Source organism: Xenopus laevis, chromosome 3S (genome assembly GCF_017654675.1).
Source record: "Xenopus laevis strain J_2021 chromosome 3S, Xenopus_laevis_v10.1, whole genome shotgun sequence".
In the NCBI taxonomy this organism is placed as follows: Eukaryota; Metazoa; Chordata; class Amphibia; order Anura; family Pipidae; genus Xenopus; species Xenopus laevis.
The window spans coordinates 26,550,488-26,622,576 of record NC_054376.1 but is presented as its reverse complement, the minus strand read 5'-3'; the positions used below and the strand labels follow the sequence as shown (position 1 = coordinate 26,622,576).

Below are 72,089 nucleotides of genomic sequence, written 5' to 3'. Positions count from 1 at the left end.
TCAGCAGTCTGGTTTCTAGGGTCCAAATCACCCTAGTAACCATGAACTTGTTTGAATAAGAGACTGGAATTTGAATAGGAGAGGCCTGAGTAATAAAAAGTAGCAGTAACAATAAGTGTGCAGCCTTATGATGGTGATCTCTCCCCATTATGCCCACATTGAAGTGGGCGATATCGGGCTGGTCCGATCGTGGGCCCTAGGGCCCAACAATTGGATCATAATGCATCCGATACGGGTGGTTGAATCGCGGGACCGCACAAACGCACAGATACGGCCTTGATCTGACAGGATTTTTTTACCCTGCCTGATCAGCATCTTCCCGACTTTCGGACAGATATCGATCAGGGACGCTAGTCGGATGGACCCACACACAGGCCAATAAGCTGCCGATTCGGTCTGTCGGCATCTTTTATCGGCCCGTGTATGGGGGCCTTTACACACAATTGTTTTTTTAGATGGGGTCAGTGGCCCCCATTTAAAAGCTGGAAAGAGAAGAAAGCAAATAATTCAAAAACTAAAGAAAAAATGAAGGCCAGTTAAAAAGTTGCTCCGGATTAGCTATTCTATAACAAACTAAAAGTTAATTTAAAAGTGAACCACAATATATATATATAATAGATGGTTAAGTCAGTTTGCAAGTCTGCTGCAATAACTGCAACTCTGCACATATATAAATATATAAATATATGTATATATACACACTACAAAAGCTGGGGGGAGATAAGAGTTTGCAGAGTCCAGCTTACTCACATGATAGTCTTTGTACCAGTCATCCAGTTTATCCTGCAGGACCCTGCACTTCTCACTGTTGGCCAGTCTCCTCAGGGTGCCTGCCATGGTGGTGCCTGGGAACAGTTGCAGAGATGTCCTTTGTCTACTGTTCTCTGCTGCCAATCACTGTTTATATACAGGGGGAGGACTCTATTCATTACTGTGCTGTTGCCCTGCATGGGAGCCAGGGAAGCCACAACCAAGTCACACATTTTTGTGTTAGTTGTAGCAACGGCTTTATTCCAGCCCCTCCCCTATGGGCCTACCCCTTGACTATTGTCCCCATCACCCTGTAGTTATTCAGCCTGGCTGTGTAACAAAAATGTGCTGTCATGTGATTAGCCATGTTCAAATAAGTCCAATACTACTACTAATGTTTTGTGCAACATATGGATCACTTGAGGTACTTTTGTGCTATCCAATGGGCCTCTGGTCTGGAATACCCTCTTGCTAAATTAGGGTTGCTGTCTATATATATATATATATATATATATATATATATATATATATATATATATATATATATATTGTACCTGCAGAAGTAAAGAGTAGAACAATACATCAATAGAACAATGGTCAATACAATAATAAAATAAAAATAAATAACGCTCATGTAATTCAGTAAGTGGTTCCCAATATATACAGTTTATTTTACTCTATAATAATCAGTTCATACAAATAGTTCCATTCATTAATGTGCGTATAAGTCAGTCAATGCAGTGGGATCAGTGGAATTTACTTTAATTTATTGGGGGGGTCAGTGGAGTTTGCCCTGCCTTAATTGACTACTGCCTTATTGTAAGGTCCACAAGGACCGCTCACCCTGGGGGTCAAGTGGCCGGCAGGGACGCCCGCCGCGTGGTTCCTTGCTCCTCAAGCGCCAGTTCTCCTATGTCGCGTGGCCACGCTCTTCCAGGTTTATGTGCCGGCATGATGACGTCACGTCGCTTTAGAGCTAAATTCAAACGTATTTAAAGGGACTTCTGTAATAATCAAATTGCCCGTTGTCAATGTTAATCGGTTCCTGGCTGTGTATTCCTAGTGAATCCTTTCTGATAACCCTGGTATTGACCCTTGCCTGCCTGTTTTGACCAATCTGAACTCTCCAATCTGACCCATGCCTGTCTGCTGACTATTCTACACTCTCCAATCCAGATCCTAGCCTGTCTTACCATTCATTGTACTCTGCCTGTACCGACCCAGCCTGTCTGACTATTCTTGAAATCTGCTTGTGCTGGCCCGGTCTGCCTGTCCACACTTTTCTGTCTGGCCAGTCTTCTGAGCTGTGTTGCCTTCTGTCCAGTACCCTTGTTAAAATGATCGTGCCCCTTTGCTCGTCCAGAACCCTTTGCTTGGCTCCTCTCTTATTAAGACCTGGTGGCATCCAATTAGAGGAGGGCTCCTCCCGAAGTGAAAGGCAGCTGTTCAGGGGCGATCCTGGTAATTTTGCCGCCTAAGGCGAGCTTCCTTTTGCTGCCCCCACCCCTCTCCACGGCACTCACCTCTTCAGTGCCCAAGGAGGTCAGGGGCAGTCCACGTTGCACCGGAGGGGTCGGGGGTGGTCTACGTCGCTAGTGCAGAGAACACGATTGCGCTCTCTGCACTAGAAGAGCCAAATTTCCTGGTTGAAAAGCAGAAATGTGGATCTTAGTTACCAGGAGAGCCATTTTTGCTGCCCCTGGCAAACAGGGGGGCGCTGCCGCCTGAGTCGAGTGCCTCAACTCGCCTCATTGGTGGAGTGCCCCTGCGGCTGTTAAAGACAAAGGCAAGAGCCAAGACCAGGGAGCCTAGCACTGGTTCTGGATTTTGGGTTGCCGAACGTGAAACTGATAATAACTATGCTTCACCAAGTCAACAGTCTGTAAGCTAAAACTATGGTCTCCTCAGTCTGTATATGAGTAGGTTCAACCAAATATTGATCCAAAAGGTTTTAAAATCTTGGTGGTGATGATTGCATCAGGCTTTGAATACAGTGCTCTTTGGATTTGACTGCACTGGCTCCCGATATGATCCAATCATCAGTCCAAGGAGGAGGTTTGTTGGATTAGCCCAGTTTAGTTCACCACTTAAGTACCAAATCATTAAAATTTCTGCTTATTTGGTGAACTTCCTATGCAAGAGAATTATGTTTGAAGGTGCAGGATGCAGATCTGTGAGCTTAGGGCGAGGGCGCACAGAGTGTTGGCTCCTCTGCTTTCAGCCTGCAGATCTGATCAGTTCCACATTTCTGTGTATCTGCACTGAAAATCACAATGGACCAGCGATTGGCCTGGAAATGCCTGCTTTTGCATTTTGTGGCCAATTTCTGCTCCACATATCTACACTCAGGCAGAAGCTCTACTTTTCAGCACAGATATGCAGAAGAGAGCGAATCCTTTTCTTTCTACCTGCAGTCTGGGGAGCCAATGCTCAGCTTGCCTTTGCCCTTAGTTGTGGCAAGGTATGTGGCGCAAATGGGCAGGTACTTCATGTAAGAACTTTCTAAGTGATAGAATGTTTATTAAGCGCTTGCAGTAGGCGGTTCATGCCTTTGTTCCACTATAAATTTTGCAATGCATAATGAGTTTTGTGTAAATATTTAATAGATGATTTGTGTTTTCCACATAGGTGATGTTATAACTGTGCAGAAGCTGAGTGAGCTGCAGGGGGGAGAGAAGAGTTATGTGGCAGGAACCTTATTTAAATCCATGGAACTCCAACCTTCAATCCTTCGGTCGATAAGTGAAGAGGTGAGTGTTAAAGCTGTGCTAATAATTAAGTATATGTTCTAAAGATTACTACCGGTACTTTGCCACACTAAACAGCAGAGGGCAGCATTGCGGAAGTATTCGATCTTGAAGTATAACTTCAAATTGATGTACGGCTTCAGCGAGAAGAGGTCTTTTTGCCAAAAGAAAACATTTGTATCGGACACATACTCATATAGCCAAGACCAATTATTTTACTATTCTACATTTCTATTTTGAAAGGTTTTTACTTTATTACGCTTCCCACTCTGCTTCTTCATAGCCTGCAACTAAAATAATGCTTAAAGGGCATGTAAAGGCAAAAAAAATAAATCCCATTTTTACTTTCGTTAATGAAACAAAAACCTATCTCCAATATACCTTGATTAAAAAAATGTGTACCGTTTTTATAAGAAACCTGACTGTATGCAGTGAAATTCTCCCTTCATTTACTGCTGTGGATAGGAATTGTCAGATGGTCCCTAACTGCTGAGCAGGGAAACAATCATACTTATGAACAGCAGGGGGAGCCCCCGCATTACTTCCCAGCCATGCAGAACTCAAGCAGCTTTGTTTATGATGATCCCTAAGCAGCCCAGACCACACGGAGCATGTGCACAGTCTTGGTCTTGCAAAGATGTTTAACAAAGTTACAAGATAGTGACCCAAGATAGTGTAGCCAAATTTGAAAACATAAATCATTTGTTTGATTAGGCTTGTGGTGCAGTAAGTTCATGTTTATATTTAGTATACAAAATACAGCATTTCTAGCCTTATTCTATTTTAGACTTTAGATGCCCTTTAATGGGGTAATGTCAACAAAAACAGACCTTTTAAGGCTATAATTTTATTGCAATTCTTATTTTAACTGCTTATCATTCTATTCAAGCCATCTGCTACTCCTCTACCATTCTGATTTTCAGGCTGCTGATTTGGTTACTAGCAGGTTAAGCCCTAACAACCAGAAAACCATCTAAATTCCAATAGCTTAAGCATAACAAATATATGAATTCAAACTAAAATTCAGAGTTAATTGAAAAAATAAAAATAAAACCTTATTGCACACGGTTAAAATGTATTATTTTATTATTACAGACAGCAGTATTCGAAGCTGAAATAATCGTTGAATGCATGTTATGATAGGAAAGTGTCAGTAGTCAGGGTGTCCATACACTGTGCAAGTGCAGAGCATCAGACCAATTTGATAAATTCCAGGACATAACTAGCAATCTGAATAAGCTGACAAAAGGTCTGCCATAAAAAATGTCATAGGGGCAGATTTACTAAAGAGTGAAACACTAGCGTCAATTCACTTGCATTGCCACCTGCAGGGACATCGCCAATTCACTAACAGGTGCAATCGCTAATTCGCTAGTGAACCAGACCATCACTAGTGCAGTTTTGGACCCTATCGCCAGACGTATTTTTGCTCTGGAGAACGGGTGCTACTCCTCAAATACTCTAAAGTGCAGATTTTGATGAACGTTACCTCTTTCACCAGAGCTGACTTCACCACCTAAGACCAGGCGAAGTGCTAAAAGAAGTTAGATCTTCCTCAATCTTTTGTCACTTACATCATATCCTGTGTACCGAAAACAGTGTCGGACTTGGATAAACCCCGTGGGCCCCGACCCTTAATGGGCCCCTGCCGGGCTAGTCCCCTCTCCCAATCAGATTTTTTTTAGGCGCTGCGCAGCGCCATCTGTGCATGCGCGCGCACCTTTTCACTTACGCGCATCGCCTTCATGCATGCGCACTCAGCACGTCATAGTAGGGGGCACGTCAGAGTAGGGGGGGTCGGTGGGGGCATTCGGCACCCAGGAGGCAACTTCGCATATTAGTGAATTGGCCATTTAGTAAATCTGCCCCATAGATGGGAACTTTTCAATGAGGCTGCTGGGGCTCTAGTATACCTGAAAGCCACAGTGTATTTTGGATATCTGCACACGAATGTTCCTATGAATGATCATTTAACCAAACTGAATGCAACAAATTAATGATAATGGCAGTGGGGCTGAAATAATCATGCATTAGAAATAAGACTGATTACGGTCTCCCATGCATTTTCATCCTTATAAATGTTTCCAGCCCAACCTTCTGCCCAAGCCTGCAAGGCACAAATATATCAGTGACTCAGACGAGTTAATATTGGAAGATGAGCTGCAGAGAATCACAGCTTGAGGGGGCGACAGATGTGTAACAGCTTGTGAGTGTGTACAGCATTACTGTGAGTGTGCTAACAAACACACATGGGGAAGCTCAGTGTACCTTGCTTGTATGTTTAAAAACTGTCCTCTTCCTGCATGATTTATTAGCCTAACCTGACTCTGATGTTGGATATCAAGCAAGGAATGTTAGTTCAAATCCCTGTGCCAGCTATATACTGTAAATCTCTCAGTCCCTTGGTATCCGCATACTTAAGGGCAGATTTATCAAGGGTCCAATTTCGAGGTGATCAACTTGAAATTTGAATAAAAAAAGACCATTCGAAATGTATTTAAAAAATGTACATTTTTAACTTCGGGTGAATAGGCTGTATTTGAATCGTTCGAATCAAAGTTTTACCGCATTCAATCAAATTTGAATCGAAATATTTGCCCCAAAAAAGTTTCATTTTGTTTAAAGCCCACCAAATGATTCTAAATAGGTTCTAGGAGGTCCCCCACAGGCTAAAACAGCAATTCGGCAGGTTTTAGATGGCGAATGGTCTAAGTTGAAGTTTTATAGAGATTCGAATAGTCAAATATTTTTCAAATTCTAATTGAATTTTGGACAATTCGACAGTCGAAGTACACTAAAATTAGCTTGAAAATCTAATTTTTTAATTTGAATTTTCACTTAGACCCTTGATGAATCTGCCCCTTAATGTGCTTACCATAGCGTCCTTGAATGCTGCCCTTTAAAGGAACAGCAACACCAAAAAATTAAAGTGTTTTAAAGTAATGAAAATATCATGTAGTGTTGCCCTGCACTGGTACAACTGGTGTGTTTGCTTCAGAAACACTACTATAGTTCATAGAAACAAGCTGCTGTGTAGCAAGAAATTAGAAAAAAGTCTATATGGCACAGGTTAAATAGTGGATAACAGATAACATTATGTTCTACAGAGCTTATCTGCTGTGTAACCTGAGCCTTTACTTCTTTGAATGGCTGCCCCCATTGCTACACAGCAGCTTATTTATATAAACTATAGCAGTGTTTCTGAAGCAAACACACCAGTTTTACCAGTGCAGGGCAACACTACATTATATTTTCATTACTTTGAAACACTTTTATTTTTTGATGTTTCTGTTCCTTTAAAACCCTGCAAAACTGTTGAGTCTCATGGGGAAAATGTGATATAAATATAACAAATATAATATAAATATTTCTGTAGCAGACACTGGAGGAGTTGTGGCTTGCCTTTAACTGTGTGTATGGCTTACTTGGGTGCAATGGTTTTCAGACTTTTTGGGTTCAAGTTCCCCTTTGTGTTTCAGGACTGTTCCTATTTCTCTTTAAGCCCTTAACAGGCATATGTGCACATAAGATATCATGTCACTGCAACAAATCTAGAAGTCCTTGAGTCCTCTTTTTGGGTCGAAGTGCAATCAGGTTGGGGTTAATTCAGAGAGGAGCATTGTTGAACTGCATTGTCTCGGATGTATTGACCACATTCAAGTGAAAAGACCTGTGTTTGCTTAATAAAGTCAGCATGGGACTTGGGAGCATGATGTGGTGATGTGGTGATATGATGAATATAGGTATGAATTTAACTTGTTGGGAGGATGTTTTAATTAATCACGGAAATTACAGCGAGGACACCATAACATTATGTTGCCTCTAGAAGGGAACTATAGCTATCTATTAATTTATAACCAGCACCCACCATTTGGTGATTGATTTTTGAGTGCACCGGCATACAGTTAGGTTTATATATAGTCCAATAGTAGAAAGCACTCAAGGCACAAGATCTGGATGACGGTCCAGTGTGGATCGAAACGAGTTGATATGGAGATGGAATAAACGCTTTTAATCAAATCATGTGCCGTGAGTGCTTGCTACTATTGGACTACATAACATTTGGTGAGCACCCGGCCTTTGCTATTGGGATTGGTAAGTGCTGTGGTGAAAAAAAAATTAAAACCATTAGGCGGGGGTGCAATGAGGCTGTGACCACAAAATACATATAGACAAATACAAGAGTCCTCTGCACTCAACCCATTATCAATATATTTAAGACAGAGACATTTTGTGCATACTGCTACTGAAAAATGCCTTACCCTTTAAACAAAACAGGGATTGTTTGTCCATATATTGCAATATATTTAAGCTGGCCAACTATGTCAAAGTCATCCCATATCTGGCCAGTCCTATGCTTAATTTTCATCTGATTCATTAAGAATTCTATTGCTTCATTATACATTTTACAAAGGGACTAGGTTTTACCTGCAACTTACTTGCTGCTTTCAAAGTAAACCTCCCAAACTTGGCTGCCCTTTTATTAGACACCAGTGGGATCACCTGACTATAGCTGGGAAGGGTGGGGGCTACAACATGGAGCTGGTCACCGCTCCTGTACAGTGTCGGACTGGCCAGTCCTACGCTTAATTTTCATCTGATTCATTAAAAATTCTATTGCTTCATTTTACATATATATATATATATATATATATATATAAATTTTCCTACGTACTGGTGGGGATGTGACACCAGAGCATGCATAAGATGTAGCCAGTTCTAAGTTTCTGTACATTTAGCTTGTATGAATGGTATGAATGGTGTGGGGTGACTGTGGAAATTGTCCTGATTATAAATGCACTATTTTGTTCATGACATTCTAAGTATTTTTTCACAATCACTTTTCTCTGTTTCCCATGCTCTATATTGCCCTTTATACCCTTTCATGGTTCTCTCCTGTGGTCCTGCTTTCTGATGTCTCCTTTCCTTGCACTCCCAAGCCATTTTTATTTCTTTATCTCTGCTGTACTACTCCCCTAGTTGCAGTTCTGGCAGTTCTTGGTGGAGAGGGGGGATGCTGGAAAGCTCATGGTGGAAGATTTTTGTCTGGCTTCTCTTCCTACACAATCTCAACTCCCCAGGCTAAGGGAGGACAGATGAGCCCCTGATTAAACAAGTCTGTGTTGCGTTTTAGGGTGACCAAAACAAGTGCTGCGCACAATAATCCTATATATTTTCTGCTCCATATTGCTTTGCCATGATCACATGATGCAGTCTGCTGGAAACCACATGTTCTCTTTACTGGAAAGTGCTTAGAACTGTACACAACATGTGTTTCTCTATCTAGCCTGCTCACTTGCTTAGCCCATTGCCTTCTGGCTACTCCTTTGTACTGTATCTGTTTCTTTTGTGTTACGGCTTTCTCCATCCTTCTGTTCATCAGAATTCCTTCTGGTTAGAATAGAAGAAAGAAACAGTCGCTTCCATAAATTAAGAGTAATGGAAGGTTTTAGAAGTGTTCTCTTTCACTGCAGAAAATGTATGATGTGCCACTTACCCTTAAGGTGTAGTTACAGAAAAAAGTGCCCTGGATCCATGCCCCACAGTAAACTGCAAGGAAATACCATTTATTGGTCTAGAACAAATGACATAACAAACACATACAGTACAAGGCTCAAAATCCTTATAATAGCTTTTATTTCCATACATGCAAATGAATTGGGAACACTAAACATTTTATTCCAAATCAAAACATGAAGAAAAATGTATCAAGTTTGTCTTATTACTTTACAGAAAGTGAAGAAAGGGGAATATTAAGCTGTTCCAAAAAATAGCAGTGTCTGTATTCTTCTTTACAGACTCAAACATTCACTGTATTAACTGAAAAATGTTCAAGATTTTGCTTTCCTTTGAATGACTGAATTAATATTTAGTTGTATAATCAGTGTTTCTGAGAACTGCTGCACATCTGAGTTGCATGGAGTCCACCAACTTCCAACAACCTGTTAAATTCCACAATTCTTCTGCATCTCTTGCTTTTGCCTCAGAAACACCATTTTTGATGTTACCCACAAGTTTTCTATTGGATTATGGTCTGGCGATTTGGCTGGTCACTTCATGAAGTCAATCTTGTTGGTCTGGAACCAAGATGTTGCTCATTTATTGGTGTGTTTGTGGTCGATGTCTTGGTTAAACTCCCATTTTCCTCTATGGCATAAGACAACATGTCCTCTTCAAGCATTTTGATGTAGTGAAACTGATCCATGATCCCTGGTATGTGATAAATAGACTCAACACCAGAGTATGAGAAACATCCCCATATCATGATGCTTGTGCCACCGGCTTCACTGTCTTCACTCTGTACCGTGACTTGAATTCAGTGTTTTGGGGTCGCCTGTGGCCCCTAGACCCCAAAAGAACAATCTTGTTTCATCAGTCCACAAAATGTTGCTCCATTTCTCTTTAGGCCAGTCAATGTGTTCTTTAGCAAATTGTAAGCTCTTCAGCACGTCTTTTTTCAACAACTTTGCGGGAGCTTCTTGCGGATAGCTTGGCTTCACATAGTCGTCTTCTAATTGTAACAGTATCACAGGTAACTTCACACCTTCTTTCATCTTCCTGGAGCTGATCATTGGCTGAGTGCCATTTTAAAGCATTTGAGATCATTTTAGCTGAGCAGCCAGTCATTTTCTGCACTTCTTTATGTTTTCCCCTCTCCAATCAACTTTTTAATAAAATTACGCTTTTCTGAACAATGAGAGAGAAATACACTATAACCAGCATGCACAACATTTTCTCCTTCCTTCCCTAAATAAGGGCCGGAATGCGACGGAAACAAGGTAAGTAATGGCAGTGTCGGAACGTGTCGCATTGTTGATGTGACGCAACACGGCTGTCGGATGCAGACGCAGCGTGCAGCGTCTGCATCCGACAGTCGTGTCGCGTGGCATCAATGCAACGACACGATGCGACAATTGAATTACTTACATTATTTCCGTCAGATCTGACGTGACGCCTGTGATTTTGCACAGCGCGTCGGATCGCCGTGTAGTCCTGCCCTTACTCTACTACACCTACTAGTAAATTATTTCTACTATTTTCTACTGAAAACAGTGATTGATCAGTTTAGTGATGTCAGACTCTCTGTTATTATAAACACAACTGTATACTTATATGTATACTGTATCCTTGTTTGCTATGATTTGTTAGATGGGGCAGACTGATTTTTTTTCTGCTGTTGTATGTCCATCACTCCCAAAAAAGAGGGAGAGAGATATGAGGATAACAAATATACAACTAATGTAATTTATGCCATGTAGCCTGTCAAATGGTATGGCTCCATGTGGGGTTATTGTTGTATATATAAAAAAATAGCATGCCCACTGACTAATAGTGCAATTACAGAAGGTTAATGTGATTATACAAACCTCAGCATGAACCAATTCCTTGTCTGTCTCAGCCCAGCCTGTGCCCACCAGTAATTTGTTCCACACAGGGGTAATGGTGTGGGTCTGTGGAATGGGTACAGATAGACACTTGGTTTCTAAAACTCTCTGATTCCACTCTTGTGACTGGACTGAAGATTCCCCTTGAACTTCAGTCTGTTGCAGAAATACAAAATATCAGGTTGCAGGCACCACATATACCTTGATTATATTCTGGCCACCAGAAAAATCGAAATGCTAACGCACTAAAATTGATTAGGTGTCTACTTATCCCTTTAGTAGCTACTGATAATAACAGGCACAAAATCTGATGTAGTGAAGAGTAAGAAGATCATTAGTGGCACGAGTAACCATTCTGGCTGATCTGTATATGTTTGTATAAAAACAGTATAAAAAACAGGTACATTATATTGTAATTCCTTTAAAACACTTTAATTTTTTTTAGTATTACTGTTTCTTTAAAATAGTGTATTGTATCAGGTTATAGGAAACATACCATTGTCTTCAGAAGTGTGTCCATTCCTGAACAAAAACCCCGTGTGGGAGTCATCTTACTGAATGTTTCGCAAGGAATAAACACATGGCTTGGAAGCCTCTTCAAAGTGTTGAATTTCTGCCTAATTTCATGGAACAATAAACGGAGGGGACTGCGGAGCACACATCTGGGTTTAGGTTTAGGGAAACGGCACAGAGAAAGAATATATTTGTAGGAGCACTTGGATATGCTTGTCTCTGGGCTTTTTTTTCTTTCTCTAGGCTATTTACCTGCCGTTGACCATGAAGCAGTAGCTGTATTTGTCAAGTACAGGTATGGGACTTGTTATCCAGATTTCTCGGGACCTAGGGTTTTCTGGATAACCATTCTTTCCGTAATTTGGTGTCTGTGAGAGATGGCCTTTCTCTAATTCAGAGCTTTCTGGGTAACGGGTTTCCGCATATCCTTTCCCTTACCCGTACTAGGCATCATTGGCTACCAGAACTGACTGCAAAGCTAGATTTTGATTAGTTTAATGTATGTCTTACTATCCAGGCCCATTGCCATGTCATCATTCCTTCTGGCAAATGCCTTGTTGCTAGTGTCATCAAACTTGGCAAAACTTTAGAGCTGCATAAATATTAAAGGGGAACTATCTTGAAAATGAAAATGTAATATGAGCTTCAGCATACTGAAATAAGAAACTTTCTAAATACAATCAATTATATATTCTGCATCGTTTCTGAAATAATCAAGGGACTATCCCTCTCTCAGCATCTGTTTCTCTTCATTCTGTCTTCATGCAGCAGTTGGGTGTCAGTTTTACCAGTGCAGCACAACAGTACTTTATATTTTTTCATTACTTTAAAACATTTAAATGTTTTGGTGTTACTGTTCCTTTAAAGAAAGATTTACATTGATTTTAAATTAGGGATGCACCGAATCCACTAGTTTGGATTCGGGCGAATACCAAACCGAATCCTAATTTGCATATGCAAATTAGGGGTGGGAACGGGAAAACATATTTTACTTCGATGTTTTGTGACAAAAAGTCACGCGATTTTCCTCTCCGCCCCTAATTTGCATATGTAAATTAGGATTCGGATTGGCCAGACAGAAGGATTTGGCAGAATCTGAATCCTGCTGAAAAAGGCCGAATCCTGGCCGAATCCTGGATTCGGTGCATCCCTATTTTAAATATACAGATTTCTGCATAATATTTAACTTGCTCGTTTCAGTGAATAGGTGCTGCAATGGTGCTTGCCTTGGCAGAGGCACCTTCTATAGATGGACAGAAGAAATCCCAGTTGGAATAACCATTTAATTATAAATATTAACTGAAAGCTGTATAAGCCAGAAATTGGATATGTAAGTGCACAGACTGGTTCTCATTGGCCACAGAAACAAACTATTCTATCACTTTGCCATACAGTACTTATTTTGTCTATAGTTGCCCGAGTTTTCCCTCCAACTGGATGATGACCATGGGCTGAATGGCTGGAGAGCATACAAGGGGCAACACACTATATGATTTTCAATCCTTTGCCCCCTTCTTCACTTGCTCATCTACTAATGTACAATGAACTGGTCTACCTGCCCAATTCTCAAACTAACTGATATCCATAGTATAGGTATGGGACCTGTTATCCAGAATGCTTGGGACCTGGGGCTTTCCGGATAACGTGTCTTTCTGAAATTTGAATTTTCATACCTTAAGTCTACTAGAAAATCATGTAAACAATAAATAAACCCAATAGGCTGGTTTTGCCTCCAATAAGGATTAATTATATCCCAGTTAGGATCGAGTACAAACTACTGTTTTATTATTACAGAGAAAAAGGAAATCAGTTAAAAAATGTAGTTTATTTGCTTATAATGGAGTCCATGGGAGACAACCTTTCTGTAATTCTGAGCTTTTTGAATAACGGGTTTCCGGATAACCTGTATATGGATATTGGTACATACTGTATCTGCAGCCCACCATACACATAATAATTGTACAATTTTGGTATATGTTTGGCCAACCTTTAAACTTTGACCCTTTTGATGTTTGAGAATAGACTGCCCAATACAGAATCTGATACAAAAGTTCTGAGCTTTATTAATGGTAAAATGTGAGTTTCTTCTCCTGTAAGCATGGGACAGTATTTGAGCAAATACCTTCTGAAGTTTGAGAAATTGGATACATTTCTCCTTGCTGTTTAAGCTCTGGTTGTGCTTTGGCCAAATATAATGAACCCTGGAGAACACACAGATGATATAAATAATAAGTATCCTAATATACATGAGGGCTAAAGTATTGCTTGTGGAATCTAACCCTTATTGTGCTCTCCAGGCAAAGTATCTCTGCAAGAAAACTCAGGCTGCCAGTATGGATGCTGTAAAGACTTTGGATGAGATCCTCCTTCAGATGAGCGTAAGTAGAAACCAGTCTTGGAGTGTCTTTGCCATTTCCGTATTTTAATTGTGTTCTAGTTCAGAAGGGTGGGAATCTATTAGAGACGGCCTTTCCGTAATTCTGAGTTTTCCCGGATAATGGGTTTCCGGATAACGGATACCATACCTGTATTATCTAAAGATGGGTTTGTATGGACCGTTTAAGAAATTGTAATTAAAAACACCACTTTTGCACCTTGTTATGGACTGTATATGTAAAAACACTGTAATCAAAACACAAAGGCATTGTATCATGAGTACCCACCTATTCTTTTATGTATTTTATTTTATTGTATCATGAGTACCCACCTATTCTTTTATGTATTTTATTTTATTGTATCATGAGTACCCACCTATTCTTTTATGTATTTTATTGTAATGTTATGGGTTTTTTTTTCTTTTTGTTTTATGTTAAAAGTAATAAAAAAAGATTATGTAACCAAAAAAAACAACTTTTAGATCAGGTACAAGAAGACCCAGTGAACTTGGGATGGCCCCTCTAGTCTGGCTTTTCCATCAATTAAAAGGGTTGTTCACCTTCCAACTAGTGATGTGCGTGCCGGCCTGATACCCACGAGTTCTTCTTCCTGCTCTCCCTGCCTGCCACCTTACACTGCCGGCTTCCGGGTTCTGGTTTTATAGCCGTGCGCCTGCTCCTCCCGCCCATTTTGTGACATCATCAACGGGGCAGTTCGGCATCCGGTCTATAAAAGGAACCCGGAAGTCAGGCTCGGGCCCGGCTGGTGGCAAGGCAGATATCGGGCGGGTGCGGGTTGGGGTAAACCCGACCCGCAACATCACTACTTCCAACCACTTTTTCAGTTCAGTTGTTTTCAGATTGTTCACCAGAAATTCACTTTTTTCAGTTGTTTAACATTTTTTTTATTTTTACCATTTTTCCCAAAATCTAACTTTAAGGTTTAATGTCCCTGTCTCTGGTGTTAGTCTGGCAGCTCAGTAATTCAGGCGCAGACTCTGAATTACTTGAAGTCCTGGATCATTGCTGCTATTGACAAGCTGAAACTTTAGGCTGGTGTAATAAGGTCAGTATTTAAAAGAAGCCATTTTTAGCCATATTCACTTTTAGCATTTAGTTCTCCTTTAAGTGCTGTTTTTAGCATGACTTCTCTGCATAATTCTCTCTGTCTCTCTGTTTTTGAATTCTACTTGAATCCTGTTAGACTGTTAAAGCTTCACTCTGCCCTCCCTTTTCACCTCTCATGGCCACCTCTTTTACAACTTACTGGCCACATTCTCTAACATTTGTCATTGTGGGCTGATTATATTCTCCAGGTGCTGAGGGGCAGCGGGTTCTGCTGCTCACAGTCCCAGAATTCTGCCTGTCTGGTGAATTTGCGTACCCTGCAGTGCCAGCCAATCAGCTTCTCTGGCTTCAATGCAGATGACGAATTGTGTGATTGATCCGCCAGCACCATGCTCACCATCTATGTTTAAGTTACGAAAAGCCAATAAGTGGAGCAATGTACGTTTCTGAGCACTAAGGTTCATTGTCTTACACCCTAGATATCCATTTTTTTGTTTACTAAGAAATCAATGTGAAATGCCCTAATATGATGTTTCTTTATACATATATTTTTTAATGAAATGACCCTATGAGGGAATAAAATGTTCTCTTTCTGCTCTTGTGGGTCTAATTATTGTAATTTCTGGTTTCTTACAGTGGGCATAATTGGGTGTTTATAGACATTTTTATTAGTGATTGATGATGCTGTATCAGGATACAGATGGATTCGGTTTGGCTCTAAGTGGACCTATATAGGACATAAGAGGAAAGGATTTTTCTTTTATACATGTTACATGTAATCACCCATTGTGTGTACAGTATTTCCATGCCCTGCTGCTATTGCTTTTTTGAATGTGGACTCAAATGGAAACTATATAAGCTTCATCATAATGAAATAAGAAACTTTCTAAATACAATCAATTCAAAATTATGTACCAAAGTTTATCAAGTTTATCTTCACTGTCCCTCTCTCAGCATCTGTTTGTCTTCATTCTGTCTTCATGCAGCAGTTGGGTGTCAGTTGAATGATCCAATATATCTTATAGGGGCTCCTTTTGCCTAGCACTAGAAGATGTATTAGAGCTCACTCTATTAAAATCACCAGAAATCCTGTCTCTCTACATGCAGGATTTGTGCAAAAGGCAGTTATTTTGTTAGATTTTGTTTGTACTGGAATCAGTTATTTGAGTGAGTTTTAATTCATCTGCTAGGAAAGGGAGCCCCCCTATAAGATATATTGAATCATTCATCTGACACCCAACTGCTGCATGAAGACAGATTAAAGAGAAACAGATGCTGAGAGAGGAATGGTGAATATAAACTTGATTTTCAGAAATGGTACAGAATTTTGAACTGATTTATTTTTTTTACTGTATTTATAAAGTTTCTTACTTCAGTATGAGGAAGATAATATTCAATTTTAATTTTCGTGATAGTTCCCCTTTAAAAATAAGGCTCCACAAATAAGAAAATGAATATCCCTTATTTTAATTCACAGGAATTCCTTATATACCTTTATGTTCTAGACACCTCTTTTGCCATCCACAATAGTTTTACATTTACCTGCGTCCCATAAAAATAGATGCAAGAATTTGGATATTCCGACTTTTAGACAGTGTGCTGTTAAAGATTACCTGTTCTATATCTGACAGCTTCATTCGGAATCAGATTTTACTGTAGCTATAATGCTGGCAGCCAGATGGCAGTTTCTAATGAGTTTTGCGATTTAGAATTCAGCGTTGATTCTTCAAATTAAACTGTTTGTTGTAGCTCCAGTTGGAGAGCATTACATGGGTGTTATTAATGTGCCTCTGCAATCTAGCTCTACACAGCACAGTGCATAAGTGTGAAGTGGACCCCATTATGGTAATGATTTTTGTATTTGTCCTTACATTTCTCCCAAGCATGTTGGTCTGGACACTCAGAATTCCCCAAAGTTTACGGTGTAAGTCTCTGCTGTGGTAAATGGGGCTGCAGGTGTGCTGACCTCCTCCTCCCAAATCTCTGTCTCCACCTCTGTAAAGATTTCTGTGTAAGTCTCAGTCTCTGTATCCCAAAGTGGCTCTGTAGGGGTTGGGGGCTCCAGTCTGCGTGGGGGCATTGTGGTTGGGGGCATTGTGGTTGGGGGCATTGTGGTTGGGGGCATTGTGGTTGGGGTCTCAGTGGGAGGTAAGGTGGTTGAAGGGATAAAAGGGGTGGTGGTAGGAGGCAGAGAAGTAGTGAGATTTCTTGGTCTGTTCTGCCACAGGCGCCGGCGTTGTTGCAACCGCTGACGTGCCGCAGGTGATAGACGGCGCCCCCCTGGTGGTGCCAACTGTAAACGTCCATTTCCTTTCATTGCAATGATCTCTTTGATTCTCTTCCAATTGGAACGTGCCAAGACAAAGTTGCAGTGGGTTGCCCCGATATCATAGCCGACACTGCATGTCTTGGTGCTCTGGGTGTAGCCTTCAGCACGGGCTGTGACTCTGTATTCTCCAGGGTTCAGGATTCGCCAGTAATCACCGTTGCTGGCTGCCAAGAGAATCAATAAGCAAATTGGTTGTTTACAAGAAGTCATTAAGCTGCCACAAATATATATAAACTCCTTCAGTGACTGCATGAGCACAGTTCCCTTGTTATCGCTCTACAGCTGTGGCACACGTGAAGATTAGGGGGAGATTAGTCGCCCAGCGACTAATCTTTGAATTTATAAAAACATCTTTTGCAAAAAATGTGCACAATTCTCAATGTTAGTTTTACGTAAAATTAGGGATGCAATCCAGGATTAGGTTTGGTATCTGGGCCAGGATTCGGCCCAGAATCCTTAAAATCATGTAACTTTTCAAAACAAGGAATTATGCAAATTAGGGTTTGTTATTTGTCCAATTCTTTGATGATGGATTCAGGGGGGTGTTGGACAATTTCCAAAATAGAATATTTGGTGCATTCCTATCTAAAATGCAACATTCCAGTGTAATAGCAAGTACTGCAAGATTTCCCCCCAGTGCTACCTACACTTGCACCCATTTCTTAAAGTTTCATTGCACTGAACCTGGGTGGAGCAGGGATAACCTCAAACCATATGCATGGGATTTATCTTGTAGAACTATAGACTTAACACACAGATTCTGCTTTTGTTTACCACCTCTTCATTTGCTGGGGTTCAGGGCTCCTTCACATCACAGCTCCCATCAAACAAGTAGAAACTGCAAATCCGAGTACAGTGCAATTCTAGAGGTGTCTGTAGGCACAATTAGTAGATGGCAAATGATAGGCACAACTCTGCGCCCACTTTAGCATCCATTGCTGCTTCTAGTAATTGTAAATGAACCCATTCATGTAAAAGATCATTTGTCGTGTGATAAATACAAGTTCAGGTGCCAGTACCAATGCTAATGTCTGCACTGCATTCCTTTCCCAAACATGCCCACCCCCCAGCCATTACCTGTTTTTATATCATGGTTGATCTCTCCTATGGAGATGGTGGCATTTGCTATAGGCTCCCCTTCTCTGTCTGTCACAATCCCTTTAACACCACGGTGTACCTGTAAGTGTGAGAATATGGGTGAATTAAACTAAATTAACGGTCATACATTCTTCATTTGCACTTTGTATTTATTCTGCTTTTATAAGCTTATAGATCCATCAGTGCATTACAACTGCAGACTAGACCTCTTGCAAGGACTGCTGACCCCCTATGTCTTTTAATACAGTGTGAAAGGAACAAGTGTATCTGCTTCAGTATGAAGTTAATACTGTTAAATCTGACTGTATCCCCTTTCTGTGTAAAGCTCTATGGGAATCTATGGTGCTATATCATTAAAGGAGACATTTTGTGTTAAAAATAAGAATGACCAGTGCATTATACTCATTTAGATATAGAAGAATTGTTTTTTCGGGCTGATTTATTGAATATTTCTGCAAAAACCCTAATAATCCTTGCTTCTCTTCCACTTCCTGCTCCCTGAATTCCCTGGCTGTGCAGGGGAGCCGGCGGCACTCCACTCATGGCACTGTAGGACAGGAACCAATCAGCAGCTAGCAGGACCTGATAGGAAACTGAAGCCTTTCTTTGCTTGTATAATTGCAGGGCTGTGATTGGTTGCCCCCCTCCTACTGTGCTACTGCCAGGGACCGTTAGGACACACCCACCCCTCATTTGAGACAGGGACCAGTGAACATCTATAGGGAGCTCTAATAAAGGGGACAATATAAATTTTTAGCACCATGTAAAAGCAACAGCATTAATTACTCATAATTGCATACAAATTAGGGTTTTTTCATTTATCCTATATGTCTCCTAAAGGAGAACTAAACCCCCCCAATAATAAAAACCCCTCCTTGCTTCCTCCCCCACATAGGTGATTACCCTAAAAATGCCCCTAATTTATTACCCACATATAGGTGCAGAGTAAGGGTATCAGAGCATCATAGGCATCATCTTCCGGCTATTCAATATTTTTCGAGTCTTCTTCCCTTTGGCAAATTCTGGCACTTTTGGCGCATGTGCAGTAGTTACGAACTGGAAGACTGCTCCAACTGAACATGAGCCAATGCGTTGTTCACTTCCTGGAAGATGACGTCTATGATGCTCCGCTGCGCTTACTCTGCACCTATACATGAGTAATGAATTAGAGGCACTTTTTAAGGGTGATCTCCTATGCAGCGCCGGATTTGTTTGCCGGCCGCCCCTAGGCCGCGAGGTCCTAACGCCTGTCTACACTTCCCCTTTCCAGCGCGCCGGCGAAAAAGCGCCGGCACAGCTGGTGTAATTGAATGGGGACGCACACGTCCCCATAATGCGGCTGGGCGGCATGCAGCCCCTATTTTTTGCCGCCCTAAGCCCGGGCCTATGTGGCCTCGCCACAAATCCGGGCCTGCTCCTATGCGGGGGGGGGGAGCAGGGAGGGGGGACTATGTAGGGTAGCGGGTTTTATTATTGGGGGGGGTTTAGTTCTCCTTTAATTGTTATGTAGCCACTTATCCAGTTTACCACATGGGGGCTGCATATTATCAAACTGTCATGGTATACAGAAAAAAATGAAATGGAGACTTTGGAGGAGAGTGGAGGGAAATGAAAATCTGTTGGATCACCTCAACCAACCATTGAGCTTCTACTTGAAAAGGCCAGAGACAGACCAGTCAGAGAGGTTTTTCTCTAGATGGATACTGGCTCTAGAATAACATGTTTAGTTATAAGTGAAACTTGCCCACGATTGTAGTCACTTTTTTGTTAGTGTATTTCTTGGCAAAAGAGCAGCAGTACAGTGTTGCTTTATGGTGTCAGTTATGGACTAATGATGGGCATTTGTATGACAAAATGAAAAGCAATCAAGCATTATCCATAAGTTTCACTCCATGCAGTCAATTACCTGCTCCATGAAGGAAAGAAGAGACTCCTTGTTGTTCTCCCACTCCTCAGCCAGCTCGGTCTCATGTGGGTACTTGTCACACCCCAGGTATATAGACATTTCCAGGCAGTTGGAGTGCAGGTAACTGAAATCATTCATAGCTGAAAGTACAGGTGAGAGTTAAGGAGAATCAAACAGAGTATATGTTAATCTAAACCAATCTCTTTCAGCTTCATACGAGTTATTCCTCTCTCCACATATTCTCTCTGCAACCAACTAAACTCTAAGGTTGATATATGAATATATCGGCATGTCTTTGGCAAGGGTTTACAGGCAGGTTCGGACTGGCCCAGGGACCACCGAGACTAATGTCCAGGGCCCCCCTGACCCCCTACTATGACGCGCTGAGTGCGCATGGATGAAGGCGACTGCTCGGCACGCCTGCGTGAAAGCAATAGGTGCCCCGTGAATGCGCTGCGTGGCGTCTGAAAAAACTTTTTTTTCCCCCGAATCTGATCGGGAGAGGGGACTGCCCACCGTGTTTTTTTCCCTGTGTCCCGCCGGGCCAGTCTGATACTGTTTACAGGCCACAAATACTGATGCTTTAGTATTTAGAAAGTTCTTTTCAACACTATAAAGGTCTGGAATGTTTTATCTTGAATGCTTGGGACCTGGGGTTTTCTAGATAAGGGGGTCTTTCTGTTATTTAGATCTTCTTACCCTAAGCCTACTAAAAGACCATTTAAACAATATTTAAACCCAATAGGATTGTTTTGCCTCTAATAAAGAATAATTATATCTTAGTCTGGATCAAGTACAAGCTACTGTTTAATTATCACAGATAAACTAAATAATTCTGCAAGAATTAAAATACTTGATTAATGTGGAATCTGTAGGAGATAGGATTCCTGTAATTCAGAGATTTCTAGACACCGGATCCCATATTAGTACATCATGGAAAAGAGCTACGTACATCCTAGAACCTAGATCAAGACTACTACTTGAACTCTCCCTTTGTTAAATGTGGATAACTGTCAGGGATGTAGCGAACTGCCGTTCGATTTGGTGTTCGCGAACGCCGTTCGCGAACACCAGCAAAAAATGCGAACGTTCGCGGACAGTTCGCGAACTTCGAACACCCGCTAAAATCGTTCGATTCGAACGATCGAAGGATTTTAATCATTCGATCGAAAGATTTTCATTCGAATCGAACGATCGAAGCCATTCGATCGAATGCTTTTCATTCGATCGAATGCTTACAATCGTTCGAACGAATGCTTACAATTGTTCGAACGAATGGAAATCGTTCGATTTTTAGCGGTCGAAGGAATTCGAATGGTCGAACGATCGAACGCAAACTCAAAATGCGAACGTTCCCAAACGTTCGCGAACATTCGGCGGACGCGAACGGTCGAAGTTCGCGCGAACTAGTTCGCAGCAGAACAGTTCGCTACATCCCTAATAACTGTGACATTAGAGCTATAATTTATTATGAGGCTATTAGACATAAAAGCCACAACTTAAAGGAGAACCAAAGCCTAACTAAAGAAGTAGCTAGAAATCTTGTACATTGAGATTAGGCATTGAATGTATCTACCAACAAAACTTCCATGCACCCTGCTAATGGGAAAGTCTCAACCTAGCTGATCTCGAAGGATCAGTGCTAATAACAAACACAATGAAATATATGTGTATATATATATATATATATATATATATATATATATATATATATATATATATATATATATATATATATATATATATATATATATATATTATGACAAGAAACATATGTTATATATATTATTACATTCTCTTCTGAATGACTCCAGGGATTGACCCAATTTTCCACTCCTGCAGGGACTGCCTGGAGCAGATCCAACCTTAAATATAATTTACAGACATAAGAGGGTCGGAATTTCACTTCATTTTTGTCCTTGGCAGAGAATATAACATATGAGTTGTTAAATAGATTAGTGGAAATTGGAAGGGACAATGTACTGGACCCCTCTATGCTACAGTTATTGTTTCAGTAATTTTTCAGGGTTTGTTCAGCTTTAAATTAACTTTTAGTATGATGTAGAGAGGGATAGTATGAGACAATTTGCAATTGGTTTTCATTTTTTATTATTTGTGGCTATTTATTCAGCAGCTCTCCAGTTTTGCAATTGCAACCTGGTTGCTAGGGTCCAAATTACCCCAGCAACCATGAATTTATTTGAATAAGAGACTGGAATATAAATAGCATTTTGTTAAAAAAAATTTGCTGAAATGTTTTTTTCACAATGAAGTCTTTTTCTCAAAATGGGATGAGAATTTTGGGAAGCATTGATTCCAGGATTTGGATTCAGGCCAAAAACTTGAAAATTTAAATTTTTTTTGACTAGAAAATCTGAATTTTTAGTGAAAAACAAATCTGAGGTTTTTTGTAATTTATTATCATCCAAGGATGGAAAAAGTCAGAATCTGAAAATCCGGCATCTAAGACTGCCGAGGTTGCATATAAGTCAATGGGAGAACTCCCATTCTGCGCTGGGTTTTGTGCAAAAATCTGAAAATTTTGTGGTTTTTCAAACAAAAAATCCAAAAAAATGTGTACGATTTGAATTTTCGGATGATTTTTAAGGGGTTTTTTTTCCAGAACTGGTATTTTTTAGGAAAATGTATTGAGAAATGAGGAGAAATCAAAAGGTGTAATTTTTTAGTTCACAAATTGATGACATTTTTGTACTTTTACACTTTTTTTTCACTATTGGTTCTGGTATTCAACCAAATCTTTTGTGGGAGATTTGCCATTTATCGGAATCTGACAATGATGGGTTTGGTGCAACACTAATGGGGATGTCTTACTCAGGACAAGACAGCTTTTCAAATAATGGTAATCGACCTGAAAACACACATTTTTCTCTCCAAATCAAGACCAAGGAAAAATTTTAAATTTGGGGCAATTTTGTAAATGAGCCTACAAATGTCTGGCGGCTCTGGCTACTGCAGTTGTGAAATTTGGCACTTTGTTTTAAAGGAGTTTAGAATGGGTATATCTCTTACTGCCAGATTGTGGCCTCCATTTTGCCCCATTGATAATGCCCATTCCCTTAGTGTAGTCTTCTGCGTGGCAGCTTCCTCGAGCTGTATCCCCCATGGTAAGGTGGGCGGAAGAATAAGAAATGGCAAGCCATCGGAAGATTGCATGATCAGGTGTCCGGGACACCCCTTCGTCATCCTCAGCTTCAACCTCCACAAACTCTTCTTCTTCTTCCTCCTCCAACTCCTGTAGGTACCGTTGATAACGTGGCCTTTCTGGAGGTGCCTCCTCTTTTACTGGTCGCGCCATGTCATATGGGTAAGATATTAGCTTTTCCCCTCCCTGCAAATTGGCACCCAGCACAAATGGGATTTTTTCCATCCAGGCTATGATAGATTTGGTCTCCATAGCAACCTAAGGATGAATGCAAAAGGAAAACCATGTTATTTCTTTTTTATATACAGTATAACACTTGCAACACTTTACAGAGCATGGTAATCATTTTTCTCATTAGTTCTTCACCTAGCAAAACTTACAGTCTAACGTTCTCTATAACAATATACGTATTCACACTAGGGTCAATTTTAAGGCAGATGATCTATGTTTTTTTGGAGTATGCTAACTAGAATGAACCATTTTCAGCCCTGATCCACTCCTGGCTTGGTGTTGTGTCAGATGAAATCGGTAATTACAATAAAGTAATCTTTTGCCTCCACAACCAAATGCTAGTGGCTTTAGTGGCTTCCCCTTTCAAAACTGACTTACCGTAGCATCTTCTGCCATGAAACTGTCTGGAATAGGTAGATGATGGTTGGGCACACGGTGTGGGACCCACTTCCTTTCTTCTGCTGCCCAAAGCACTGTGTTCAGGTCTGGGAAATTGGTGAAAATATCATAGCCTTCTTCTGTCCAGTGACCCAATGCCCAGTTTCCTAATTCTGAGCCCTGAAACAACAGGTTCAAGCCAAAGGTTTCCACTTTCAAAATATTTATCTTTAAAGGGGAACTATCGTGAAAACGAAAATTTAATAAAACTTTCGTCTAACTGAAAACTGAAATTTTCTAGATACAATCAATTAAAAATTCTGTATCTTTTCTGAAATAATCAAGTTTATCTTCACTATTCCTCTCTCAGCATATGTTTACCTTCATTCTCTCTTCATGCAGAAGTGTCAGATATATATATATATATATATATCTTATGGGGGGACTTCTTTTGCCTAGAAGATATATTAGAGCTCACTCTATTAAAATCACCAGACATCATGTCTCGCTACATGCTTTTAGAAACTAAAGAAGAGCAATGGACTTTTTCAGAGTTAAAGTAAACCAGTTTTCTAATAATATTTTCCCTACCATCTGGCTTGCAATTTCATAACCATCTGGATTTAGTGAGGGGACGAGATGTATTCTAGTATCCCGGACCAGACTTGTGATGCGAGGGTTCCCATCTCGAAATTCTTTGCATATGAACTGCATGAGGAAAAGCAGCAACTCTCTGCCTAGAACCTCATTGCCGTGAAGGCCTGCCGTGTAGCGGAACTCCGGCTCTCCTGGAAACAAAAGGAGTAGAAAAAAAAAAAGGATCAGGGACAATTAGGGACACACGAGAATGTTTTTCAGGATTGGGGTATTGTTAATAGAAAATTACATTGGATTCAATATGTACAGTAAATGCATTGTGATGTAACAACAAACCAAGCTAATACAGATGTCACCTCCTTATCCTGAAAGACTTTGCTTCACTCAAAAGTAATGCACAATTGTGTCTGGGGATGACTACAATGAAGTTGTTGGGGGTTTCCATGTATTTCTATTAGCAGAAACATTTCTATGACATTTGTAGCCTGAACAGGAAAAGTGGTAAATTATCATTAATTATTGCAGCCACGCGGAGGCATTTCCAGTATCCATGTTGGCCAGTAGGAAGCATGCTATCTACAGCACAAACCTTCCAAGGCCTTTTCAGAGAATTGCATGTTCTTTTGGTGGGGGGGGGAGGAATCAAAATGACTGAGGCCAAACTAAAAGAAGACTTTTATCTACATTGTTTCCTTTGGTTTTGATGACTGTTATTTACATTCTCGTAAACATCTAAGTGCCCTTTATTCTCTGAGGAGTCATCCTTTGGAAAAATAGCATGTTTCATTGTCTAATTCTGACTCCAGAATTTTGTTCTTTGACTTCAGATGGCTTGGTAGATTGAATAGAGAGCAGTGGTGTAACTATAGAGGACCCCACAGTCCAGGCCCCCTCTATAGCCACAATCACAGGTAAACGAGTGGGGAGGCTGGTGGAGGGAGGGTGCAGGGGGGAGGTGTGTCGTTATCCCACTGGTACAGAGCCCTGAACTCCTACCTCAAAATAAAATCTTATTCTGAACATTAGCTATATGGGAATACTTTGTACAAAATGGTGAATTAAAGGATAAACTAACAAATAGAAGGGGAAAAAGAGAAAAAAAACATTATTGTAATAAATTGGATGTAACAATAGAGTTAAATGGTTGGAATTACCAGAGATTAGAGATGGGAGAACAGAGTTTGGTGCTGTCTAAAGATGACTATACAGGGCAGAATTTGTTGTGTGAAACGAACAGTTTTAGCACAATCCGATAAAATCGTCTACTTTTTGATTATATAGTTTCAACAAAATCGATCCAACAGTCATTCTGACAGGTTTAAAAATATTCTGTGCAAAACTGATCAGTGGAGGTAATAGTCAGATAATCATCGTTACACAATCATTCACTGTGCATGCCTTTTGCGGAAGTAAACAAAGGGAAAGGCAGTCATCGGTTAAAGGAGAACTACAGTTTAACTAAAGAAGTCGGCTAGAAGTGTTGTACATTAAGTTTTGGGCTTTTGTACCAGCCCAAGGCAACCACAGCCCCTTTATCAGTAAAGATCTGTGTCTCCAAAGATGCCCCAGTAGCTCCCCATCTTCTTTTCTGCTGATTCACTGCACATGCTCTGTGCTGCTGTCACTTACTGAATAGAACTGTCACTATACAGGGCTGATTAGTAATTAATACAGATAATTACTACATAGCAGCACAGAAACCAATGCAATTAGCATCAGAATTTCATAAATTTTCTGCTGGATAATTAGTGACGACTCCTAAGCTTAGCTTCTCAACAGCTGCTCAGAGCCCACTGAGCATGTGAGTGTCGCAGACACTTTCCAAGATGGTGACCCCCTGTGACAAGTTTGAAGTCCTGGATCATTGCTGCTATTGAGAAGCTGTTCTAAACTTTATATACTGTTTAGTATATAAAATATGGCATTTTTAGCCATATTAATTTTTAGGGTTTAGTCTCCTCACATATTGTTTACTATAGATCAGTGAATTGTTTGTTCAAATGATCATTAAGATGATAAGGCCGTTCACAGAGCACTGACTGCATCTGCCCATTAATGGCCAGCATGTCTTCCTCCAAGGCTGCTTAAAAGAAAAACTTCAGTTGGGTAGACACGTTCTAAAAGCTACGGGTGATCTTAACATTTGATCATCTTCGCTGTTATATACCCCCTGAGTTCTTTCATGTGATCTGTCACACAACTCCCAAAGCCTTCTACAGACCTGTCTCATGGTCTCCTGGGTTGTCAGAAATCTCCATGGCATAGATCTTCAGTCCCTTGGGTGTCTTCCCGATGTTGTATATCCGAGTAATGGTTGGACATTCATCATTTACAACTTTCATGACCTGCAGAAAACAAGCAATTATTGAACTGTTTTATTGTTATTTTATAAAAGGAATATCATTCAGCAAGCTCCAAGGGCAGGCCAGCTCACCTGTCTCAGGTCTTTATAATTGTGATGTTGGAAATCCAGATTATCTGGCGAGGTTATTACCTCATTCTGACTGTAAAAATGGACCACATCTGGGGACAAAGAAATACAGGTTAAAATTACAGTTCTGCACCTGTGTCTAAAATAAAGGCTAATATTAGAGATGGAGATCATGTAGAGAATAGTATTTGGTATTTCTGTTCATTGAGTGAGCGTGTAGGAAATACAGGTATGGGATCCATTATCTGGAAAAGCGTTATCCAGAAAACTCCGAATTACAGAAAGTCTGACTCCAATAGACTCCATTTTATCCAAATAATCCAAATTTTTTCTCTGTAATAATAAAACAGTATCTTGTACTTGATCCAAACTAAGATATTATTAATACATATTGGAAGCAAAATCAGCCTATTGTGTTTATTTAATGTTTACATGATTTTCTAGTAGACTTAAGGAATGAAGATCCAAATTATGGAAAGATCTGTTACCTGGAAAACCCCAGATCCCAAGCATTCTGGATAACAGGTCTCATACCTGTACAATTTATTGCCATGGGTCACTAGATATGATGCAAATGCAGTGATCCACTTGTCAGGAGAGAAGGGTGTGCAGTCTAAATGGAATTCTTATATGGAGACTGGGTGAAATAGAAGGTTGGTGCATTTCGTGCTGTACACAGGAAAGTGTGTTTGAGAGAAAGAGCTGGGTTTCTGACTGTGGATACATACAGTATTATAGAGTGAGTACATTTTGCATAGAAAGTATCCTTACTAGAGAGAGGACAACCAAGTACTTCCATACGCATACACAGACTGCCATTCCAAGTGAGTGGGTATATTCTGACGAATCGCGCCGCCACGGGTTCAGGAAAATCTGTTTGCACTGGCGTGTCCTTATCCACATTACCGAAGAACAACTGCGGGCAGAGTGGAAGGCAAAACATTAACCAAAAATACACCATAACTCCCAATCACCATCAGTAAAAATTAGCAGCACCCAGTTAGGTTAAAGGAAAAGTAATATCAAAAAATTACATAAATATAAATAAGCTGCTGTGTAGCAATGGGGGCAGCCATTCAAAGGAGAAAAGCTCAGTTTACACCGCAGATAAGCTCTGTAGAACATAATGGTGTTATCTGTTATCCACTATTTAACCTGTGCCATATAGCCTTTTTTCAATTTCCACCATTGCTACACAGCAGCTTGTTTATATGAACTATTGTTGTGTTTCTGAAGCAAACACAGCAGTTTTACCAGTGCAGGGCAACAGTACATGATATTTTCATTACTTTTAAACACTTTAATTTTTCGGCGTTACTGTCCCTATAACGCCCTGCCTATAATGCTAGTTAAAAAAAACCCTCTGATGCAGCCCCCATTTACATTAACTGTGCAGAAATGTATTTATGACAAATGGCAAGGATCTGAGTCGTGGATATTTATTTTCTGTTCTGCTAAAAGGACGTCCAGTCCTTTCTTCAAACAATTTAATGCATCTGCCATTAAAGCTCACTAAAAAAGTACATTCAAAACCCTGGACTATCCATCAGATCTCCATGTCCACCCACACTCATGTCCACATCCCCCTAAGCACGTAGTGAGGGAACTTGCATAGGCAGTTGGGAACATGTTTTGACAGTGCTTTGTGACATTCTGCATGTAACTTTTACTGTATGTTCTTGCAACAAATACCTTGTACTTACCTTTTTTTTCTTTTTTCTGTTTATTTTCGCATATATTTAACAATAAAAGCAGATTTGAATTAAAAAAAAAAGTACATTCAACAATTTAATTTAATTTAATTTAATACTCTTCTTCTGTAGCTCAAGGTAAAACCAAATTTCTTTTAACTACAATTGATGCCAGATCTCTTTTACAGTAAACAAACTCCTAATTTCCAGGCCTACCTTAACTACCATAACTGAAATGCTTCTTAGTTTCCATTTATTAAGTTAGATGCATCTCAGTGGACTTTCTATAGTTCCACCAGTGCAGACACACACATTGAATTAGAAAAGATTCTGGAAGGCTGAGCATGAGGCCTACACACACACTTACCATCTCCTCATATCCATTGCTGTACAAGGACCACTTCTGGCTGTCATTGCTAAACCCCACATGGAATGACGTGACAAAATCATCACTGTTTGAAGTAAAGATATAATAGAGATAATTCTGATTTGACCTCTATATTAGGTAAGACAAAACGCATAAAGTGGATGGGAAAGGGGTACGTACTGGATAAGGGAATCCCGTCCTTGTGTTATTACTCCAGTGAACAAAGTGGTTCTCCGTGTGTCCACTTCCAACCACTGCACCTGATTGTCATCTTCTGCACACCAGGCACCATCAAAGAAATCGTCCTCATTAACTCCTGCCTGGAGATGGTACAGGGAACAAAAAGAGGGGGACATGAGATAGAGGTGAAGCTGTTTTTAGCTTCTAATTAACCTTTGGTCAACTGGTTGACATACAGATACCCAGTGATGTCTTTACACCCAGGCTTACACACTCACCTGCATATTCAGTCTTCCTCTCTGAGCATGGAGACCATGGCGCAACATGGAGGAAGCCAGGATCTGATCATCTTCAATGCGGTGGGATTCCAATCCAATAGGTGGGCACTCTGTGGGAGGAATGAATAAGCTAATGCAATTTAATTGTGAATAGCAATACCATATACAAGGGATGCACCTAATCCAGGATTCGGTTCTGGATTCGGCCAGGTTTCGGCCTTTTTCAGCAGGATTCGGATTCGGCCAAATCCTTCTGCCTGGCTGAACCGAATCCAAATCCTAATTTCCATATGCACATTAGGGGCGGGAAGGAAATCACGTGACTTTTTTTCACAAAACTAGGAAATGTTTTCCCCTTCTCACCCCTAATTTGCATACCCTAATTTACATATGCAAATTAGGATTCAGATTCAGTTCGGTATTCGGCCGAATCTTTCGTGAAGGATTCGGGGGTTTGGCCGAATAAAAAATAGTGGGTTTTTTGTGAATTCCTACCATATACTCATGTCCAAAATGTTGTCATTGTTTAGGTGGATAAAATATGTTGGTGTTTTTGAGACAGGGTAAGTAGTGTGCAGCCAGGGCCATATTTAGTGAAGAGACAGACTCTAGCAATGGAGAAAGGATGAGACTGCAAACGAATGGGGTACAATTACATAAATCATTTACTGTATGTTTACAACCTGTTGCCTTTCATTTGTTGTTGTACTGCAACTCGCAGCTGCCCTCAATAGGATGCTTAGAATAGTGGTTCAACAACAGCTGAAGTTGCACATTCCTTGTGTAAACTGAAAATATGTAACAGTTGCTACACAACTAAATATATCCTTTGTATGTAAATCACTACCTCCCATCACTGGTGCCCTTTTGTTGTTAAAAGGCCTGCATGACAATGAGTATCTCTGTATGCCGTTGGCAGTAGTACTCATTGGCTTTTATGCTTGGTTCACTTCCCGAAGATGACTCACTTTTCATCTCTTTTGGAAGCTGCTCCTCTTCCTCTTCAGAATCCCAGGAATCAGTTTTTTTCTTCTCTGCAATGTAAAGGGAAGGTATAAGCAATGTATCCTAGGATTTACCTGGTTCCACTACTGAGTGTCCCTCCCCTAAGTCCTTCCTCTCTTTTTAATTTACATACCCCTGCTGAAACTCCCAGTTATTGTCCATAAAGGAGACATTATACTGATTCATTATGGTTATTGAAAGAAATCAAATACATATTTCATGTTTGTATTAGTCCAATATGATGAGCCCAAATTATTTAACATTTTTCACAAAAATGAATCCTCCAGTTTTAGTTTTTCTTTTTCCATTTGTTAATTCCCACACCAGCATTCCTCCCATATTTCCTTCCTTTCTCCCTCCATTTTATTTCCTTTTCTCACCCTTTTCTTTCTCCTCTCTTTCCTGTTCTTCTTTGCTGCTAGTTGGTTTCTGAGGTTTCTCTGTAATTGGAAATACAGTATGAAATGTTATTTCACTAATATAAGTTTGTAGAATGAGAACATTCATGGCAGTTGTAAGGCATTGAGGATAGTCTAAGAGAAACAAATGTGGGGGGGGGGCGGAATCATAGTTTGTGTGGGGCCCTCCATAACCACTGGTGACTGATATCTATGTATGCTTGATGGTAGGAACAGTGATCATTACTTGAGGTAAATTTCTCTTCATCTGTTCCCTCCTCGTCCTCCTTCTTACGTTCCGGTGGTCTAAAATGTATGGTATAATCATCTGAAAAGATAAGTGCCCAATCAGCTGACATTTCTGGGGATATATTGCACTCTTTTTCATATTAATGAGATACTGAGCATAAAATAAACTTTTTTAACATTGATCATAACATTGCCTTTGAATGCTATTTATAATTTTGCCATAAAAGTATCTGCCTGATGATTTTATATTACCTTTCTTACCTAATTGGAGGGGGCTGCCATATTTGTACAGCAGGAGTCCATTAGCATTAGAAACTCTAACTGACAGGCTGAGAAGGGACAGTCAGGTTGGCAAAAATGTCAGGTTTAGGAAGTTCAAGTGACAATTACAGAACTATCAGTAAAAAATGATCAACATGATCCATAGGTAATTTTTTATGTACCTTCATATTTTGAAAACAAGTGTCACCATCACGTTAACCATAAAAATGTTGTCCTCAACCAATTCCTCAAATAAACTCTGTGTCACTGCACTTCCTACTCCCACAGGAAGTTTTATATCACTGAACTGAGCATTCCTACAGGAGGTTCTATATCACTGCACTTCTTACTCATAAAGGAAGTTCTATATTACTTAGGGTTGCCACCTGTCCAGATTTCACCCAGACAGCTTGGTTGGGGGCTGCACGGGTGAAAAGTGCTTGTCTGGATTAACAAATAAGGAAATTCAAACAGGACATTGAAGTGAATGACATGGCGATCAGCCAATCGCTGGTCGCCATGTCACTGTCCTGTCCCCAACATAACCCTCCCCCTATGTCATCCGACCCACCCCCTGCCCATTTTCCAGAAACAAAAAAGGTGGCATCCTAATATCACTGCATTTATTGCTCAACAGGAAGTTTTATATCACTGCACTGCTCACTCCCACAGGAAGTCCTATATCACTGCACTGCTTCCCCCCACCCAGAAGTTCTATATCACTGCATTGCTCACTCCCACAGGAAGTCCAAAATCCCTGCATTGCTCACTGAGCAATGCAGGGATTTTGAACTTCCTGTGGGAGTGAGCAGTGCAGTGATATAGAACTTCCTGTGGGAGTGAGCAGTGCAGTGATTTTGAACTTCTTGTGGGAGCACTCCCACAAGAAGTTCAAATCACTGCACTGCTCACTCCCACAGGAAGTTCTATATCACTGCACTGCTCACTCCCACAGGAAGTTCTATATCAATGCAATCTCACTTGTACAAGAAACGCTATATCATTGCACTTCTTCCTCCCACAGGAAACTCTATATCTCTGCTGACCAGAGTACTACAACTATAACTGCACTGCTCACCAATACAGAAATGCTAGTGTTTATTTATTTTGCTGGTGCTGTTGTCGGGTACTTACAGTCATCATAATTGAATTTGAAATCAGGATAATCAGGAGGCAGCGTGGGTGGTGCCACAGGTTTCCCTGAAATGAAGAAGAAGTGAGTCTGGTTACTGCATTTAACGCTACCACTGTGCTGCAGCCAGATCAGTATTTTTAACAATGAAACTTGCAAACAGTGCACTTGTTCCCCCAGCAATACATTGCGGAGGTGCACTACAGAAGACACGACTCATAATCCCACTCATTACTCCCCACAGTCACGGAGTCTGGATTATTGTAATATCTGTCTCATTATACTCTGTCTCATACATTTCACATTAGCAGTTGCTTTTCTGGATTTCACCACCCCTGCCCACCTTAAGAACTGGAAGCCTACATCATACCAAGAGGTTATAAGATGCTATTTGTAGCATTATAGAACACTTGTCTGCTAGGAAACAGGGACTCCTATTATGCGTTATTACAAATCTTAATAATATTAATCGTCCCTGTTTCCCAGCAATAAGGTGTTATTTTTGAATGCCGCCCCCACCCCTCCCTACTTTCTTTCTGTATCCTTTCCCCTCATTATAAAATTAATAAAGAATACAAAAAAAGATGAATTATTAAGAATATCCAGACATAGCAGGCCTTAACTGTCCTTAGGATATCTCCTACTCAAAATATACCAAAAGCCCATGGGTGCAAGTGGACTTGCATGCCTTCCTTATACAGCCAGCCAAGCCAAAAAGGGCAATGCAAGTAAGAATTTCAATTTATAAGCATATTCTTTAATTGCAACACAGATTTAATCTGAGAGTAAGGTTGCCACCTTTTCTAGAAAAAAATATCGGCAATCCTATGTTTTTATGGTTTTCCCCTATACTTAACACTGCGATCATGCAACATATTTACCGGCCAGGCCAGTAAAACACCGGCCAGATGGCAACCCTATTTGAGAGTCTCAGCAGAGAAGCACATCATTTCAAAATAGAGTTGCCATTATTTGTTTTGGACACTTAGCAAAAATTCCAATTCCACTTCTCCGAGTCTGAATCCACATGATGTTGGATGTTAACAGTGTTTTTAAATCCACATAAACTGTGGATTAGAAGTGGTGTTTTGTAGCCCCTTATGGAGACAAGTAGGGTAGCTACATTTTCTGGAAAAAATAATTGACCTTCCAATAGTGTTATCTTCCTATCCTATTGATATCCTATTGATTGGATTATATTGGCATCAGGTATGGTCCATGATACATAATGCACTCTAGCAAAAATCGTTGTACCACTTCAAACATGGCAGGGGTCTTAGTATTATACTGTACATTGGTGTATAGTTACTAAGCTTAGCAGCTCTAAAATAGAACAGGAAATAAGTAAACAGTTCCCACAATTTAAGCAATGGTAGTAAAAACTGATGAAAACCTTTGAAAAAGTGAGTTATAAAAAGTCTTTATAGAGTATCATCCAATTAAAAGAATTATCATATGGCAATAAGCAACATGGAGACTCACAAAAAACGTATGCGATACAGAGGGGATTTTCTCTTTGTTCCAAATTCTGTGAATTATATTTTGTCAGGGCCTCAGCTACACCAAGCTATTATTTAGAAATGGTTTTTGCTGTCATCAGAAGATCTGGAAACATATTTGCCTTTACAGACAGGATAGACAAAATCCACCCACCAAGACTGACCCACAGCTGTTTCTCATACAGAGAATCTGCAGACAAAGCTTATTTTGTAGGTGAATACAAATGTGGCTGGCACAGGAATGTCTGTATTACCAGAAAAAAGCACAAAAAAAAAAAAAGAATCTAGCAAGAATGAAAAGTGCATCACTAAGAATGAGACCAGAAATAATGACCTTGTGATTCAGTGTAATTTCTTGAATATATAAATTGCTTTTGAACCTTAGTTCCTTACTATACGTTTTAAATTGAACTCAAAACAATATTAAAGTGGACCCGTCACCCAGACACAAAAATCTGTATAATAAAAGTCCTTTTCAAATTAAACATGAAATCCAATTTCTATTTTTTATTAAAGCATTCATAGCTGTTGTAAACTCTTTTAAAAATCTCAGCTGTCAATCAAATATTGTCTGCCCCGCCTCTATGCCTAGGCATAGAGGCGGGGCAGACCATTGCTTTCACTTTCCATTCAGCACTTCCTAGATGTCACTGCTCTCCACACATTCCCCCGTTCTCTTCACCGTTTAATTGTGTAACCAGGGCATGAGGAAGGACATCAGGTCCCCCATTCTGGTGCAGAAACAATATTCTGAGATGATGCAAGGCTTGCCTTAATAACAGTGTGCACAAAATGGCTCCTGCCTGCTTGTTATAATTATGAGTTTCCACTCTGAAGGAAACAAGATTCAAATAATTTATACAGTGTAATTAAAGTTCATTTTGCTTGACTAATGTGATAAGATAGGATTTTGAATAATTTTTTTGGATGACGGGTCCACTTTAAAACATATACGAAAAGATTTCTTTATCCACCATTTAGCCATGGTGCCAATGATCTCTATCATAACATAGATATGTTAACCACAATTCCTCGCTCCTAAACTTTCAGACCTCAATCTTCAGTCTTAGCACCCAGGAGACAAAATAGACAATCTCACAGATCTCACTTTAACTGGCCTATACTGGTGCCCCTGTCCTGGAGGAGCCATAGTTTGGGACCCATTGTTTTGGAGGTTGTGATGTTATACAAGCAAAATATGGGCCAGTCTTGCAACCAGCAGTTAGCTGATACTGGTCTAATGCAGTTAGACATTTGTGGATGACATATAAAAATGTACTTACAAGGTGGAGGTTTCTCTTCAACAAAGGGACTTTCGGGACTTTTGCGTTCAGGGATTTTTGGTGGCTTCTTCTTCTGACGCCTTATGTAGGCATCTGAAAGAGCAAAAATACAGCATATTAAAATAATAGTCTGGAAACTGAGGAAGAGATTGATGAACACAGGAGAAGAGACAGAAAACAGGCCTTATAGTGGGGAAGAGAAAATATGGATGAGTACTCTGTGATCATACAGTCATCATAGTCCTCATTTTCCAGGTGTTCATTATAGTCCGGCGTTGGAAGTTCTTCTGGTTCTGGCAAGGAGAAAACATTACTGATCACAATGAATATTTAAATGATCACTTTACTTTATGGCTATTTGTTGAAAAGCTTGTACTGTATATGCTCTATTCTTGTTATAGTCCTTCTTGCTACGTGTTGGCAGTAATACGTGGCATTGTGGCATGTAACAGATCAAAGTACTAACCACACAGGGGTGATCTTAGCCCCTTTGCTGCCTGAGGCGCCCTGCTGCTGCCACCCACCCCTCCCCCTTACAAAGCTTTTTGGTGCTGGATGGGGCCCCAGGGGGCAGGATGTTAGTACAGAGAATTTCAATTGTGGCTGTGCCTTAGCCTTAAAAAAAGCAACTCTCTAATTGGAGGAAACAACTCTAAAACAATATGAGATTGGCTGTGATGAAAGTCACTCACCAGGCTGGGGTCGTCGCTTCTCTCTATCTGGTTCAGGCGTTTCAGGAATTGGTAATACAGGAATTTCTGGAATATAAAGTGTCAATGTTTGAGAAAGGCAGTGTGGAAACAGATTCTCAGTCCATTGTGCAGGTCCATTAAGCTCTAAATACACAATTTTCTGTAAAATAGGGGCCCAAGAGGTAATTAGCCATGTAGATATATCAAAATAAAAATACACAACTGATGAGAACTATGTTTAAATACTTTTTAAAAAATATTTTCTGATCTCTAAAACTCCAGTTTGATGAGGTATGCTGTCTGGCCAAATGGGCCAGTGACCACTTTTTTATTATTTGGATCATTTGTGTAAAGACCATGAACAATCAGAACAGCAAGTGGACCAGTAGCATCTCTTTACTTTCTCATTTGTCAGTGCACCACGACCTGACCATCATGGTTTTTGGCAGATGATTTCTCAACCAACTGATATTCATAGTACATGGATATCAGTTAAGATCAGCTGGCCACCATAGGTTTAATTAATAAATTATATAATTTTATATTTTGCCTTTCACAAAGACTCATTGTAAGGTAGAGCATGTAAACCCAGAAGGAGCCTTTTTTTATATCCCCAGATGGTAAATCTCTTGTAATGAAGCTGACCCTTACTGTAACACATGGTAGAAAGATGTTGCCAGCCACTGCTTAGTGTGTATCCCCCAATAACGAGAGGAGGCATAATATAAGCATATATCTTACATCCATCAAGTATTTCAACTTTCCACAGTGGAGATATACTGAATTGTACACTTTCTGGAACTTGTATTTGAAATACCATTCTACCTCTCTATTGCACATCTTAAAGGAGTGGTTCACCTTTCAGTATGTTATAGAATGACTTATTTTAAGCAACATTTCAATTGGCCTTAGTTACATAAATTACATAAAAATTTAAATAACTCAAAACCCATAAATAATGAAAAAACCAACTGCAAATTGTCTCAGAATATCACTCTCTACATTATACTACAAGTAAATTGGTGGTGAACAACCCCTTAAGGCCACCGTGCTTTGGTTTCTTTGCTTTTTTTTACCTATCTGCATCCAGCCACTACATTTTTATCTCTGTATTCTCTTATTTGGTTCAAATTTGCTACATAATATATATATATATATATATATCTATATATATATATATCTATATATATATATATATATATATATATATATATATATATATATATATATATATATGCCAATTTCCACCATGCATCTAAGCAGGCATTATTATAAGGAAGAACTGTTCCTTCCCAATTATGTTGGGCATAAGATGCCATTTGGATGCAAGGAGTATGGGAGGCCCTGTAGGACTGACCAAAAATACAAGACCCTGACTGATGTGCAGTTACAACTAATGGAGTGTGAAACTGAACTAAATGATAACTCACTGCATCTCTGACCATCTTAATCAAACGTCACCAAGCCCAACAACATCTGAATTATGAGGGAGTAACTAGAAGGCCAAGGATCCCAGTGCAAATGAAAAGTATTTCTTAACCACCCTAGCTACCGTTTGCATATGGGATTGTATGTTTTGTGAAATAATTTGTCCCATGGTGAACACTACAAACAAGTACCTAGAAACAGCTGTATCTACAAGCAACCCTACAAACAAGTACCTAAAAACAGCTGGAACCTCTCCCTAACCTCCTCCATGAACATGTATTTCAGTCTCCTTTTTCTGATTGACAATTATAGTGCTTGCCTGTACCTCTCATGATTTTAATTTTGCCTTCATTGTCAATCTGTGTTTTCTGTAACCATATGTTCTCCTGTAGCATAACCGGTAGCTCTGTGCTAATGGTGGCACCATATTGAAGGAATTCCTTTTGCACCGACGTAATAAGAATGCTATGGGTGAATTATTTGGGATCTCACTGCCATTGTTATTTATAAGGTGTATGACTATTTACCCAGGCTGGTATTTCTCTCAGTTAATGAGCACTTGTTGGGGAAAATCCAAGTATTGGACCTATTATCTAAAATGCTTGGAACCTGGGGTTTTCGGGATAACGGATCTTTCTGTAATTTGTATGTACCTTACAATAAGTCTTTGTGAAAGGCAAAATATATTTAAACAATGAGTTAAAGGTTTCAAAAGGGAGGAGAAAGCAGAGGAGAGAGACAGGGGCCTAAAGCTGGCCATGCACATACCAATTATTTAATTTAACATATGGTAGCCAGCTGATCCTAACCAATATCTATGTACTATGAATATCAGTAGGCTGAGGAATTGGGCAGGGTGTAAAAATCATCTGCCAATTTAAGTACAGGTATGGGACCTGTTATCCAGAATGCTCGGGACCTGGGGTTTTCCAGATAAGGGATCCTTCCTCAATTTGGATCTTCATGTCTTAAGTCTACTAGAAAACATTAAATAAACCCAATAGGCTGGTTTTGCTTCCAATAAGGATTAATTAGATCATAGTTGGGATCAAGTACAAGCTACTGTTTTATTATTACAGAGAAAAAGGAAATCATTTTTAAAAATTTGGATTATTTGGATAAAATTGCGTCTATTGGAGATGGCCTTCCCGTAATTCTGAGCTTTCTGGATAATGGCTTTTGGGATAACAGATCCCATACCTGTATCTTTAGTTCATAGACATGAAATGAAAGCAAACACATCCTCTCAAGGTTCCCTGTCTCTCCGTTTCATTAGAGTAATAGAATGAGACATTTTCTGGCTGATCTTACTTCTCCCATTCCTGGCCCCTGTCTTTCTGCTGTCGGCCAACAAATGCCTCCTTAGAGACACTACAAGCAGCTTCATTTTAAATCCCCCTCAGCCACCTGATTGGATGGTTGTGTCAAGGCACCTGACTGACCAAGGGTTGAAAAATCCAAGGAATCGTAAACACACATATGGCCTGTAAAAAATTTAAAAAGTCCAGTGAAGGAATGTTGCCTTTTATAGGGTCTGTCATCGTTAAAATCCAGTAGCTACTATATTAAAGGTACTTTAGATTATAATAGTAGACGGTCTCTATAGCATGACTTTGGTGCTGAGCGAGTAAGTCTTAGAGAAGATTCTTTCCAAGAAATGTTGAATAATCGTCGTGGAAATCAAGACTGGGATCAGCTAGAGTTTGGACTAGAGTTTGCAACTGGCATGACTGTGCTCCTGGCAGCTATCTTGGAACTATCTTGGAGCAATGAGCATCCCCAAACCTGGAATGGGAATAGCAGCTACACAGCTTTAGCACATGGACATACTGCTCATTCATTTAGTCACCATCCTATTTCATTTTTTTACTAACCCTGTCACTGCAATACAATTTTCTTATAAAAAGGAACAGAAGGCAGACTCAGAATTAGACTAGCAGATGTTAATATCACTGATGATATGTCAGAGGGAAAATGGCCACTGGGAGAAACCTTGTACTTGTTTTAGGAAAATGTGATGGTACCGGTGGGCAGAGTGGATACAGTATGTGCAGTATAAAAGGTGGGTGGAGGAGATGTGCCCTACATATATACCAGTACATAATAGAAAAATGTAGGGTTTACATGTCCTTTAAGAAAGCATCATTCCCAAAATCTAACTTTTAGCCGTAATAAGTATACAGTCAATGTTTTACAAATTACAAAGAGAAAAAAAGGGCAAATGTTTTCCTGCACTTCATCATAGCCCAATGCCCATCTCAATCCCTAGAGACAAACACACATGCCACATATGGCTGTACATATTTACATGATCTATATGTGACTAACATGATAGTAATAACAATTTCTTTAATTAGAGCAATGAGAGAGTCCTTATACCCAGGCCTCGGGTTAGGTGTATTACCATCAAGCTACAACTTAGGGGTCATTAAAGGGATTCTGTTATGATTTTTATGATGTAGTTTTTATTTCTAAATTACACTGTTTACACTGCAAAAAATGCAATCTACAATATAAAATGTCATTCCTGAACCAGCAAGTGTATTTTTTTAGTTGTAATATTGGTGTGTAGGCGCCATCTCAGGTCATTTTGCCTGGTCATGTGCTTTCAGAAAGAGCCAGTACTTTAGGATGGAACTGCTTTCTGGCAGGCTGTTGTTTTACCTACTCAATGTAATTGAATGTGTTGCAGTGGGACCTGGATTTTACTATTGAGTGCTGTTCTTAGATCTACCAGGCAGCTTTTATCTTGTGTTAGGGAGCTACTATCTGGTTACCTTCCCATTGTTTTGTTGTTAGGCTGCTGGGGGGGGGGAGTTATCACTCCAATTTACAGTACAGCAGTAACGAGTGACTGAAGTTTATCAGAGCACAAGTCACATGACTTGGGGCAGCTGGGAAATTGACAATATGTCTAGCCCCATTTCAGATTTCAAAATTGAATATAAAAAAATCTGTTTGCTCTTTTGAGAAATGGGGTTCAGTGCAGAATTCTGCTGGAGCTGCACTATTAACTGATTCATTTTGAATTTTTTTTTTTCCCATGACAGTATCCCTTTAAGCTTATTGCAAGACGATGATGTCCTCATATAGTACTTCCATAGCAACTCACCTTCCTCCCATTCTTCTCCACCATGTATTCTTCTACTGTCTGTTACTGTTGATCTGTCATATCCTTCCTCTGTTTCCTCAATTAGGGTTTTTCCATATCTCTCTTCTTCATCGGTAACTTGTGGTATCTTGTAGGTCTCTTCAGTTTCAGTTATCTTTGGCCTCTTATAACTCTCGTCTTCCTCTGTAATCTGGGGCCTCCTGTACCTATCTTCTTCTTCAATTTCAGATTCACTGTACCTCTCTTCCTCTTTTATTTCAGGCCTCTTAAGTCTCTCTTCCTCTTCCTGTCTTTCAGGAGGTCTCTCTGGCTTTTTACCAGGGGTCTTCTTAGTGGGTTTTGATGGCTTCTCTTTGGGTTTTTTAGTTGGTTTTGGCTTCTTCTCTTTTGGCTTCTTGGTGGGTTTGGGTGGCTTCTCCTTTTTCGGTGGTTTCTCTTTGGGTTTCTTGGTGGGTTTAATGGGTTTCTCTTTTTTTGGCTTTTCTTTGTCTTGTGTGTCTACAAAGGGTTTAGAAAACAAACATAAGGATTTGAAGGCACCCCCTAAATAACATATTTTTTTCTGCAAACATCATTGTTGATTTTAGAGAGATATTATTTTGAAATATAATTTTAGGCATATAATGAACATTGATGAGATTTAAATCTAGTGTCTTCACCAACATCGACTTAATCTTTTTCCCTTTATTTTTGAAGTTTTGTCATCAATATGGTTATATTAATGTTCTTCCAGCTGAATAAGGAGCAGATGACATTTCTTTACAGTCATATGTGAGGAATGTAATGAAAGGTACAAAGTTTACTAAAGGCCTAATAACCCCCAGTCAGCTTCTTAAAAGCAAGGATCTGATTGGTTGCTATGGGGTGCAAGACCTGGGCAAATTTATATACCTTTTATTACAATACCATTTGCTCATTTCAAACATCAATATCAGCAGTAAGATATATGGCACTACTCTGTGGAATCTGGAAATACTTCCCATACTAGTAAGTTTACATTAATTTAATCCTATACCACAATTTTGAGAAATAAATATATATAGATATTCTACTGTACTGCCTCAATAAATACCAATGTAGTGCATCGGTGATGTAGTAGCCTACAACGAAATGTAATCACAGCAGTCACACTGCTTAAGGGGTGCTCTCCTTATTCTTTGATTTTGTAAACTATTTCGATAATAAAGATATTTTAGGAGACTGTAAAATCCCTTTAACCATTTTTTTTACTTTTCAACTTTACTACTCGTTGCATTCCAAAGCCTTTAAAACAGGTCTAAGTTCCAACCAATCTGGATCCCAGATGTAGGTTGCAGCATGAATTATTAGAAATAGGAAGGACTTATTTCAGGAATCCCGATATGCTCACATGGAGTGAGTAGAAACAACTGTGTGTGCTCGTGGTAGATAAGTGGCTACTGCTTACTATGTGCTGAGTTTGGCAATAAGGAATCACAATATGAAAGGACCCACAGTAATACAGAGTGTGACATATGATGTTAGAGATTGACAAATATAAATATGTGGTCTATTCTTGCCTAATCTACTTCACCAGCATAAAACACACCCTTATGTTGAAATATGCCAAAGCATCAAATATCAGATGCCTTAGATTGTGTTGCTCCACAAAGTAGGTACATATATTCTTTAATCAATCATTGCTGGCTTATACTCTTTTGCGTTAAACAAATAATTTAAGATACATTTTGGGACCTGTTATCCAAAAAGCTCAGGACATTTCCAGATAGCCTATGATACGAGGTATAACGAGGTAAGGCTATTTTTTCTTAAAGAGTTCCAGCTGTTGATAATGATGTCTGTGTGCCATCAAGTGTGATAAAGGGCTCAGCCTGAAAAATGTAGTGTGTAACCACTGCTTCAAATAAACCCACATTGCAGTTTGAAATGACTGCCTTATGCTGTTTTCTTTAATGGTTTATCAGACAGCCTATGACTAAGGACTAGCTGAGTCCGAAACGCATCAGGCAATCATGCGTCAACATGTTCTTATGTACTTTTCCAATAGTCAAAAATAAAGGAGGAAGTTTATAATGGAGGTGCGGTCTACAATTTTTTGTTTTTTCACAAAAAATAATTAATAAGTAATTTGGATCTTCATACCTTAATGGGGAAGTGTAATATTGGTTGGTAACGCAGAAATCATTGGCAATCCATTCGCAATGAGAATAAATGTTCGCAAAGCGTGAACAATTTTGCCTTTGCAAACACTCCAAATGGTACTGTTTTATGATTACAGAGGAAAAGGAAATGTATTATTTGGATAAAATGGAGTCTATGAGAGATCGCCTTTCCATAATTCAGAGCTTTCTGGATAACGGATTTCCTGATAACGGAACCCATACATGTATAGCACTATATTATATATTAGTACAGACATAACTTTGCTTGTGTGACTACTCTTCCCCCTCTGGATGTCACTGGATGCTAGCAATGAGTTCTTTCCTTTGTGTTATTTTGACTTGAACTTCTCAATTGTCGTCTCAATGGAGAGAAGAAATTCTAGTTTTACCTGAAAAACTATTTTTTTTTTGATTAATAAAGATCAACAAACTGATTCTTTGAAGGATATTCTTTTGGGTAAAGCTACTATGCAGTCGCTTGAAAGGAACTGCAGGCACAATCAACAGAATATGAAATATAAGGATGTTAGAAGTCATCTTGCAGTTCTATAACTTGCTAATGGTCTGTGCCTTAATATAATCATAAGACTTATCAGTAAATAATAATATTCTTATAATTAGTAAATTTGCACGTTTTGCCGCCAGCAAATAAATCTGTGAATTTGCCGTGAAAAAAATCTTGACGCCCATTGACTTTAATGTGCGTCATTTGTTGCCGGTGGCGAAATTGTCACGAATTGTCAATTGTTGCCGGCGTCAAAATTCCTGTTTCGCTAATTTTCGCCCATCACTACTTATAATCTGTAAAATGTAAATTTTAATATGCACCACCATATAAAATATATAGAAAATAATGTACCCCCTATTGTAAAATATAGGGATATTATAAGTCAGCAAGAAGTTTTATGACAATATCCTGATCTTGGAACTCAGAGGTGACTTAATTTTAGCCATATTTAGCCAAATGTATCCTGATTCTGTCTTTGCTATAGAGACTCCTTTCTATAATGCACTGAAACAAAATAACGGAAATTATCTTCTATATTACTCAAATTCCAGGGAGACGGAAACTTCCTGTGTTATTTTATACCATAATTTATGAGATAGTAATTCAAGAGCCTTAGATACTTCAGCTGCTTATGTGGTTATGACAGTAATACTGGGGCTATTACAGAGTCCCTAACTATACAACTGTTGTATAGAGTATAATATTTCAAAAAGCAAGGCTACACATATGTAATATATTTGGGCCCCATGCGATTTGTATTAATTTTGAAACCGCAATAAATAAAATCACATTCAAAGAATGACAAAATATGGCTGGGCAACAGTTTGCCTTTCTAGCAAGTCTGACAGCAATGTTGTCCAAGATTTTCCATGCCGCAGGCCAATTATTCATTATTTTACATGTTTGCCATTCGGCAGCATTGTACTCATAAGGAGCATGTTTGGGGAGGCATGCAGACATCCCCCCATTCTATCCCCTACCTGGTCTCTAATTTGCATGTGCTAATGAGCCATCTGATGACAAGAAATGCAGAATACAAGAACATGTTTCTTATAACCCACAGTGTAGGAGCAAAAGTTGCACCTGATTGTAAATAGTGTGTAAGCTGTTCTCAAGCAGTTTAGGGACCACTCTTACACGTCCTTCAATGTACCTGCCATGCAATGCATAAAGTAACCCCAGTAGGAAGAGTAAAAACATCTAACTCCAAAAAGAGCATAGATCCAAATTGCATTAACACCAAACTACTAGACTTGCTAAAAAGGTATGCAAGCCTATATGGATATACCTAATGTATCTAGCAGTTCAACCAGTTCCACAAGTTTATAATTCTTACTATAAAAGCTTTCTTTTAAGGGATGTCATGTAGCTTCACCGGAAAGATCCACTGGAAAATATCCATCCAGAGATTGTGTGGTTACTTAATATATTCACTTACCTACACCTGCTGTTTTTGGTGCTTTGGCTTTTTTCGTCGAAACAGAATCATCTTCCTCTTGATTTCCTCCAGTCCTACTACTCAGTGCACCCCCTTCTTCCTGCTCCACCACAGTTGTCTCTCCAGGCTCCACCTTGTCATCCTCTTCTTCCTCAGGATCAAGTTCCCGCAGGAACCCCTGCAGGAAATCTTCAATCTCATCATCTGTCAGAACAGACTGAGCCTGGGATTGGGGTGATAACTGACCCAGAAGCAGAAACAGGAGAAATAGGGGGGCTCTGTATACCCACATGATTCACTTCTAGGGTCATCCACAGAATTGGGGATATCTAAGCCTGCAAGACGAAAAAGGCATATTGGAGCAGCACAAAAAAAAATAAATTGGATTTTATGTTTAATTTGAAAAGGACTTTTATTATACAGCTTTTTATGTCTGGGTGACAAGTCCCCTTTAAAAACTGGGTCATTTGCACCCATTGCCCCTTTTCCAAAAGGGGAGCAATTGGACATGCTAGTTGTCTTCAGAATAAAAGCACATGTATAGGGGACTAAATACTACTTAAGAAAGTACATTTATGTACACAAACGGCTGCTTTATGAACTTTCTGACCAAAGCTGACTTCTGCAGTAGCAAAAACATCCATATGTAGTGTATAACACTACAAATATCCTCTAGTAATTCTTGAAGACCCAAGAAGCCCTGTAGAATGTTCTCATCTCAAGTCCTTGTTGTATGTGGAAGCACAAGGCAAGGTTTGTGTATTTAATGTGGACAACCCAGTGGGCTAGATAAGTGTTATACCTAACACCAATTAGGAGGCCCCAGTCAATCTGAACTTGGCAGATGTAGGAAGTATAAGAAAGTGGTACGCTTTGGCAGCCATGTTACTTGAAGTGCTAAACAATAACATGCCAGACCTATCATTATACTTTTAAAAAGGCGTCAATGCCGTTTTTGGCTCAAATTAATCCTCTGCTATGTACAGGAAAAATAATTCTTACCATCAAGTTGGAAAAGCTCTGCTAAAGATGTGGAAAATGTTACATATGTCTGGGACTCTCACAGCAAGCTCTTTCATATATATAGTTACATTTTATTTTAATGCCATTAGTCAATATGACTTTTGCAGTGAGTTAGGGTGGTGTTCTCCAGTGTCAGAGGGCAGTGAAGGGGCTAAATACTATCCCATTGCACTAATCACATGCACATGCTGTCTTTCTCATGCTAGTAGCATCTGAGGGCCAAGCATATCAGCCCTGTGATTTAGCTCTCAGTGAATTTCATGCCAGGGATGAGTTATAGCAGATATAGAAAAATCTTCTGGCTCCTCACATGCAACACCCCTTTATCTTAAGTACATTTCAATGGTATTATTAGGGGTTTTCCCCAGAGAAAGCCTTTCATTGAGAAGCAAGACAGCCACAAGCAATACCATCTTAATCCTCACTAAGGAATACATATTATGTCCTATTTCCTGTAAAATTACTATACAATACAATAACTGTGTGCTATATATATATTCACTTTATAGCTAAGCAGGTAAAAAGGTAGAAGAAGACAATTGAAGGGCCAGACATTCTGGTTTGGGCCCCCTGCCTTTACAGTCTGTTAGAGAACATTGTAACATCCAGCATCCTAAAATTCTGGAGCCAACTGCCAATACACTGAACACCCTGTGTATAGTTCTATCCCGGCATAGTGCAAAACAGATGTGTATCCTAACATAAAATTTATATGGTTCCTGTGGGCAATGACCTTGTGGCAATAATATAAAAATATCAGAATCTGATTCACAGTACTTTGAAATAATTCTAGTGTGTGTGATCTGCAAAGTGCAGTATGTGTGGTCACTATGTCACAGTAACATATTATTATTATAATTATTAACATGTATTTATAGAGCACCAACATATTTCACAGCTCTGGTATTACAGCTCCAGTCAAGTGTCTGGATCCTGGAGACCCATTAAAGGAGCGGTTCATCTTAAAGTAAACTTTCAGTATGTTATAAAATGGCCAATTCTAGGCAGCATTTCAATTGCTCTTCATTAATTATTTTTTTATAGCTTTTTAATTATTTGTCTTTTTCTTCTGACTCTTTCCAGCTCTCGGATGGGGGTCACTGACCCCATCTTAAAACTCATCCTCTGTTAGGCTACAGATATACTGTTATTGCTACTTTTTATTATACATCTTTCTATTCATGCCCTCTCCTATTCATATTCCAGTGCCCTATTCAAATCATTGCATGGTTGCTAGGGTAACATGGACCCCAGCAACCAGATTGCTTAAATGCCAAGCTAGAGAGCTGCTGAATAAAAAGCGAAATAACTCAAAAACCACAAATAATGAAAAATAAAAACCATTTGCAAATTGTCTCAGAATATCACACTCTACGTCATGCTAAAAGTTAATGCAAAGGTGAACAACCCCTTTAAGCAAAAAGACTCCACAAGCACCGACTTGATTATAATCCCATTAAGCATGCATCCTTGATTTAGCCCCCACATAGCTGCAGCTTGAATAGGAAAGCTACTGGTTGTTTAATATCCCACCTACCGCTTCTAACTTGCTCCTAAGGTCTCAGAATCCAAAATACAACCTCTGGAGGACTAAGTTGGGTGAGTGTCAGTCAACAAGCTGGTACAGTGGCAAAATCAGGTGGTAGATGGAGGCAGAAGTGTATAGGGGCCACACAGGCAGGACCCTCAAGGATGTGCAGGACAGAGGCAGTGTTGAGCAGAGTGTGCCTGTATGGGGGTGTCAGTCCTTTCAGGGTTCAGGGGTAACCTCCAAACAGGGATCCTTGTGAGTTCCTATTCTGCAGCAGTCTCAGTTTGTAGCCAGTGCCTGACATCTGTAGCCCAGAAACTGCACTCAACCCCTCTCTCCTCCTTCCCTGCCCCCCCACCTAAATCCCTCCCAAGCAAAGATTATTTGAAGCCCATTCCACTGCCCCTTCTGCAGCACAAAGGAGGGGAAGGGAGAGAGGCAGGGGTGAAAGGAAGAGTGTGCTACAGGGTGATAGGGGCACAATTGGGTAAGGGGGAGAGGAAGACAGATAGGAAGAACAAATGGTAAAAACTACACAGAACAGACATCAATGAGAATAAAAAAAATATATAAGCAAAATAAAAATGTCTTTCCTACACAATTAGATTGTAAGCTCTATGGGCTAGGGACTTCCTTTCTCATGTACTGCAAACACTCTGGCATATATGTATGTATTTTATTCATTATTTATGTTTTATATATTGTTTTAATGATGCATTGCCCCTCCTTATGTTCAAGTATTGTGTGAAATACACTGCACATGCAAGAAACCATATATAAATGGGGTGGCTGATCCCTTAACCCTAATGGGCCAGGCTCGTGCCTGGTAGTTTATTTGGAAGTTTCCTTGGACTCTGTCTGTGCTTGTGGAATGAGCGGGAGGGAGCCATTCTGTGCCGAGGGGTGAAAAGGGTCAGGAAACTGGGACATGTGTCTGAGGAGGAGGGTCATTGCTTTGGCTTTGGATGCGAGGTTCCTGTCTTGGTTGATGAAGTGCAGCTTTCAAATAATAAGAGAGGGGTGAAGTGGGACCTTTGGGAGACCAGGCTGACAGCGGAGAGCAAGGGGTTAAATCTGTGTCTTCTAGAACTGTATGTGTGGAAGTTATAATCTGACTATGATATTCATGGAAATGGTTACTGTTGAGATACAGTCCTGTAGTTATTTTATACACAAGAGCCCCTAAATAACCAGTAAAATACAGCCTTATAATCACTGCTTAGTGATGTCATAAGTTATATTCCGTGCTTAGTGATGTCACTTCTGTCACATGACTCCTTGAAAATTTGTTATTATATTAAAACAAAAAAGGGGTCTCTTGTGTCCAAATATAGTGCAAAAGAGGATGCAATTTATACTGCCCTCAACACAAATTCTTCTATATAATTTGTACAAGACTAATATGTTTTACATGATAATATATTTTACTGAGAATATTCAAAGCAGCAAAAGGGTTAAAATGTGTTGCTCACACTTGGGGTTGGGGCACATGCCTCTGCTTTGGCTGCACCACAATGAAATCCATCATTATTGATACGGAAAGGATGGCGTTTGTATTGGACAAGCGTAAGATGATAAATACTTTGGAACAAGACCATTCCTCCTGATGGGACACAAGAAACACAGATCCTTGCAGTTGATTAAGCAATAACCAGACTGAAAACCAACCTGTATATTTGGCGTTATAAACTCAAATGGGAAAGGTTATCAGCACAGATTTATGGTTTAGTTACCTTCACTAAGGATCTACCAACCAAAATGGGGGAACTATACTCCTGTGCATTGATATATAACTATATCCCATAAAATAGCATATATTGATATTACTGTTTCATGCAAATAATTCCTTGTCATAATAATATGACAATAAAATTCAGTATATACTGATATTTATATGCCCTTTTTAATAGGATTCTTTGATAGGTCAGGTTTTTAGGATACCAATTATATGGTGGCTAATATTTCATTCAGAACTTTTACCTTTAAGAGGCAAAGGAGTTCACTTGCCACAGTCTGGCACACTCCTATGACTCAAGCTGGCCATAGACGCAAAGATAAAGATTATCAGACCGCGTGTGCATCGTCCCGACATTTTTCGTACCATGGCAATTGGTAGTTTAGTTGATCTGGCAGATTAGAAGATTTCTGTCGGCTAACAATAATATATCTGCATGCATTGGTATTTGACGATATGACTGCTATTTGTCGGACATAACTTTGGTACAATTGCTGTCACGGGCAGGACATCGTCTGATTTGATCTTGATCTACTTTATTTAATGCCAATGGTTAGTGGCAGGTCAGAAGATTGTGACGGGTAAAAGGCTAAAATCTGCACATCTATGGCCAGGTTAAAGGAGAACCAAACCCTTGCTAATAAAACCCCCACCCCCTACCCTACATAGACCCCCCTCCCTTCTCCCCCCTAACCTAGGTGGTACCTTTGGTAAGCAATCTTCAGGTTCACAACAACTGCACATGCGCCAAAAGTCACGGAAATTGCTGAAGTGCCGGAAGAAGACCCGAAGATTACCGAGGAGAAGAAGATGGCGCCCGTGAACTTCAATGCCTGAATCTGCACTGAGTAATAAGTAAAGAGTTAGGGGCATTTACCAAAGGTACCACCTAGGCTGGGGGGGAGCAGGGAGGAGGTCTATATGTAGGGTAAGGGTTTTTATTAGCAAGGGTTTGGTTCTCCTTTAATGCTGACTGATTTGGCCAACCTAACAGATATTTGATTAAAAAACAGACAGATATCTATTAGACAGGTTTAAAAATCTCTTCAGGCAGTTGCCTGCATTGCTGTTTGTTGGTGGCCAGGGGCCAATCAATTGAAACAGCCCAATTTGTCGACCTACACTCTGTATAGCCAGCTTAAAGGAACAGTAACACCAGCTAATTAAATTGTTTTAAAGGAATTAAAATATAACAAACTATTTCCCTGCACTTGTACAATGTGTGTTTGCTTCAGAAATACTACTATAGTTCATATAAATAAGCTGCTGTGTAGGCATGGAGGCAGCCATTCAAAGCACAGGTTACATGGCAGTTAAAAGAATACCATTGTATTGTTTCTCTGTTATCTGCTAAGTAAGCTCTGTCTCTTTTCATTTTTTAGCTTGAATGGTTGCCCCCATGGCTACACAGTAGCCTATTTATATAAACTATAATAGTCTTCTAAAGCAAAGACATAACTTTTTTCATTGCACACTTTAAAATACTTTTATTTTTTGTTGTTTATGTGCCAGTTGGAACAAACACCAATCAGAGGCCTTTGCACCACACATTGGTTGGACAGCTTAGTCTAAAATGAACAAATTGGTAATTTTCTAACTCCATGTAGCCACTTCAAGGCACGTGCGGAAAGGCAGACAGCAAAATTGGCCAGGGTTTAGGGAATGATGGGGATCTCAAAAGCGGTTGAACTTAGTGGTCTTTTGAGAACCCAACCTTTCATTTTGTATACAAGCCATTGGTGAGCCCTGGAAAAAGTTCAAATTGTTAGCTCTGGAACTAAGTGGATAAATTATATACAAATGATTGCACCGTTCACAGTTAAAAATATATGTTTATTTCAATACATTAATAATGACAAGAAACCCCATATGGACAGCCTGTTATTTGGTTGCTAGAGGTTTTCTTTGCGCTGATATTTATAGTCAGTGGTTTTATAGTTTTTACGATTTCCTTTAACTGGGTTTTGTTCATTTTTATTTATTTAAAGTGGCACAAGCATCAGCTGAAGCCTTGATCCTGGACTAAAGTAAATGCGTGCATTCAGCGTAACGTTATGCACCACTGTTGTTTGAATTATACTGGAAAATTAAAAGGGAAAATAGAAATGTAACTAATCAATGCAAGCTAAGGCTTGAATAAGAATTAAAATGCATAAAGTCTGGCAGTGTGTTTTTAAGAAGTATGATTGACTCTGAATCACTGTGCCCAAACACACCCCAAACACACACACCCCCTGCGACTACTCGAGAATCAGACACAGATTGTCCTATTTCATAATATTACTGTGTAATATTTTAATAAAAAGAAAATGTATTCTTTTATGATGTATTTTGTATCCCTTGCTACTACATTTACATTATACAGGGTACATAATTCCCATCAGTCCTTGCCCAGAGAAGAGGAGCTGCTTGGGGGGGGGGGGGTAGTCTCTGTGCTTTTTTTTATTGTTCTACTTGCATCTGGTTAAAAAAAACGGTAACAACGAATTGGTTGCTATGGGAAACTATCCAGGTCCAAATTGGCCCAGTGGTGTAAAATAAGCCTGTTTGGGGGGCCCAAAGTATGTCAGAAATCAGTTTTAGGACCCCAATACTGGTTTAGAACTTCTTTTCACTTGAAGAAGGTAGGAAAGACCCTCCTGGAACAATGTGCATGCCCCATGCTTTTTATACAGTTTAACGTAAGGTTTAACGAGAAAGTAGGGACATTTCAGTAACAATCTGGGACTGCGGGTTGAGCTGTCAAAATCGTGATTGTCCCGCGAAAATGGGAGGTATGAAATTGCTCTCCTGAAGCCGTTGATTTCAGCCCGCACACACTGCCAATGACGTCTCTGAGTGCTTATTGCACAGGTGGCTGGAATTTAAAGAGAGCCTGCACAAAAAAATCGGGAGAATGCTTCAAATTTGGGAGAATGGGATTGGATGACGGGAGACCGGGAGGAGAGGGTCCATTGGTTGTAATGTGGTAAAAAAAGAAAATGCTAATACATCTTGTATTTAAAAAAAACCGAATTATAATATATACAGAGGGGTAATTATGTGGTGACAGTAGCTCTACAAGGGGCATCTAAAGCCTCCAATACAGGGTTACTTTATTTAATATTGCTTGTGAGGCTGCACTGCATGCTGGGTACAGGAACTGTTGTGGGAGGGACAGGAAGAGAGAAGTGGTAGTACATGATAACTTTGGGCTTTGTTGGTTCCCTTCAAAGTATGTGCAGTTTATTCTGAACCCTTTAAAGGCCTGGATATTTGTATTAAATCATGTGTCCAGCGTTGTTTGTCCCCTTACAGCCTGGAATACATTAAAATTATTAAATAGATTAAATAACTTTGAGGGCCACCAACTGGTTCATGGAGCTCCTGTTCACTGTTGTACTGGGCATCTTAAAGGCCTATGAGAGAGTTTGATATCAAGCACTGATTCTCACAGACATAAGTGCTACATTTTATGTGTTATGTAGGCCTACAGTGAGAATAAGGAAGGGATGATGGTAATTTCCCTGCTCTGGAGCCCACTTCGTCCTGGCCCTCCTCCATCTCTGGTGCTCTGACAGGACAGTCTAAACCTGCTCTTGTTGGAAGGCAATGCTATACAAGAAAACTGTACAGAGAAATACCATACCAAACAATGATGATACAAGGAAGCTACAAATTTATCAATTTTTACTGAATAGTACCATGTGCCTTTGCTAAATTATCACATCATGCAATAGATGGTGCTAGAGGGCAACACACCTAGGCCAAGTTAGGGAAGCCAAATTAGCAGAGGAACAGTAGTGTGACGTGTGTGTTTGCTGTATTTGTCATGTCCCTCACATCTGCCTTAAAGGTAGTAACACCAAAAAATGAAAGTGTTTTAAAGAAATTAAAATATCATGTAGTGTTGCCCTGCACTGGTAAAACTGAATTTTTGCTTCAGAAACACTACTATAGTTCAAATAAACAAGCTGCTGAGTATCAGTGATATGCGGGCCCGGCCCAATACCTGCAGGTTCTTCTTTGCGGGTGGCGGGTGCAGCTTGAGCTCTTCTCCTGCTCTCCCCGTCTGCCATTGTCAAATGCTGGCTTCCGACTTCCAGGTTCTTCTTTTATAGACAATGCACTTGCTCGCCCTGCCCCTTTTGTGATGTCATCAACGGGGCGGGGCTGGATGGTGCAGGTCTATAAAAGGAACCTGGCAGTCGGATGCGGGCTAAGGGAGAGCGGGTTAGGGTCGGGGAAATCCCGACCCTCACATCCCTACTGAGCAGCAATGGCGGAAATTGAAAAAAGTATATATGGCACAGGATAAATAATGGATAACAGATAACACTATGTTCTACAGAGCTTATCTGCTGTGTAACCTGAGCCTTTCCTCCTTTGAATGGCTGCCCCCATTGCTACACAGCAGCTTATTTATATAAACAATAGTACTGTTTCTGAAGCAAACACACCAGTTATACTAGTGCAGGGCAACACTGCATTATATTCGTATTACTTGAAAACAATTGCATTTTTTGACGTTACTGTTCCTTCAGACACTGTCCTTCATTTCTGTCAGACATTGTCTTGGAGTCATTATCTGCATATTGTTATAGTAGGGTGATGGATGGTTGCTCCTGTATCCTTCTGAGAATCTCTTTGGCTGTGGGTTGGTGTTGCCCCAGATGCCACCATGAAGTTCTTTAATTTCTGGAGCTTCTGTGTATGGACATGAATCATGCATTTGTATTATTTTTAATGAAGTCTTAATCCAAAACTATTTGGAACTTTGTACGAGACATGAGGGTGTTGGGAGAAGCAGAGGCTGAGACAACACCCAATTATTCTCTTATTTGCAATTTGTCTTTGATTTTCATGAAACAAAAAGAATGGTGCAAAGAACATCCTGAAACAGTTTGACAGAAAAAAGTGGAAAAATTGCCTGAAAGTATAATGTCAGACATTACAGAATTTCCTACATAATGGGGTATTGTATGCATAAACATGACACCTCATCATTTTATAAACGTATGCTCATACTTCCAATAAACCTCTGTGGACAGAATTTCTTTTTTATATGTCAGCCAATATTTTAAGGGCAGCATGTTGGAAGCCATCTCAGCTACTGCCTGGGAAGTTATTTATACAGGGTAGTGTCCCTCAATATAAGGCAGGGTTGAACTATTGTCACGCAGTCACTGTTAGGGTCGCATTGAGGAGCCCAGAAATATCCCCATACAGATGCGCATTTGTACTGGTGAACTGTTTGTCTGCATATGTAACAGTTTTTTCGTGTATTTGTATCTCCTCACTGCGGGGAACGATGGTGTCATAAAATAATAATCATATCTCCTGCCTATGGCACACTAAACTAAAATTTTCTCTATCCATTTAAGCCCCCCAAAATGTCAACCAGATTCTAAAGTACAAACAATTAAAATGATTCTACAATAATAAAGTATGTCAGATCTTCATTTATAGGGGATGTAGTAGATGCAAACCGTGACAAGAATTTCATTTAGAATTTAAACAAGAGGACTGATCTCATTTCTTGCCTTCAATTCATGCCGTAAATTCGCCTGGACAACGCTAATTCACAAAGATCCGAAGTTGCGCACAGGGTAACGAATGCTGGCGAAGTTGCATTAGCGAAAATAGGCTCAGCAGTTCGAAGTTACACTAGCGTTGGCTGATTTTGCATACAGCGTGCAGTTAAAGTACAATGGCCATATATGCTGCAGCAAATACATTATACTACACAAGGCCAGGGAACCTTAATTCAATTATATAGAGGTGTTATATTGCCCTACAGATGTGCCCACAGTATAGTTTAGGTGCCATATGTTATCAAATGTAGGGGGAAGGAGAGTACCCCAAAAAAAATTACAATCTTTTTCAGCCTATCACCCTGTAAAAAGGAAAAGACGCCAGAGTTTTTTGGGACTTAGAAAAATTTCCAACTTTTTTTTTGAGGAACTCCTATCTACTCTATTGCACTTCGCCTGGTCTGAGGTGGTGAAGGCAAGTCTGGCAATAGAGGTACCGGTCAGTAAAATCAAAAACTTAGTGAATTCGCGTAGTAACGCTCTTTCGCCAGAGCGAAAATTTGCATGGCGTTAGAATGCGAAGTTGCCCCACAGCTACACCGTTAGCCACTTCGCCCTTTAGTAAATTTGCCCCTATATAATTTCATTTCCTGAAAATATATGACAAACCCAATATACCTCCACCCAACGTCTTGATGTTTGTTCCAAATCTAATATTTTCCTTAGACCTGTGACTATCCTTCACGCACCAAAATAGATTGTAAACTCTGACATTTTGAAATATTTACTTATTTGAATCCAAAAATATGCCCAACATTCTCCTTGTCATCCCAGTTCAGTTATATCAGGGCCCTAGAATCCCATGGCCATTTGGTACAGCCATTAGCGTAACTGCAGAGGAAGCAGACCCTGCGGCTGCAGAGGTATAGGGGCCCCATGAGGCTCTTATTCATATACAATTAAAATATATATTGGAAAAACAGGTCTCTAGACATTTTGTGGGCCTGAAAAATAATTTGCTGTGGGGCCCAGTAATTTCTAGTAACACTACTGGGTACAGCCCCCAATCCAAAAGGAAAGGAATAAAGAAAGCATGGGGACATGGAAATGAGCCACCTATTCAGTGCTCTTCCACACTAAACTCAGATTTGGGAATCTGTGGGAAGCCACGCAGATTACTTACCACTTCAAAGGGTTGTTCAGTTTTAAAAGTTAACTTTTAGTATAATGTAGAGAGGGATATTCTGAGAAAATCTGCTTTTAATTTTGTATGGATTGCGGTTTTTGAGTTATTTATCTTTTTATTCAGCAGCTATCCAGTTTGCAATGTCAGAAATCTGGTTTCTAGGGTCTAAAATAAGATACAAGAATATGAATAGAAAGGATAGACAGCCAAGTTTGGGAGTTTTACTTTGAAAGCAGCAAGTAAGTTGCAGGTAAAGTCCCTTTGTAAAATGTATAATGAAGCAATAGAATTCTTAATGAATCAGATAAAATTAAGCATAGGACTGGCCAGATATAGGATGACTTTGACGTAGTTGGCCAGCTTAAATATATTGCAATATATGGACAAACAATCCCTGTTTTGTTTAAAGGGTAAGGCATTTTTCAGTAGCAGTATGCACAAAATGTCTCTGTCTTAAATATATTGATAATGGGTTTAGTGCAGAGGACTCTTGTATTTGTCTATATGTATTTTGTGGTCACAGCCTCATTGCACCCCCGCCTAATGGTTTTAAAAAATAGTGGTGAGCACAACTTTCCCTTGTTTGTTATAGTTATACATGAGCAGTGACCAGCTCCATGTTGTAGCTCCCACCCTTCCCAGCTATAGTCAGGTGATCCCACTGGTGTCTAATAAAAGGGCAGCCAAGTTTGGGAGTTTTACTTTGAAAGCAGCAAGTAAGTTGCAGGTAAAACTTAGTCCCTTTATAAAATGTATAATGAAGCAATAGAATTCTTAATGAATCAGATGAAAATTGAGCATAGGACTGGCCAGATATGGGATGACTTTGACGTAGTTCGCCAGCTTAAAGGAATTGTTCAGTGTAAAAATAAAATCTGGGTAAATAGGCTGTGCAAAATAAAAAATGTTTCTGATATAGTTAGCCAAATATGTAATGTATACAGGCTGGAGTGATTTGATGTATAACATGTCAGTCTGAGCACTACTTCCTGCTTTTCAGCTCTCTTGGTTTACACTGACTGGTTACCCTGGCTACCAGGCAGTAACCAATCAGAGATTTAAGGGTGGGCCACATGGGTCATTTCTGTTGCTTTTGAATCTGAGCTGAATGCTGAGGATCAAACTCACTGAACAGAAATGTACCATGTGGCCCCCCTTCAAGTCACTGACTAGCTCAGAGTTATAGAGCTGAAAAGCAGGAAGTTGGATTCTGGCTGTTTTATTAGACATCTGTTCACTCCAGTCTTTATAGATTACATTTTTGGCTAACTAACTATATTAGAAACATTTTTTATTTTGCACAGCCTATCTATTTACACAGTAAATAGTATTTTCACACTGAACTGTTCCTTTAAATATATTGCAATATATGGACAAACAATCCCTGTTATGTTTAAAGGGTAAAGATTTTTTAGTAGCAGTATCCACAAAATGTCTCTGTCGTAAATATATTGATAATGGTTTAAGTGCAGAGGACTCTTGTATTTGTCTATATATAGGTATACATATGTTAATAATGTATCTTTTAATTGGGATAATGACATCAAATAAACACAGACTGTGGTCTGGGATAGCTCAGTATCTGGCTTGAAATCTATCACTGGATGACAAGCAAAATGGAGAATTGTCCAGGCATAAATGTGAGTGAGGCTTTGTAGTAATCTGTTGAAACTGCACTGCAGCAGGTGCCATGGCTCTGATGAACTGGAGTCTCCACGTTGGACCAACTGGCAATGCAGCAAGTTTTATTCAATAAACTTCAGTTCTTGAATGCCTTTCAGTGTAGAACAAGGTTTAGTGAATTAATGAATATAGTTGTTGTTTAGAGAGAAAGGATTTGTTCAGACCCTTGGGTTTACCCTGCTGATTGCATTTTATTGGATGGTGCTGTTTCAGTCTGAGCTGTGCATTTTACATTGGAATCCTCCATATCCCAGTGTACTTGCCAGGGGCATAACTATAGAGGAAGAAGACCCTGCAAATGCAGGGGGGTGCAGGAGGTAAAGCGGCCCCATGAGGCTTTAGGATTGAAACACGGGCAGAACTGCCTTTGCGTGTCTTCCCGTCCGCTATAATGAAAAGTCACCTGTGCTAAAGCACACGCGGCGCTTCATTTTCCGAAGTCGCCCGAAGTTTCCTTGTGAGGCAGGTGACTAAATCTCCCCGAATCTGCCCATGTGTCACAACCCGTAATTCATATACAATAAATATTGGTAAAACAGGTCAACCTCTAAACATTTTGGGGGCCTGAAAAATAATTTGCTGTGGGGCCCAGTAATATCCACTTCTGGTCCTTGCACATTTTTCTCCTCCTACTTTGTTTGAATCGTAGTCCTCTCTCTCTCTCTCTCTCTCTCTCTCTCTCTCTCTCTCTCTCTCTCTCTATCACTTTCCACTCTTGGGTCTCATTCTCTTCTTGTGCTCTGCTGCTTTCCCCTTTCTTCTCTCCCTCTCCCCTGCTCTGTGTCTATTTCTCATTTCCTGACAGGGTGTGGATGCCAAGCCTGAGTCAGCTGCTCTGGTCTTTAGTAGGAGGGGAGGGGGGGGGGAGGCTGCTTCAGATAGGGTCCTTGGGCTGTGACTGAGCCCCATTCTCACCCAGAGAGCCTGATGGACTGTGAGTCAGTACTTTCATTCAGCAAGACCTAGGAGACAATTGTACACCCTCCTGACATCCATAACTCTTCCAAGTCATCAAAGTCTGCAGCCATGTATAAAAGTCCACCTCAGAAACAGGAGCATTCAAATAAATGTCAGGTAGGATGCTCAGGGACAATGCAATGAGCAGTGCCAGTCTCTACCAAAACCTCCAGTGTGATGGTGTGTGCCTAGTGTTGGGTAATTTACGTTCGCACAATAAAGAGCACGGGGTAACCCGGCACTTGAATTGCCACGTGTGCCAGTGATTCTGTTTGTTTTGTAATTTACGTTGAGACCAGCCCTGCCTTTCTCTCACACACTCATGTCCAATCAGTGCCTTAACTAAATATTACTCGGCCCCACAGCAAATTATTTTTCAGGACCCCAAAATGTTTAGAGGTTTTACCAATATTTATTAAAACTGTATATAAATGAGGGCCTCATGGGGCCCTTATATCTCCTGGGCCTCCCCTACAGCCGCAGGGTCTGGTTCCTCTGTAGTTACTCCTCTGTGTACAATGACTTATACACAGCTCTTAGATAGAAGGCTTTGTAGCTCAAAAGGTGATGTGCGCCATCAGTCATTGATTATGTACACTGGCATATCATAGCCCTCCAGACATACAGGGGATAACCCATATGTTACATTACTAAGTAATTCAGGAGAATGAGCCAGCCCTAAAATACCTTTCACTCATACTTGATATGCATATGCAGGGCTGCCATCAGAAATCACAGGGCCCCGCACAACAAAATTTTCTGGTCCCCCTCGCCACCCCTCCCTCACCCATCAGAATGAAGGCCACACAAGACACAGGCATTAAAACATTAAGTGCCCCCCTACAAGTTAAAAAAAAGAACTTTGGTGCCCAGGGCCCTCCTACAAGTTTTGGTGGTCAGGTGGTGGTTAAAGAAAAAAAAAAAAAAAACATTGGTGGCCATGGCCCCTACAAGTTATATAAAAAAAACATTAGTGGTCAGGGCCCCTACGAGTTATTTAAAAAAAAAAGATTTGGCCTGGGCCCCTACAAGTTTTTTTTTTAAAAACAATTGGCCAGGGCCCCCACACATTTAAAAAAAAACAAAAAACAATTGGCCAGGGACCCCATATATTTTTTTTTAAAAAAAACAATTGGCCAGGACAGGTTAAAAGAAAACTGCACGTACCTTAGCCAGGGAGTTCAGATGCCGGTATCTTCAGTTTCTTGTGCTCTGATTCGCCAGTGAAATGTAAGTCCCGGTAAAGCCACATGGTGATTGGATAAAGTAGAGGGGAGGTTCAAACTTCACTCAACCAATCTGCATGTGGCTTTACTGGGACTTGCACTTCATGGCGAATCAGAGCACAAGAAGCAGTCATCGGAGCTCCACCCAGCCCTCCCTTCCGAAGTCTGCGGCTCACTGATGGCAGGGGCCCTTAACTCCCCAAGGGGGAAGGGGGAAACTTTTTTTACTTCCTTGTTTTGTGATAAAAAGTTACACGATTTCCCTCCCTGAACCTAATTTGCATATGCAAATTCGGATTCAGTTTGGCCTGGCAGAAGGATTCCGGCGAATCCGAATCCTGCTGAAAAAGGCCGACTCCTGGCCGAAACCCAAACCGAATCCTGGATTCAGTGCATACCGTATATATATATAGATAGATGATAGATAGATAGATAGAGGCATAACTACAGAGGAAGCAGACCGTGCGAGGTAAAGGGGGCCGCATGAGGCCCTAATTAATGAAACATTTCCGAATATATTGGTAAAACAGGACAATCTCTGGATATGTTGGGGGCCCTAAAATTTATTTGCTGTGGGTCCCAGTAACATCTAGTTATGCCACTGGATATAGATATATATCACGGTTTCCTTTCACTATTCCTTCCCAGCCTATATATGACTGACATTCACCACCATACAGAAGACAGCTTGTATTTTATGTACTTGCTAAATTAAAGAATAAACAGAAGGAACTGCGTTCTGTTCTTTTTCTGAAAAGTTGCAAGGTCTCAGCAATGGTTTTAAAGGTGTGGTTCACCTTTAAAGTAACCTTAAGTATGTTACAGGATGGCCAACTTTAAGCAACTTTTCAATTGGTCTTTATTTTTATTAATTATGTATGGCTTCTTCTTCTGACTCTTTCGAGCTTTTAAATTCCAGCTGGAGAATAGCTGAACAAAAAACTAAATAATTAAACAAAAATAATAACAACAAATTGACTCAGAATAATAACACTCCATACATCACACTAAAAGTTACTTTGAATGTGAATTCCCCTTAACTTAATTAAACTTTGGTTTAGGTGCAAAATAACTTTTGAGGCCCCTCTCCTTTCCCTTCTCAAGCACCAAGGCATACAGTCCCACCTCCATTCGCCCATTGTTCTCATGTGCTTTTTATTCTTTTGTATTTACATGTGGCAATCCTGTCCTCAAATGTTGGTTGGTGGAATTCTGTAAATGCTTAAAAAGCTTTAAAGCTATAAAGAGCATCACACCACATGATAGAATTACTTGCAACATGCGTCCTGACTGAACGTACTGTCAGTGCCGTAACTAGAGGGACGGGCCCTGGTGCGTGATGCACAGCCGGGCCCCACCCCCCCTCCGCACACGCCGGATTTCAGTAGTGAGCGGGCTGCCGGGGGCCCTGAAGGGGTGCGGGCCCTGGTCCGCTCGCACCCCCTGCTCCCCTGGTAGTTCCGCCACTGCTTACTGTACCAGCAGATCAGCAGCCTATTATCAGCAATGCTCCAGGACTTCAGAGATGTCCATTGAATCCTCCAATCTTGGATCTTCTAAGGGCATATTATAAGTGCCAGTGACAATGTACATGCTCAGTGAGCTCTGGGCAGCTGTTAAGAAGCTAAGCTTAAGGGTTGGTGGACATCATCAAGCTTAGAATGAGCTTTGTCTGCCATTAATGACAGACAAAGCTCATTCTAAGCTTGATACAGAGTTACAGAGATTATGATTAAATTCTGAGACAGAATGCACCAATTTCTGATCTGCAAGTACTGTAAATCTTAATTAACTATTTATTTGCCTTGTATCTTCAGCTCAGAGCATGTGATGTGAATATGGGGAGCTACTGGAGACAGATCTTCCCTGCTACAGAAAACAAGGTCAAATCAACATTACTCTAACTTATCTTTAGTTCTCCTTTAAACTCAGAACATGTGTTTTACTGGAAGCTGGAGAATGCATATTGAATGTGTAAGTGAAGTGCCTGTGAGGTTTGTAGAGGTCTCTGCATGTGAAGAAGAGATTTGGCAGGCTACAGATGGAGGTGGAGAAGATAATGATGACACTTCTAAAGATCTGTCCATGAAAAAAAGAGGCCTGGCTGCTCCTAAGCACAACTGCTGGCTAAATACTATGCGAGTAAAGGATAGAGTAAGTTTGTAATTACATGAGAATGCATACGCTCAGCTAACCTGAAATTCCATTTGCATTGTGTTATTTCCAAGGTAAAAAAATACAGTGAGTCTGGGGACTTTGCTAATATCTTAACCATTCGTGTGATCCCGCTGAATATCTGAATTTAGATGTGTGTGCAGGAAAGATTAAGACAGAGAAGTATAGAGAGAGAGAGATAGTACGCAGTAATATAATTATATTAAACCTTTTTTTATATTATGCATTTATTACATTAACGGACCCCACGGAAATAACCTCCACACAGCCATATGTGATCTAGATCCCAGAGTAACAGATACAAAAACAATAATGGACATACAGTGATTGAGCCAGTTACAAGCCAGTGTATTTCTGAAATCAGAAAGAATAAGGGAAGGGCATTTATTAAAAGTATAAATGATTGATATAGGTTCATTAGAACAGCTACAGGGGGTGAAGGCTCTCAAACCTCACTAAGGTTCTATGTTGTGTAGGGTCTGCCCTTAACAAAATGGGGATACATGACTGAAAGGTACAAGAAACAAAAGGCAGGAGAAGCTGCAGCTGCTGGAAGCAGAGAAGCCGAGGAGGTTAATGGATGATCTTGGGTAAAAAATTTTCAGGGTGGGGCAAGTAGGTAAAATTATCACAAATAAAACGGCTATAAATATTTTGGTGTCAAAGACACAGGAATTGTTAATATACATAATACACTGCCGTGCAGAGAAAATGATATAATAGTACTATAAAAGTTATAAGCTACACTGACTATTTTTACCCATGCGCTGGGCACACACATTTTAGCAGGTGGGTCAGTGCATTAGATGGTCAGCAACAGGTCCGGACTGAGAATTAAAATAGACCCTGACATTTCAGGTACACAGAGGCCCAAACAGCCCCCACCAGGCCACTAAATACTGACTTTCTATGGCACCTTATAGCAGCCTCTCTGGCATTTGCCAGAACCCACAGATTGCCAGTCCGGGCATGGTCAGCAACCTTAGTTTGTCTACTTACTTGCATCGACTCACACACTTGCATTTTCAGTCTCAGACTAGTGAGAAATAGCCGATCTTGTGGAATCCATTTGCTTGTGCATCTTTATTCACAGACAGAGTGTCGGCCTGGGAGCATACACACAGAGCAGAATTTGGAGTGAAAATTTGTGCTAAAACCATTGCATGTTTATTTACCCAGACTGGCACAGTGCCCTCTCAGTGCAGAGCAGCATCGGACTGGGGGGGGGGTCTAGGCCCACCGGTGCTGCCACTTCCCGGGGCCCCCTACCCCCACCCCAGCCCAGTCTAGAATACCAGTGAGCCCCAGCCCAAGCCAAAAATCACTTTGAGGGCCCGCCACCACTGCAAATCCGCCTGCCCCAGACATAAAACTTCCTTGTTCCCCTTCCCTTCCCTCCGCCAATTTGAACATATGAATTTCTTCTGTCAATCACCAACGGGAGAGGTCAGAAAGAGCAGGAGCCATTGGCTGTGGGGCTCGGGTCTGGGCTGGCAGGGCCTGCGAAGGCTGGAGCCCACCGGGTTTTTTTCCCAGTGTCCCACCGGCCTAGTCTGACCCTGGTGCAGAGCATAAGCAAATGGGCACTAGTCTTACACTAGCAAACACATACAATGCAGTAACACTCTGATAAATAATGTTTCAGTGTCATGGTAACATGAAAAAAAGACCAGCTCTGTGTATAATAGCCCAAAATACCTTGCAATGTAAACATGATCCCAATTCATTAAAGAATCCCCCTAGAACACATGAGATAAAGTGCCATTCCATTTATACAACACACTAGAAAACACAACAAAATGAATACAGTGTCAATAACTTTGGCACCAATTCAATTAATAATGCCCCTAGAGGCTGGATAGATAAAGTGCCCGATACAGGGGAGCATAAATAGGGTACAGGTGCTGCCAGCAGTGTGTATGGGCTCTACTCAGTCAGGGAATCAGGTACACAAGCACACTCAGACTGGGGCAGAATCATTTAGGCTTATGAAGACATTGCAACAAATCAAAGTTAACATACATGACAAGTAGAGAAATTATGACAATACCATACTTCCCAACATTCATGGAAATAAAAAGAGGGACCAAAAAAGTTGCCGGGCGTATTTGATCACGCCCATTTTTGTGGCCACACTCCCTAATTATCATGTTCATTTGGCAGGTTATGAAAGTTTGAACATATTTCTGTGTTTTTTTTACAGTTTTGCTAATGAAACTGAATTGCCCTTTAAGATGAGTCTAAGTTCGCCCAAGAGACCTGTTTATCTAATTTGTTACAATTACTGATTTGCTTATCTCAAAATTGTTACAAAATTATCTAAGTTGCACCTGGTGGCTGTTCTTGGCTCTCTGCCAAAAAACAATTAAGTTAAAAACTTTGTATCTTTTTCTGGCTGTTTCAGTGTAGAGAGAGTTGGGACATTTCCGTACAAATGTGGGACAGCGGGTAGAGCTGTCAAAAGCGGGACTGTCCCGCTGAAAATGGGAAAGTTGGGAGGTATGCAATCAAGCACGCTCAGGGGTGCTGCTGCCATGAAGTGAGTAGAGAAGGCATAGAATCGCCCCTGAGCACAATAATACAGAATTCTATAGGCAGCACACAAAGAGATCTGGCTCAGGTCCAGACGTACAAATTCAGACTTGGGGGCTATGGAACTTTTAGAAGCGTGTTCTGTGAATGGGTGAAAGATAGAATTCCCCATTTGATAAATAGACTTCTAAAAATCCAATAGGAATGAATGGAAAGTGGCTGAGTTTTTCTGTAATAAATCTATCCCTTTGATATACTAAGTAAAACACACACATGTACTTCAGCAGGTAGACACATACACAAGACATTAGAAGGTTAGGATAAATCAGGAGCTTCACTTATAATAAACTTTAATACTATTACCTTATTCCAAGCCTGCTGCTGCCTGCAAAAACTGAGCATCTCCCTCCCAGTTTAAGACCCAGTACAGCTCCACAGGGATTGGCTTGGCTGCAGAGTGAATCTTCCAGTCTATACAATTGTGTACACCTGCACAGTGATTGGATAGAATGCTGGGTGAATCCTTCTAGCCTATCCAATCTGTGTTCAGCTGTACAGAGACTTAAAGGGTTTGTTCACCTTTACATTAACTTGTAGCATGACAAGGGTGATACTCAATTTGCAATTGGTTTGCATTTTTTATTACCGTAATCATGGTTTTTGAGTTATTTCACTTACATTTTATTCAGCAGCTCTCCAGTTTGCAATTTCGGCAATCTGATTGCTATGGGCCAAATGACCCTAGCAACCATGCGCTGATTTGTATAAGAGACTGGAATATGAATAGGAGAGGCCTGAATAGCAAGATGAGTGATAAACAGTAGCAGTAACAATATATTTGTAGCTTTACAGAGCATTTGTTTTAAGATGGTGATAGATAGCGACCCCCAGTTGAATGCTGGAAAGAGTCAGAAGAACGAGATAAATAATTCAAAAACTATAAAAAAGAAAACATGAAAGCCATTTGAAATGTTGCTTAGAATTAGCCATTCTACAACATACTAAAATATAACTTAAAGATGAACCACCTCTTTAAGACTGAAGCCAGGCTTGCAAGATGCTGGAAAACACAGGCAAAGGATCAGCACCTCCCAGAATCATTACATTGGCATGGGTGCAAGCACAGCTAGTGGATTTCAGTGGCAAAATGCAAACTCGCATTCTGAGTCCTCTGTAAAAACAACCACTGCATTCCTTACTTCTTACTTGTTTACATAAGGGCTTCAATATCAGATTAAACTGAATAAACTGCATCAGTAGCTTTTAAATCAACAGTGACCATATATTGTAAGGGTGGTGGCACACGGGGAGAATTAGTCGCCGGTGATAAATCTTCACTACTGCAGACGACTAACCAAAATGCCATCCCACTACCAATAATGTGAATCACTGGCGGGATGGTATACGAGTTGCTTCGGTTTTCCCAAGTCGCCTGAAGTTGCTGCACAAGTTTCCCACCACTGTCTTTAGAAAGCAACAAATATCTATACGGGCATCCAGAATCGCCATATGCCTTAACTGCTATCTACATGTCCCTACACATACTTTTGTTTTACTACTTCCTGCTGATTTTTACCCCTCCTGCTATTTTAATCCCCTTTCACCCTTTACCCGCAGATGCTGTTACAAAAACATCCATCTCTCACTATGCCATGAGGGGCTTTTTTCCCCCTTACACCTCCTATATTTCACTCCCTCTACTGCTCACCTTAAATCTTTATTGGTGTAAGTTATTATAAATGACTTCCCATCAGACTTGCTTGCCCACTGCCCTCTTTTGACCCCTGTTCCCAAGGCTTCTAAACAACCCATATTTATGCTTTTTAACCCCCCTTTCTCCCTTTCACAGCCCAGACAATTGTCTCTATTTTCTTTGCTGCTTAGCTGCTGGAGATGGAAAATCAAACCCGAGAAGTTCAGTTTAGGGGGTAAAAGGCTATGGCACTGGCCTAGCCAAACGCCAGCAATTAATCCAAATGCAAAAAAACGCCAATACCTTAGTATGCTGCAACAGGGGTGATCCCAATTTATTCCATGGTGCTACCAGACACTGCAGTTACAATCAAACATTTCGGGAACACCTGTCCCTTCCATGGTGCTACCAGACACTGCAGTTACAATCAATCCAACCGAAACGATTGATTGTAACTGCAGTGTCTGGTAGCACCATGGAATAAATTGGGATCACCCCTGTTGCAGCATACTAAGGTATTGGCGTTTTTTTACATATCAAACCAGAGTCCATCTTCTTGTTCTTAAATTAAGATCCCCATCAACATTAACAGCTAAAGTTGTAGTAAATAAAAAAAAATGGAACATTATAAAGTATATCCTGAATATTGTGTCTGCCCAGATAGGAAGAGTTTCCTGCACAAACATCTGTAAGACAAAGATATGTGCGCTGTGCACACGTTCTACTTTTGCCCACTTTAAAGCAAAGCTATTTTGCTATTTCCATTTTTATTAACTACAACTCAGCCCAACAGCCATCAGTAGGTCCCACGAATACTAATCTGGAAAATGTTTCATGATCAGGTTAGTATAAATATGACATTTTCATTGCTGGTGGACTGTGTTCGATTGGCTAGTTCAACAAGACCAGTGACATTTTCATTTCAAATGCTAGTAGTCACTGTAGAAAATGAATACACAGCATCAGCTAAGAACCATGGTAGAAAATGGATGTCATTAACCCCTAAAGTGCCAATAATCATCTTAGAAAATGGATAATCAGCATTAACCTCAGACATGCCGGAAACCACTGCAGTAAATGCATAAAGGCATTAACTCCAAACATGCCAGAAATCACGCCATGTACCCTGGTCTCTTCACATTTATTTTTGTCTTTTTTCCAACATTCCTTTAGCACTTACATGTCATGTGCAATCCCCTGCAAAATAAATCTTTTCACAGCATAGCCAGCAAGAATATGATTGTCTATAGACTACGGGTCCTCATGCAGTCCAATTCCGCACATGCACCGGTAGGAACGGATAACGGAGTGAGAGAGAGAAGTTTTTACTCGGGCTTGAGGGGAGGCATGGGAAGAGTTTTCACACGGCCCTCGGGAAGGAGCTACACCACTGCCGCTATCTTGGATTTACAATGCCGAGTTAACAGCGCGCAACAAGCCTTCCCGTCAGATAGAGCGATGTATAACTTCCAGCCAATTCTCTTCCTGGGCTGCTGCTTTTTAAATATAAGTATTACAGGGGGATTATGCAGCAGAAGACGATCGTATTCTTGCTAAATTGTGAAAAAGATTAATGTTACCAGAAAAAAATCTTGAACTCTACTTTCTGGCAGCCCTTTTGCAGCTCCCGCACTCAGTCCTCCCCGCGGAATTCACGACAGTCCTGTATCACGAATTTGTCCTGTGCGCCCCTGCAGCGGCCGGACACAGCCACTTACTATTGACAGCGGTTAGCCAATCAGGATTGGGCGCTTTATCTCTGTCCAATCAGAGCGCAAACTCGTCGTGCGACTCAACGGGACTGTATACGGAAACTCTATGGTACAGGTGTAACCGTGCTATAATCGCAGGATGTACAGAACGCAGTGGCAACGTAGTGATCGCACTTTTAATATTATTATGCGACCGGGGTAGAATCGTAAGTTCAATAGATAGCGGCCGACTTCTTCCCAAGGGGCAGTGTGAAAACTACCCTCAAATTTCTAATCAACTCTGAGTAAAAACTTTGCACTAGCCAAAGTCTCGCCACCCCACCGTGTCTCTCTCACCCCCCTCACCGTCACGGGGGCTCATTTATCAACCCTGGGCAAATTAGCCCATGGGCAGTTACCTATAGCAACCAATCAGTGATCAACTTTTTAAAGCCAGCTGCAAGTAGGACAATGAATGCTGCAATTTGATTGGTTGCCATGGGTTACTGCCCATGGGCAAATTTGCCCAGTGTTGATAAATGACCCCCATGTCTCTCTCACACCCCCTCACCTCACCGTGTCTCTCTCACTTCACTGTGTCTCTCTTACCTCAACGTGTCATATTTAAGGTGTTTTATTGGTACCTAATGCTATGTGGGAGATAAGATGCTGCAAATTGGAAGCTTTGAGGTGCTTTTTGGAAATGTTACTAAAATCATCACATTTAGGAAAGGTTTGCGGTTTGGTGCTTTGTAGTAGAAAGACTTGCATACCCAATTTGGATTCAGAGGAATGTGTACTTTTCCGAAATATATGGTTTTCTTGGGTTAATGTACTTTTTCCTACATTTGCCCCCCCCCAAATGATGTAAATGTGTTGATTTTGCAGTACCTTAAATGACAGACCATGTGGGGTTGTCTTCATTTTGGGGGTCCTATATGCCTCATACTTAGGTAAATCTACACATATTGGAAAGACCGCCATCAGAAATCGCAGGGCCCCGTACGACAAAATTTCCTGGGCCCCCTGGGCTGCACCCACCGCAAGCCCCACCTACAGGTCCGCCCTCCCCACCACACAGTAAAAAAACAAAAAAAATATTTGTGGCTAGGGTTCCCACATGTTAATAAAAAATAAAAAGATATTGGTGGTCAGGGCCCCCCATAAAAAAAACATTTGTGGCCAGGGCCCCCCATTAAAAAATATTGGTGGCTAAAATTGGTGGCCATGGCCCCTTATACCTCCATGCCTTCCCAAAGTCAGCAACTCTCAGAAAGATGGGGAGCTCGGCTAATCAAGTAAGTGTCGGGCCCCCCAAAACTCTCCCCCCTGTCCCCCCCTGATGGCTGCCCTGCATATTGGACATAAAACTGTTTAGCAGACCCCAAGCATTCATGTTTAGGGTGTTTTATCGTGGTCTATCTAACAGTATGTTGTAAGGTGGAAGTTTTGTAAAAATTTTATAAAAAAAATTGTTTAGGAAAGAATTTCTATTTGGTAGTTTGGATTACAAGCACATATTTACCCATTCTGGATTCATCAGCATATGATCTTTCCAATAATGCGTGGTTTTCTAGGGTGAACCTACTGTTAGTGGAATGTTTGGCCTTAAAATCAGAAATATTATGTTTTGTGGAGCGATGCTTTGGAAATGGTAGTGTACTGCTTGGAGTTTAAGAAAAGCTCCATAAAACTACAGAAGTGGAATTACACAAAAATTCTAGCATATTTTGAAATCTTAGGTTTTCCGGAAAAAGACGATATATTGTTTTCCTGGGTAAATGAAAAGACCCTCCCCTCCAGCAGAAGCCCTTAATGCGAAAGAGTGCAAAATGTTCAAAAATGGTCTGGCAATAAAAGCCATGGTATTGCATGGCCAATTCTAAGCAATTCTGCAATTGCTCTTCATTATATATTTTTATATATTTTATTATTTGCCTTTTTCTTCTGACTTTTAAGCTTTCATATGGGGGTCACTGACCCAATCTAAAAACAACTGCTCTGTAAGTATACACAAATATATTGTTATTGCTACTTGTAAGTACTCATCTTTCTAATCAGGTCCTTTCCTATTCATATTCCAGTCTCTTATTAATCTAATTTGGGCTCAGGACCTCAACAGTTGGTAAAATGAGATGGGAAGAGCAGATGAAAGTAAGAGAAGACGATTAGATTGTTTTGGTGAGAGAAGAACATTTTATGTTTGAGTATTTGTAGAAGGTAAAAACAGGAATGTGAGTGAAGCAAGTAATATACAATATTAAACTGCTGTTTTTTATGTTAATGTATAAGGTGAATTATTTAAATATTGCTCATAGGCTGACTGCATTTTGAACAGCAATTTTATTACCACATTTGATTTGACTGCTTTTTGTCACTTTGGGACTATTTGTTCCATTTTATTGATTACATTTACAGTTGGGATGAATAGGAGGGATGGTTGGTTTAACCACATGAATTAGACATATGGAAATCCAAGAAAAAGACACATATCTAGTTTTGAATGTTGATTAAATATGCCCTGCTTTGTTATTATGGCATGCTGATTATTATGGGATACTGATTATTATGGGATGCTGTATCTGTCACAGCCAGTTTAAACCAGAATTAACTGCTGCAGAGCTGCCATACTGAATGTGAGGGAAGAGTGTAGGAGAGACTGGTAAAGCACAAATTAAACTCTTCTGAGCTTATTTGGGCTCAGGCCCATAATGTTTGGTAAAATGACATGGGAAGGGGCAGATGAAAGAAAGAGAAGACGATTAGACTGTTTTGGTGAGAGAAGAACATTTTATGTTTGAGTATTTGTAGAAGGTAAGAACCGGAATGTGAGTGAAGCAAGTAATATACAATATTAAACTGCTGTTTTTTATGTTAATGTATAAGGTGAATTATTTAAATATTGTTCATAGGCTGACTGATTTTGAACAGCAATTTTATTACCACATTTGATTTGACTGCTTTTGTCATTTTGGGACTATTTGTTCCATTTTGTTGATTACATTTACAGTTGGGATGAATAGGAGGGATGGTTGGTTTAACCACATGAATTAGACATATGGAAATCCAAGAAAAAGACACATATCTAGTTTTGAATGTTGATTAAATATGCCCTGCTTTGTTATTATGGCATGCTGATTATTATGGGATACTGGTTATTATGGGATGCTGTATCTGTCACAGCCAGTTTAAACCAGAATTAACTGCTGCAGAGCTGCCATACTGAATGTGAGGGAAGAGTGTAAGAGAGACTGGGATGCTGTATCTGTCACAGCCAGTTTAAACCAGAATTAACTGCTGCAGAGCTGCCATACTGAGTGTGAGAGAAGAGTGTAGGAGAGACTGGTAAAGCACAAATTAAACTTTTCTGAGCTAATTTGGGCTCAGTACCTCAATGTTTGGTAAAATGAGATGGAAAGGGTAGTTGAAAGAAAGACAAGATGATGAGACTGTTTTGGTGAGAGAAGAACATTTTATGTTTGAGTATTTGTAGAAGGTAAAAACAGGAATGTGAGTGAAGCAAGTAATATGCAATATTAAACTGCTGTTTTTTATGTTAATGTATAAGGTGAATTATTTAAATATTGCTCATAGGTTGACTGTATTTTGAACAGCGATTTTATTACCACATTTGATTTGACTGTTTTTGTCATTTTGGGACTATTTGTTCCATTTTATTGATTACATTTACAGTTGGAATGAATAGGAGGGATGATTGGTTTAACCACATGAATTAGACATATGGAAATCCAAGAAAAAGACACATATCTAGTTTTGAATGATGATTAAATATGCCCTGCTTTGTTATTATGGCATGCTAATTATTATGGGATACTGGTTATTATGGGATGCTGTATCTGTCACAGCCAGTTTAAACCAGAATTAACTGCTGCAGAGCTGCCATACTGAGTGTGAGGGAAGAGTGTAAGAGAGACTGGGATGCTGTATCTGTCACAGCCAGTTTAAACCAGAATTAACTGCTGCAGAGCTGCCATACTGAGTGTGATGGAAGAGTGTAGGAGAGACTGGTAAAGAACAAATTAAACCTTTCTGAGCTAATTTGGGCTCAGTACCTCAACAGTTGGTAAAATGAGATGGGAAGGGGCAGATGAAAGAAATAGAAGACAATGAGATTGTTTTGGTGAGAGAAGAACATTTTATGTTTAAGTATTTGTAGAAGGTAAGAACAGGAATGTGAGTGAAGCAAGTAATATGCAATATTAAACTGCTGTTTTTTATGTTAATGTATAAGGTCAATTATTTAAATATTGCTCATAGGTTGACTGCATTTTGAACAGCAATTTTATTACCACATTTGATTTGACGGCTTTTGTCATTTTGGGACTATTCCATTTTATTGATTACATTTACAGTTGGGATGAATAGGAGGGATGGTTGGTTTAACCACATGCATTAGACATATGGAAATCCAAGAAAAAGACACATCTAGTTTTGAATGTTGATTAAATATACCGTGCATTGTTATTATGGCATGCTGATTATTATGGGAT

The 72,089-nt window shown here is 40.1% G+C and overlaps 2 protein-coding genes across 7 annotated transcripts in view; both read right to left on the bottom strand.

The window, feature by feature from the left end:
- Positions 1-959, bottom strand: part of spata18a.S (spermatogenesis associated 18a S homeolog) — a 20,614-nt gene extending 19,655 nt beyond the window's left edge. The window contains exon 1 of one of the 2 annotated variants that reach the window (XM_018255110.2): positions 751-959. In XM_018255110.2, the coding sequence (XP_018110599.1) occupies positions 751-837 (87 nt within the window). In that variant the 5' untranslated portion in view covers positions 838-959. The remainder of the gene's footprint in view (positions 1-750) is intronic. The other variant, XM_041588124.1, reaches the window with a different exon arrangement.
- A 15,322-nt stretch (positions 960-16,281) lies between these two features.
- Positions 16,282-67,600, bottom strand: aebp1.S (AE binding protein 1 S homeolog). 5 transcript variants are annotated; one of them, XM_041588123.1, is made up of 23 exons: positions 47,194-47,511; positions 44,634-44,968; positions 40,547-41,044; positions 36,007-36,072; positions 35,545-35,607; positions 35,315-35,407; positions 32,535-32,600; positions 31,138-31,218; positions 30,873-30,932; positions 30,456-30,521; positions 29,488-29,597; positions 29,210-29,349; positions 29,030-29,114; positions 27,743-27,887; positions 26,975-27,063; positions 26,762-26,885; positions 24,535-24,731; positions 23,944-24,123; positions 23,202-23,592; positions 20,172-20,311; positions 18,245-18,344; positions 16,975-17,331; positions 16,282-16,944 (listed from the first exon to the last, which is right to left on the bottom strand). In XM_041588123.1, the coding sequence occupies exons 2-23, from the start codon at positions 44,923-44,925 to the stop codon at positions 16,739-16,741; spliced, it is 3,549 nt and encodes a 1,182-aa protein (XP_041444057.1). In that variant the 5' UTR covers positions 44,926-44,968; positions 47,194-47,511; the 3' UTR covers positions 16,282-16,738. The 5 variants fall into 5 exon arrangements, with proteins under 5 accessions (XP_041444057.1, XP_018110597.1, XP_041444055.1 ...); XM_018255108.2 differs by lacking the exon at positions 47,194-47,511 and adding an exon at positions 67,468-67,600 and having other exon boundaries at positions 16,282-17,331; XM_041588121.1 differs by lacking the exon at positions 47,194-47,511 and adding an exon at positions 67,068-67,445 and having other exon boundaries at positions 16,282-17,331.
- Positions 67,601-72,089: the final 4,489 nt, after the last annotated feature.

Excerpts from the sequence above, each read along its gene's own strand:
- aebp1.S (XM_018255108.2), bottom strand. The coding sequence starts at position 44,925 with ATGTGGGTATACAGAGCCCCCCTATTTCTCCTGTTTCTGCTTCTGGGT. Across the intron at positions 20,312-23,201 it reads ATGGAGGCCACAATCTGGCA|CTATGAATGATTTCAGTTAC; the intron begins GTAAGAGATATA and ends CTGTACTTTCAG. Across the intron at positions 18,345-20,171 it reads TTCTTTCCTTCATGGAGCAG|GTACACCGTGGTGTTAAAGG; the intron begins GTAATTGACTGC and ends TCACACTTACAG.